General features: G+C 41.8%; 2 protein-coding genes across 3 annotated transcripts; one reads left to right on the forward strand and one right to left on the reverse strand.

Moving 5' to 3' along the window:
• Positions 1 to 1,611: 1,611 nt before the first annotated feature.
• LOC137652835 (piggyBac transposable element-derived protein 2-like) lies at positions 1,612 to 25,947 on the reverse strand. Of its 2 annotated transcripts, none has more exons than XM_068386235.1 (2): positions 4,140 to 4,167; positions 1,612 to 3,773 (listed from the first exon to the last, which is right to left on the reverse strand). In XM_068386235.1, the coding sequence occupies exons 1-2, from the start codon at positions 4,154 to 4,156 to the stop codon at positions 2,630 to 2,632; spliced, it is 1,161 nt and encodes a 386-aa protein (XP_068242336.1). In that variant the 5' UTR covers positions 4,157 to 4,167; the 3' UTR covers positions 1,612 to 2,629. The 2 variants fall into 2 exon arrangements, 1 of the variants encoding a protein (XP_068242336.1); XR_011046374.1 differs by lacking the exon at positions 4,140 to 4,167 and adding an exon at positions 25,820 to 25,947 and having other exon boundaries at positions 3,494 to 3,773.
• Positions 25,948 to 42,633: 16,686 nt separating this feature from the next.
• Positions 42,634 to 57,655, forward strand: LOC137624840 (uncharacterized). Its single transcript, XM_068355820.1, has 2 exons — positions 42,634 to 42,922; positions 57,054 to 57,655. The coding sequence occupies exons 1-2, from the start codon at positions 42,634 to 42,636 to the stop codon at positions 57,653 to 57,655; spliced, it is 891 nt and encodes a 296-aa protein (XP_068211921.1).
• Positions 57,656 to 62,175: the final 4,520 nt, after the last annotated feature.

Genomic DNA, 62,175 nt, shown 5'->3' on the forward strand with positions numbered 1-62,175 from the left:
TACGGGCGTCGTGTATAAAGATAGGGCATGTGAAAACCACTATTCACAGGTCCTCTTCCATTTAGATAAATCCTTCATCAAAAGGGGGAGCCGCCACAGCGGCACTAACCAAACTCACCTGATCCACTCAGCGACGCCCGCCTCGAGCGCCATCTACTCATCCTTCTTTTGGACTCGTGTTTGGCGATTACCCTGTTTTTGGGCTCTCGTGTTTTGTCTGTTTTTTGGATTTCTTCGCCATGGCTGAAGCTCTCCTTTCCCCTACGCCAATGTTAAGTACCATAGATTGTTTTGACATTATTTTTAGTACCGGGCAAGTTAATGTTAAGTAATAGGAAGTGTTCTAGTGCGTTTGGCTTTATGCCTTCCCGCGGCCATTTTTGTTGTTTACTCTCAGTACATTTCAGTTTTGCTTGATTTGTTGCCCTTTTGGTACTTTTGGCATTCTAGGTTCCTTTTAATCTTATACTAGATTATAGGCTTGATGCCACTTATTTTGAACCGATTCATTATTATCTTTTGGTACTTATTAGTCATTTACGAGTCCGTATCTTGTTAACGAAGAATAGCATTCGGGGTTTTATTACAGTTTAGTACCACCAACTTTATTGGCGTTTTTCGTTACGATTCGATATGTTTTTGACTGTTTGTTACCTCCCTCCTTTTCGCTATTCTTCGTTAATTTCTTTTTTATTATTTTTCATCGGACAGATGTGTTTTGTGTTTTTTGGGGTTCGTGTTATGTTAGATTGATCGTTGTAACCGCCGAGTGCGAGAGGCTGGAGTTCCCGTTTTCTTTCACACAGACTCGGGTTCTCCCTCTCTCTATCTCCCCCTTCTGGGAATTTCTTCGTCGTAGACGAGTTTTTTAATTTACCAGGTTACTTCGTTCTTTCTTATATTTTTGGCTAATATTGGTTTTATTATTAGATCCTGTTCGTGTTAGAGTCTATTATAGGTTAGTTGGGCTGCCTTGAGCTGCCTCCCATTCCCCCTACCCTTAGTCCCACCCTCTCCCCGCTCCGGCCTGGGAGTTGAGTTTTCCACTACTATGAGCTGGGAACGCTCACTTACCTATTATTCTAGTGCGCCCCTTTGGCAGGGAATCCTCCCCTCGTTGGCCCTCCGCACCTTGACTCCGGCTACGGCCCATAATTTCACACGATAATCACATGTATCTCCGCCCCCACCACCCCCCCCTTGTTATTCTCACTACCGGAGATCCTTTCTGAGATCAAGTTATTGAATTATTTTTACTGTGTCCCTTATATGGATTAAGGATCCCCCCCCCCCTCCGGGCCTTCGTCACACTACGGCGCTCTCCCATACCAATATGCCTTAACTTTTATCAATAATTACTTAGGAGCTCCGGCTCTTCTATATGCACTATTTTTCTCCGGTCTATATGCACTATTTTTCTCCGGTCTACTAAGGAGTATTTGCTCATAATTTTTATCATTGTAGTAATTACGGCGGAGCTCCTGCTCCTTACATTACACGAACCCATCCTTTCACATCACTAGAATCTCCCCATAGCTTTACTTATTGTTATTATTATGTTAAGTTAACCCATTTCTTCCCAAATTTTTTTTTTCTTTGGATTTCAAATTTTTACACTAAATCTAGTTCATAAGGATCCAAAATCAGTAGAATACATAATTTTTTTCAGCTGCATTCATTGTACAATGAATAATGGAGTGTGACATATATGTCACGCTAGGCAGTAACGAGTACATTTGGGGGAAATATGAAAAATTCTGTTCTATTTTGAAAGGTTTATTGTTTGCTGTTATATAAGTGACATAAATAAATACAAAAGAAGTCTACTGTTTTCATACATGAACTACCGTAGTCACAACCACCAAATGAATGGAATTTGAAAATTACAATAAAAAAACAAGCCAAAAGAAATAGTCATTGTATTAAATCTTGCACTTAGAATCAAAACAAAGATTAAATTGCCAGTTCAAAATGCTAACATAAAATAATCAACTTTTCATTGCAACTGATACATCATGTGGCACATCATTAAAGTCTATTTTGTGTGAAATGCTAAATTGCAAGACAAACACAGACCTACATCACACTTATTACACTGACTGGAAGGAGATTTGCTACACAGATTTCCAGCACATCTACGTCTTTTCTTGTTTGGGGTCTCTATCAGGTAGTGTTCTATTCCATCAAAATGAATGTCATCAAGAACTCTCTTACAACCTGTTTCCCCCTGGGAAGGTCTCCCAGGCCCTTTAGGAGGGATCCCATATCTCTTCAGATAGCTTTCAGCAATCTGTTCTTTGAAATCTAGCTGAGGTAAACATCCACCTGACTTTTTATGAAGAATCCAAGCATTTTGCACTGATACATCTAATAACCAGGTAAAAATACACCACCACCACTTCTTACCCCTAATAGATACTCTATAATTATTCACATTCTGGTCTTGACGGTCAGTTCCACCCATGTGGTTATTGTATTCTCGAATAACTAATGGGCAGTCAACTTCAATATTTTTTTTCTCTTTTTGAGAGTATCTCTTACCTTACTAAGGGGTTCCCTTCCATGAGCAGTTGATGCAATGGTGACAACCGAATTATCCATCCATCTGCATAATGAAATGTTATTTGCCTTATCTATGATGAAGTCTGATGTTCCCCTTTTTTTCTTTTTTCATCTCAGAAACTGCTTTCAAAGGGCATTTTTTCAGCCTATTGTCTCTTATTGTTCCCGTAGCAGTATAGTTTTGCTCACTCAGGTGTTGGAGAAGAGGAAAAGAGGTAAAAAGGTTATCAAAGTAATAGCTGTATGGGAGTTGTATTTTATCATCTGGCAATGACTTTATATTTTTCAGAACAGTGGCTCCACATTTGCCAAACGCTTTCTCCTCATATGAATTACCTTCATATATTTTACCTTGGTATAAGTCAAAGCTTACTAAATAGCTTGCATCAGTATTCAGGCACCAAACTTTATAACCAAAGCGTATTGGTTTGTTTCGAATACACTGCTTGCATCCATGGCGGCCAAAATATTCAACCATTGCCTCGTCATGAGATAGATGCTGCTCTGGTTGAAAATGAGACAAAAATCGAGTGGAAAGTAGCCTTATCAGGGGACGGAGTTTAGCATATTTATCTGAATCATCAAGATTAGTATTATCTGCTAAATGTATGAACTGCATTATTTTATCAAATCTGTTCCTTCTCATTGCAGAATACACTGCCTCATTTCTAGTCACTGGAGAATTCTTCCAGTAAAGTCTCCGTGATGGAACTGGAACAATGCCAGATAAAAGTAATATGCCAAGGAAAACCTTTAGTTCTTTTTCATTTGTTGAGAAGGAAATTTCTCCCTTGTAACGAGCATAAAGAGCTGACTGTTCTATTATCAATCTGAAAACTTCCTCATCAAAAAACAATTCGAATAATTCACATGGTGATAAGTTCCGGTATTGACTGTAATTCGCCTCAGGAAAAATTGGTTTTGGTGAAGAAAATGTTGCCTTTCTAGTCCACTTTGGAGTTTTGAAGCAATAACTAGAGTCATCATAGTTCTCCAAGTCCTCTCCTAAATTTCCAAGCCGAACTCCATTTGGAAGAGCTGCTTCACCTGCAGCATCTAATTGTTTACCAGAGAGATTATCAATTAGACCACCTTGATCTTCATCAGCAGAATCTTCGTCAGTCAGACCATCATCAGCAGGCTCAATAAAAACATCTGCAGCAATATCTTCTTTCTCTAACTCTGCTAGTATTTCATTGACAGTCAGAGACCTGAAAAAAAAAATAAAAACGTGTTATCTCTGGATTAAATTTAACAAAGTAACTTATTAATGAGTTAAAATAACTAAAAGTGTAGTAAAGTAAAGTAAAAGAAAGAAAATGAAGCCATAGAATGTTTTATATCACTAGAAAGATATTACTATCAGTTTACATACAGTAAAATAGAAAAAGGCATAAATGTCCCTGTATCATCCTAGCGTAACATATATGTCACAGAAAATATAAAATGCACTGCTGCCAATATTATAAATCTTAGATATTCATTATTAGTACAGACATTTCTCTATAGCCATATTTCAAGTATTTTATCAAAAAACAATACAATATATCTAATGAAAATGGCAAAATAATACTCACTTTTTGCCTGAACTCATTTTCACACCGGAGCAAAATGATATTTTGATTATAAAATAAATTTTTGAATATACTTACCCGGTGAATATATAATAGCTGACATCTCGGACGGCTCGACAGATTCCAAAAACTCGCGAGCGATCGCCGTGAAGGTTGCGGGTGTGACCACCAGCGCCGACTATCGGCCAGATACCGCATATACTTGTCAAGTTCTCCAGTTCTTCTCAGTCCGCTGGGTCTCTATCGGGGAGGAAGGGAGGGACTTTAATTTATATATTCACCGGGTAAGTATATTCAAAAATTTATTTTATAATCAAAATATCATTTTTAAATATTAAACTTAGCCGGTGAATATATAATAGCTGATTCACACCCATGGTGGTGGGTAGAGACCAGTATTAATGCAATAAAGGCGTATATGCTCATGAGTTTTTGACAATTATATCATAAAAAAACCCACTTAAATATAGGAACCTGGTAAGGAAGCTGACTCTGATGATTACTCTGCCTTATTAGTCCGCTTTCCTCACGAAGCCCAGCCATCCTCTCAGGATGCTGAAAGACTCCCAGGAGCTGTTATATCCAGGGCGACCACCCTTATAACAGGACCTCATCAATACCCTCAATCTGGGCGCTCTCAAGAAACGACATTTGACCACCCGCCAAATCAAAAAGGATGCGAAAGACTTCCTAGTCTTCCGTACAACCCAAGACAAGATTAAAAACATTTCAAGAGAAGATTAAAAGGATATTGGGATTAAGGGAATGTAGTGGTAGAACCCTCACCCACTACTGCACTCGCTGCAACGAATGGACCCAGGGTGTAGCAGTCCTCATAAAGAGTCTGGACATCTTTTAAGTAAAATGAAGCGAACACCGACTTGCTCCTCCAAAAGGTCACATCCATAATACTTCGCAGAGACCTGTTTTGCTTAAAAGCCACCGAAGTTGCTATCGCTCTCACTTCGTGCGACTTGACCTTAAGCAAACAACGATCTTTCTCACTTAAATGAGAATGTGCCTCCCGGATTAAAAATCTAATAAAGTACGATAAAGCATTTTTAGACATGGGCAATGAGGGCTTCTTAACGGAGCACCATAAGGCCTCAGAACCACCTCGTAATGGTTTAGTACGAGCCAAATAAAACTTAAGAGCTCTAACTGGGCACAGTACTCTTTCAACCTCATTGCCTACGATTTCTGACAGACAAGGTATATCAAAAGATTTAGGCCAAGGACGAGAAGGCAGTTCATTCTTGGCCAAAAAACCAAGTTGAAGCGAACATGTGGCTTTATCTGTAGAGAAGCCGATGTTCTTACTAAAGGCATGGATCTCACTGACCCTTTTAGCCGAAGCCAAGCACACCAAAAAAAGCGTCTTGAGGGTGAGATCCTTCAGGGAGGCTGAATGCAATGGCTCAAACCTGTCGGACATTAGGAACCTTAGGACCACGTCTAAGTTCCAAGCAGGAGTTGACATACGACGCTCCTTAGAGGTCTCGAAGGACTTAAGGAGATCTTGGAAATCTTTATTATTTGACAGATCCAAGCCTCTATGTCTGAACAGACGCCAACATGCTCCTGTAGCCCTTAATAGTGGGAGCAGAGAGGGAGCGAACATTTCTCAGATGCAGGAGAAAGTCTGCAATCTGGGCTACAGAGGTACTGGAAGAGGAAATAGAGGATGACTTGCACCACTCTCTAAAGACCTCCCACTTCGACTGGTAGACCTTGATAGTAGATGATCTCCTAGCCCTCGCGATCGCTCTGGCTGCCTCCTTCGAAAATCCTCGAGCTCTTGAGAGTCTTTCGATAGTCTGAAGGCAGTCAGACGAAGCGCGGGGAGGCTTTGATGAAGACTCCTTACGTGGGGCTGCCGTAAGAGATCCACCCTTAAAGGTAGACTCCTTGGAACGTCTACCAGCCATTGAAGTACCTCTGTGAACCACTCTCTCGCGGGCCAGAGGGGAGCAACCAACGTCAACCTTGTCCCTTCGTGAGAGGCGAACTTCTGCAGAACCCTGTTGATGATCTTGAACGGCGGGAATGCGTAAGCGTCCATGTGAGACCAATCCAGCAGAAAGGCATCTATGTGGGCCGCCTCTGGATCTGGGACTGGAGAGCAATAGGTCGGGAGCATTTTGGTCAATGAGGTCGCAAAGAGGTCTATGGTGGGCTGACCCCAAGTCATCCAAAGACTCTTGCACACGTCCTTGTGGAGGGTCCATTCTGTAGGGATCACCTGACCTCTCCGACTGAGACAGTCCGCCAAGACGTTCAATTTCCCCTGGACGAACCTCGTCAACAGTGAGATGCCTCGATCTTTTGACCAGATGAGGAGGTCCCTTGCGATGACGAACAGTGTGTGGGAGTGAGTGCCCAAAGGAATATCAGTTGGAAGGGGATCAGTTGTGGAATGATCTTCCTAATCGGGTTGTTGAATCAGTAGAACTTCAAAAGTTCAAAGTTGGAGCAAATGCTTTTTTGTTGACCAGGCGGACATGAGTCTTTTTATAGTTTATATATGACATATTTGTTGTTGACGTTGTTAATAGTTTATATATGATATATCTCTTTTGACATTACTTTTTTTAGAATGATTTATTGTTAATTTGTTCTCTTCAGTTATTTATTTCCTTATTTCCTTTCCTCACTGGGCTATTTTTCCCTATTGGAGCCCCTGGGCTTATAGCATCTTGCTTTTCCAATTAGGGTTGTAGCTTGGATAGTAATAATAATAATAATAATAATAAGATGTACGCCAAGGCTGTGGTGTTGTCCGCATTCACTTCTACCACTTTGTTTCGGAGAAGACTCTCGAAACTCGTCAAGGCCAAGTGAACAGCCAACAGCTCCTTGCAGTTGATGTGAAGGCTCCTCTGATCCGACGTCCTAAGACCCGAACATTCCAGACCGTCCAGAGTCGCTCCCCAACCCAAATCCGACGCGTCTGAAAATAACACGTGGTTTGGGTTCTTGACCGCCAGGGACAGACCCTCTCGAAGACCTATGTTGCTGTCCCACCAGTTCAGGCACGTCTTTACTGGTTCGGAGATCGGGATTGAGACAGCTTCCAAAGTCTTGTTCTTGTCCCAATGGGAGTCTAGATGGAACTGGAGAGGGCGAAGGTGAAGTCTCCCTAGAGAGATAAATTGTTCCAGGGATGACAGCATCCCTAGGAGGCTCATCCAACTTCTCACTGAGCAACGGTCTTTTCTCAGCATGAGGCGGACTTTGAGTAAGGCTTGATCTATCCTGGTGGCAGACGGAAAAGCCCGAAAAGCTAGACTGCGAATCTCCATCCCCAAATAGAGAATCGTTTGGGAGGGAGTCAGCTGAGACTTCTCTAAGTTCACCAACAGTCCCAACTCCTTTGCAAGATCCAACGTCCATTGAAGGTCCTGCAGACAGCGATGACGGGACGACGCTCTGAGCAGCCAGTCGTCCAGGTACAGGGAGGCTCGAATCCCCGATAAATGAAGAAATTTTGCCACATTTCTCATGAGCCTCGTAAAAACAAGAGGAGCAGGGCTGAGGCCGAAGCACAGTGCTCGGAATTGGTACACCACATTCCTGTATACAAACCTCAGATACGGCTGAGAATCCGGGTGTAAAGGAATGTGGAAGAACGCATCCTGCAGGTCGAGAGAGACCATCCAGTCTCCCTCTCTGACCGCTGCTAGGACGGACTTCGTGGTCTCCATCGTAAATTTTGTTTTGACAACAAAAATGTTGAGCGCACTGACATCCAGCACCGGCCTCCAACCTCCTGTATGCTTTGGGACTAGGAAGAGACGGTTGTAAAATCCCGGTGATTTTAGGTCCGAGACTTTCACCACCGCTCCCTTCTCTAGCAACTGAGATACCTGCAGTTGTAGTGCCTGTCTCCTTGACTCCTCTCGATGCCTGGGAGAGAGGTCTATAGGAACTTTTACCAGAGGAGGTCTCCGTACAAAAGGTATTTTGTACCCCTCCTTTAGCAACAACACAGACTCTCGGTCTGCACCCCTCTTCTCCCAGGCCTGCCAGAAGTTGTTCAGTCTGGCCCCTACCGCTGTCTGAGGACGTGGGCAGTCAGACTCTGCCACGGGAGGACTTGGATCCTCTCCTCTTGCCTCTTTTACTGTCGGCACGAGCACCTCCCTTACTGGGGGCTCTGCCACGAAAGGGCGGGATAAACCTCGTTGCTGGAGTCTCGAGCTTGGGTCTTACGACATAAGATGATGAAGGAGCAGCCTTGCGCGCCGACGTAGCCATCAGGTCGTGGGTATCCTTCTACACCAGAGAAGCTGCAATATCCTTAATCAACTGCTGAGGAAACAAGGCAGATGACAACGGAGCAAAGAGAAGTTACTCCTGCCGAAAGGAATGAGCAAAGAGTCTCCCTCTTCTTAAGGACTCCTGCCGTAAAGGTAGCAGCGAGCTCATTAGAGCCATCACGGATAGCTTTGTCCATGCAGGACATAATTAACACGGATACATCACGGTCGGCCGAAGAGATCTTCCTGCTCAAGGCTCCCAGCGACCAATCCAAGAAGTTAAAAACTTCGAAGGCCCTGTAAACCCCTTTGAGGAGATGATCAAGGTCCGAAGAGGACCAGTAAACTTTAGAGCGTCTCATGGCCAGGCGACGGGGAGAGTCTACGAGGCTTGAGAAGTCTCCCTAGGCAGAGGCAGGAACTCCCAAGCCGAGAACTTCTCCCGTGTCATACCAGACGCTCGCTCTAGAAGCCAGTTTAAAAGGGGGGAAAGCAAAGGCTGTCTTCCCCAAACTCCTCCTGGTGATCACCCAATCGTCTAGTAAACGCAAAGCTCTCTTAGAAGAGCGAGAGAGCACTAGCTTAGTAAACGACGGCGTCGAAGTAGCTAGGCCTAGCGTAAACTCTGACGGAGGCGAACGAGGAGCAGCAGTTACAAAATGGTCAGGAAACAGTTCCTTAAAAATCAGCATGATCTTTTTAAAATCCAGAGAGGGCTGAGCAGCTTTAGGCTCCTCTCCGTCCGACAAAGTCCCCAAAGGAATATCAGTTGGAAGGGGATCAGCGACTTCCTCATCCGACGGAACTTCGTCCGACAACTGCCGAGTCTCATGATACGGAGAGACCTGCCGAGGAGGCAACGCTTGACAGGCAATGTCAACAAGCAAAGGAGCAGCAGTAGCAGAAGAGGAAGCGACGTCACGCCGCTGCTGAAAGGACTGAAATTCCTGTGACTGACCAACAACAACAGCTGAAGTTGATTGACGCTCGACGTCACGTCGGAACTGCATTGACTGCAGAGTCTGAGCAGGCAAAACAACCTCCGACTGCGGTGACTGACGCTCAACGTCACGTCGAGGCAACGGAGCCGGTCGGCGAACGTCAGTGCGGGGCTGCGGCGGCAGCAGCTGAACGTCAGTACGAGACTGCAGCAAAGGATCCATGTCATGTGACTGACGTGAAAGACTACTGGCATCGCGTTTCAAAGTACTAGAAATGCCAGCACTAACGGCAAACGGACGAGTGAATACTCGTTTGGGCGGCTGAAGGCCAGAGTCACGTTCAGCGCACTGGTGACTCGAAAGCAAAGGATCATCGCGAACCTGCTCAAAGTCATACTCTTCCATAAGGGAGGCAAGTTTAGACTGCATGTCCCGCAGGACAACCCACTTCGGATCAACGGGAGTCGGAACGGGCCGTGACGTCGGTAACGTCTGCGTTGGCAAAACATTGCCTCTACCGCGACCCTCGGACCCCGTGTTACGCTTGCGCTTAATAGGCGAACAGTCATCCGACGACTGCAAAAGGTCAGAGCTGCCCCAATGGCTACAGCCAGGACGCTGGACCTGTCCTGAAGGGACTGACTTTCGCTTCAAGGGTCTAGAAACCTTGCGCCAAGGTTTCTTGTGCGATAAGTCTTCGGAGGACGAGGAGAACACAGTCTCACCCGTCTTATGGTAAGGGCGATCTTGACGAGAAACGTCCGATACCAAAGAGGGAACGTCTGCACGTTGGTTAACGCCTCTCGTCCCCTTAAGTCCTACGACATTACTTCTCCCTGGTGCAGGGGAGCCTGAAAGAGGTCTCGGACTAGGGGAGCGACAAGCACGAACAGACGAACCCTCGGTCGCAACACTAAATACACTTTGCGCACTTATCACTTTATCACTACGATTTTCTGTTTTACCACTCTGACACTTCAACAACTTAACATCTGACATGAGTTGGTTACGGTCCGATGCTAAGGACTCAACTTTTTCGCCTAAAGCTTGAATCGCTAGAAACATATCCCGCATGGACGGTTCATGAGTGCTAGTAGGGGGTTCAGGAACAACTACTACAGGGGAAGGATTAGGTTCAGGGGCATGGGAGGAGGAAAATTCCAAAGATCTAGAGGAGCTTCTCCTCACCCTATCTCTCTCCAGCTTACGAGTATATTTTTCATACTCAAGCCAGTCGAATTCCGACAAGACCACGCACTCATCACACCGATCTCCTAATTGGCAGGATTTACCCCGGCAATTAGAACAAACGGTATGTGGGTCGATAGAGGCCTTGGGAAGACGTTTGTTGCAATCCCTCGCACACTTACGATATTTAGGTTCAGGGATAGGAGAAGGGTCAGCCATTTTGAACAATCAGAGAAAATCCAAGTCAAAACCAAAGTCATCAACAATAAACACCAGCCAAAAAAAGGGTTTCAAGAGTTTAATTGAAGAAAAAACACCTGTCACAGCGAAAGCCAATAAACAACCAAAATAAAGTACTTCACCAAATAGGTCGAAAACTCAAGGTCATAAGCGAGCGGAACCAACTTGTCGACAAGACCGACAGAGAAGAACTGGAGAACTTGACAAGTATATGCGGTATCTGGCCGATAGTCGGCGCTGGTGGTCACACCCGCAACCTTCACGGCGATCGCTCGCGAGTTTTTGGAATCTGTCGAGCCGTCCGAGACGTCAGCTATTATATATTCACCGGCTAAGTTTAATATTTAAAAAACAGCACTTCTGCACAGAACGGTGTCACTCCCTTGAATGAACTTCTATTCCTGTAAAAACTTGCATGCAAGTAGATACATGTATTAGCTCTCACACACAGGACCTATCATGAAACAAGTTTCAACATGTAAACGTGTGGTGTAAGTTAACTGAACATATGTTCTACGTAACATATATGTCACGCTAGTACAAAATGGGTTAAAGCCTCCGGGAGAATTTGTACTTATTTTACCTTTTTATTACAGAAAGTGCGCTGTGCCGCCAAGGGCTGCTCTGCAACCTTTCTGGATCCGGTAGGCCATGACGTCTGCCAGTCCCACGCCCACTGTGCGATCTCCTTTGTCCGGGAAGCTGGCCAGCCCTCTTACATGGTCTGGTTCCCGGAGGCGTGCACGCTCTGCTATGAGCTGTCCTCCATTCTCCTCAATGATGATGTAAGATTTCTCATTTTTATCATGCATGCTATTTTATACTGAGGCTCCGCTTATTATAGTTTGATGATGTAAGATTTCTCAATTTTATCATTCATGCTAATATTATATTGAGGCTCAGCTGATTATATAGATATTTCTCTTAATAATCTTGATATTCATAGGAGTTTGCCTTCTGTCGTTCTAAAGTTATTCCCCTTTTCCAGGCTGACGAAGATTCGCTCCGGATGGCCAAAACCAGCCTCCGGACTTGGGTGTCTGGTTTTGGGAGGAATGCCCCAACTGGTTGTCTTTACCTCCTTGACGCGGACATGGCCTCCCGGCTGTTTCCCGGTTCGTCCTCGGCCGCGGTACCCTTGGAGCAAGCTTCTCCCATCATTGAGGGTATCAGGGCGGCCCTTCCTGTGGAGGTGGAACACCAGCTCTCCGGCGACATCTCCACCCTCGACATCCACACCGAACCTATGGATGAGCAGGTTAGTGGTGCAGAGTTGGCAGAATCTTTTCTTTCCCCTACTTCTTCCTTCCTCGGCTTTGACAAGCCTCAGGCTTCCCCTTGGGAGGGTTCCGTCTCGGTCCGTCCCAAGGTTAAGCCAATACGCAAAAATAAACCCAAACCCATTAATCCGGCTTTGCCACAATCTATATCTCCGGTCCCAGGACCTTCCTCAGCCCCTGACATCCCAATGCTGTCACGAACTCCTCCTCCTACTAAAGGACAGAGGAGTAAGTCCGCAAAGTCCAAGGCTTCAGCTGTAGGTAGCTCCTCGGATTTCCGCATAACCATGGAGATGATTCAGGATATGATGGAGTCGAAGCTGCAGAGACACTCAGGGGTCATATCGGAGCTCAAGGACATGGTGGCTAGCCTCCTCCGTGCGGGGTCTCAGCCTGCTCCGCCCCTAGGTCCTGACACTTCTAAGCTGCCGCCTTTTGATAAGAATAACCCTTGGCGGTTCGCTAGGTATGCTCCTTATTTGGACGGCACGCTTACTCTAGAAGGCTTGGGGACCCGCCCTCTAGACGATCTGGAGTTCTACCCTCCTGATCTCCAGTTCCCCTTCAATGGCTTTGTTCGCCTAAAGGAGCATGCCTTGATCCGGATGGATAAGGTCCCAAAGGAGACGGTAATATTCCCTAAAGAGCAAGCCCAAGCTGTCTGGGCTCGTACTCTCGCGGAATGGGGATGCGTCAACTCTAAGTTGACTCCCCACAAGGGAGCGTACACCATTTTCATCACTCCTCAGTCCATCCCGTCTCCTCTTACTGATAAGATTGCTGAATTGACTATTCAGTCAGTTAAGGACGGCATCCCCATGCCGACCCTTAAAGAGACAGATCCCACCTCTCTCCTCGTCCCAGGCACCTCGGCGCTCTGGCACGATGCCTCAGCTACTTTCACGGTGGGTAAACTAGATCCGGACTGCGCATCCTCTCTCTTCTCGGAGAGACTGCCCAAGCTTCCGGACCACTTATTGAAGGTAGAGTTCGAAGCAAGAAACCGGCTGGCTAGGTCACTCAACTCGGTCGTATCCTCAGAGTTGATAGCTTCCCTCTACAGTGATGAACCTCTCTTTAGAGTACAGGCAAAGAACCTCCTGCAGTCGTTCCAGTCAGACCTTCACGACTTCTGGACTGCGAGAACGAATTGCAGAAAACACGTTCTCGCCGAAGCCTCTATTAGGCATGAGCCTAATAGGCTTATCGCCTCCTCCTGCTGAGGTAAAACTCTTTTTCCTCAAGAAGAGGTCGATAAAGTCCTCCAAGACACAGCGAGGGTTAACCAAAACCTACAAGTTCGATGGGGCCTTTCAAATAAACGTAAATTTGAAAATATGCCAAGACAACCTTTCTCTAAGAAGAAGCAAAGGTCCTATACACCATACAAGACTGGTCGTGGCCAGCTTCACCATTCTTCAGGCCCTCACTCTTCAACTCCCTCTACATCCAAATCCGCCCCTCCTCAACAGATCGTATTCGTCCCGGCACCTCAGGGTACCCAACCAGCTCCTGCGGCATCTTGGATGACCTCCCCTGCCTTTAATCAGGCTTACGAATCCTCGGGTTCCTTTCGAGGATACCCTAGAGGCGGCAACAGGGGTAGAGGTCAGTTCTGTCAGCGAGGCGGACCCAGAGCCAGAGGTTCCCGGGGAGGACGAGGGGCTAAGTTCAACCCCACCCAATGAGACAAATCAGGTAGGAGGGAGACTATACAAGTTTCGGGACCAGTGGACCTTCAGTCCTTGGGCCCACAGTATAGTCTCCAAAGGCCTGGGCTGGAAATGGGCACAAGGTTCCCCACCTCCGACAGTGTCCTTCTTCCAGAAGCCCACTCCCATCCTAGAAGAGTACACCAAGGACCTATTGAAGAAGAAAGCCATAAAGAGGGTACGAACACTGAAATTTCAAGGCCGCCTGTTTACTGTTCCAAAAAAGAATTCGTCGGCGTTGAGAGTGGTCCTGGACCTGTCCAAACTGAATTCTTACATTTTTTGCGACAGGTTCCGCATGCTGACTATTTCTCAGGTACGGACCTTACTTCCCCGTGGGGCCGTCACCACCTCTATCGATCTTACAGACGCCTATTATCACGTCCCAGTAGCAAGAAACTTCTCTCCTTACCTCGGCTTCCGCCTAGGCAAGAAATCCTATGCGTTCAAAGTGATGCCCTTTGGCATCAGCATCACCCCCAGGATATTTACAAAGCTAGGGGAGACGGTGCTAGAACAGTTCAGGAGCCAGGGAATCATGGTGATAGCTTATCTGGACGACTGGCTCATCTGGGCACGGACGATTCAAGAATGCCACAAGGCTACAACCAAAGTGGTTCAGTTTCTGCACAAGATAGGATTTCAAGTCAACTTGCAAAAATCTCGCCTACAACCAGCAAGCCAATTCGAATGGTTAGGCATCCGCTGGGACCTCAAGTCACAAACTGTCTCTTCCCCCCAAAAAGGTCAAAGAGATAGCATCGAAGACAAAGCACTTCATCAGGAACAAACACGTTTCAAGAAGAGCCTTAGAAAGAGTTCTAGGCTTACTCCAATTTGCTTCAGTGACAGACCTCTTATTGAAAGCCAAACTCAAGGCCATCAACCGAGTTTGGAGAAAGAGAGCTACAACACGATTACGAGACAAGATATCAAAGATCACCTCAGTCTTAATACGAAGGCTCCAGCCATGGTCAAAACCAGAGAACCTCTCCAAATCGGTTCCTCTGCAATTCCCTCCTCCACGGGTGACGATTCACACAGACGCGTCTCTCAGTGGTTGGGGGGGCTACTACAAACACCAGATGTTTCAGGGCTCTTGGTCCCCTGCTATGAGACAGTTCCACATCAACGTGTTAGAGGCCATGGCAGTATTACTGACCTTAAAACGACTATCCCTTTCCACGATCCACTCATATCAGGATAGTCTCCGACAGCACGGCAGTAGTCCACTGCATAAACAGAGGCGGATCAAAATCTCCCAATCTGAATCAAGTCCTGGTCATGATCTTTACCTTGGCAATCGAAAAGAACTGGTTCTTGTCAGCCACTCACCTAGCAGGAGTCCAGAACGTGATAGCGGACTCACTATCCAGGACAAAACCACTAGAATCAGAATGGTCCCTAGACATGAATTCATTCCGGTGGATATCCAGACTGGTTCCCGGTCTCCAGGTAGACTTGTTTGCGACGCAACTCAACCACAAACTTCCCTGTTACGTGGCCCCGAACATGGACCCTCAGGCTTATGCTATGGACGCATTAGCCCTGGATTGGAACAGTTGGAAGAAGATTTACATACATACATATACCAAGGCACTTCCCCCCATTTTGGGGGGTACCCGACATTAACAAATGAAACAAAACAAAAAGGGGACCTCTCCTCTCTACGTTCCTCCCAGCCTGACAAGGGACTCACCCGAGTTCAGCTGGTACTGCTAGGGTGCCACAGCCCACCCTCCCCCATTATCCACCACAGATGAAGCTTCATAATGCTGAATCCCCTACTGCTGCTACCTCCGCGGTCATCTAAGGCACCGGAGGAAGCATCAGGGCCTACCGGAACTGTGTCACAATCGTTCGCCATTCATTCCTATTTCTAGCACGCTCTCTTGCCTCTCTCACATCTATCCTCCTATCACCCAGAGCTTTCTTCACTCCATCCATCCACCCAAACCTTGGCCTTCCTCTTGTACTTCTCCCATCAACTCTAGCATTCATCACCTTCTTTAGCAGACAGCCATTTTCCATCCTCTCAACATGGCCAAACCACCTCAACACATTCATATCCACTCTAGCTGCTAACTCATTTCTTACACCCGTTCTCACCCTATCTACTCGAGATACACCAGCCATACTCCTTAGACACTTCATCTCAAACACATTCAATTTCTGTCTCTCCACCACTTTCATTCCCTTCAACTCCGATCCATACATCACAGTTGGTACAATCACTTTCTCATATAGAACTCTCTCTACATTCATGCCCAACCCTCTATTTTTTACTACTCCCTTAACTGCCCCCAACACTTTGCAACCTTCATTCACTCTCTGAAGTACATCTGCTTCCACTCCACCATTTGCTGCAACAACAGACCCCAAGTACTTAAACTGATCCACCTCCTCAAGTAACTCTCCATTCAACATGACATTCAACATTGCACCACCTTCCCTTCTCGTACATCTCATAACCTTACTCTTACCCACATTAACTCTCAACATGGTATTTTCATTATAAAATAAATTTTTGAACATACTTACCCGGTAGTTATATACTGTATATAGCTTACGTCCCCGATGTCAACGGCAGAAAATTCGAAACTCGCGCCAATCACCGATTGGATAGCCAGGTGTACCAACCCTGCGCCCTAGCGAGGTACCTAGGAACCATTCCAGGAACCCTCATATATTCCATGCCTCTAGTCTCTTAGAGGGGAGGAGGGTGGGACTTTAATTATATATAACTACCGGGTAAGTATGTTCAAAAATTTATTTTATAATGAAAATACCATTTTTAAACATAAGATTTACCCGGTAGTTATATATATAGCTGATTAACACCTTTGGTGGAGGGTTAGAGACAGCTAGTATATCTGGAATTTTTCTTAAGAGTTAATCAAAACAAACTGAAGGGTTCGTACCTAATAAGGAAGCTGACTTCAATGATTCTGTCTCATTATGACTGCTAGCCTTATGAGATCCAGTGATCCTCCCAGGGGGCTGAAGATCTCTAGGGTCTGTCAAACCGGTGTATATACCTCATTATGACAGAACCTCCTCCAATAACCAGTTACGGGCGCTCTTCAAGGAACAAAATTGACCACCTGACTAAAATCAATGATTTTGGAAGACTGACACAGTCTCCACAAACAACCATAAAAACAAATAAAAGTTCCAAGAGAAGAAAAGGTTATTAGGATTATGGGAACGTAGTGGTGGATCCTTCACCCACTACTGCACTCGCTATCACGAATGGTCCCAGAGTGTAGCAGTCCTCATAAAGAGTCTGGACACGATTAAAATAGTGTGAAGTGAACACAGATTTACTCCCCCAAAAGGATGTGTCCATAATGCTCCACCACAATCTATTCTGCTTGAAGGTCATTCAAGTTGTTATAGTACTAACCTCATGCGTCTTGACCTTAGAAACTTGAGGCCAGTCTCACTGTAATGTGTATGAGCCTCTCTTATAAGAGTCTGATGAAGAATGAAAGGACATTCTTGACATCTGAAAAACGAGGGCTTCTTAATCGAGCACCAAAGAGCTTTCGACTTGCCTCGCAACTCTTTCATACTGCCTGGATAGAACTTCAGGGTTCTTACTGGACACAGGACTCTCTCCAACTCCTCGCCAACCATATCCGAAAAATTCGGAAACTCAAAAGCCTTGGGTCAATGTTGAGAAAGGCTGTCTTTCCTGGCGAGAAAGCCTAACTGCAATGAGCAGATAGCTTCGTTATCTCGAAAGCCAACATTTTACTAAAATGTATGATTTAACTAATTCTTTTAGATGTCACAAGACTAACAAAAAAAAATAGTTTTCATCGAGAGGGCCTTAAAATGAAGATGAAAGCAAACTCAAGTTTGTCACTCATAAGGAACTTCAGGATTGAGTCCAGGATCCAAGCTGGTGAATCCTGGTTGTTTGATGTTACAAACAAGTTGAGAAATTCCTGTAGGACTTCATCAATCGAAAGGTCCAAGATACCGTGTCTGACAACAGTCGCTAACACACACCTGTATCCCTTAATGGAAGAGGATGAACAAATGAGCTTCCTTCTAGGGTAAAACAGGAAGTCAGCAATCTGAGTTGTAGAGATACTGGAAGAGAAAACAGAGTTGACTCTGCACCATTCTCTAAAGCCTTCAATTTGGATTGATAAATCCTGATGGTAGAAGTTCTAATTGCTCTTGTAAAAGACTTAGCTGCCTCTGTGAGGTTTCAAAAGGTTGAAGTTAGCTAGAAGTAGAGCTTGGAGACTAGAAAAGAGACTTTCCACGAGAGGTTGTTTGAGTAAAACTACTCTTAATGGAAGACTTCTAGGAGAGTCCACCATCCATTCCAGTATCTCTGTGAACCATCCTCTTGAGGGCCAAAAGGCGGCCACTAAGGTCACCTGGTCCCTTCGTGCGACACAAAGTTTTGTGTCACCTTGTAAAGGAAATAGAACGATGAAAACGTATACATCCAGATTGGACCAGACTAACAGGAAAGCGTCTATGTGGACTGCTTCGAGATCTGGCACTGGAAAGCAGTAACTTTCTAGTCTCTTTGTCTGTTAAGTCATGAATAGGACTCTACAAGAACGACACCAAAGTCGCCACAGATTCTTGCAGATTTCTCGATGGAGTGTCCATTCTCCAGCTGAGACTGTTCTGCCATAAGTTCTTCTCTTTTTGAAAGAACCTTGTTAGAAGGAAAACATTCTCCTTAGCCCAGATGAGAAGACTCCTCTCAGTCCCGTAAAGGAACCTCGAGTGGGTTCCGTCTTGCTTGGCAATGAAAGCCAAATCTGTGGTGTGATCGGCAAAGACCTGCACCACTTTGTTCCAAACTGACCCTTCAAAGCTTTTTGAGAGCCAACTGGACTGCCAACAGTTCTTTTGGGTGATGAGGAAGCGCCTCTGATCCTCTGTCCAAAGTCCCGAAGCTTCCAACTGTCTAGAGTTGGTCCCACCCCGAATCCGAGGCAACGAGACACAACACAAGGTCTAAGATCCTCTGTTCAAGAGGGGTGACCTTCTGGAAGTTTGACTGGATCGAACCACCACTGAAGGCAACTTCTTATGGCATCCTAAAAGAGATGCATATCGACTCAAGACCTTCTCCTTGTCCCAAATTGATTGAGGTTGAAATGGAGAGAATAAAGATAACTCACATAAGGACCATAGCTTCTAGCTTCTGACTGGCCGGGAATCGAACCCTGGTCCAGGAAAACTAGGATGAAAAATGACATAACAATGGTCACAAAGAAAGAATCAGTCTTCCCAGGGAAAAAACCCCCTCCCAAAGAGGAGAGGTTTCCCAACATACTCATCCACTTCCTCGCAGAACATTTCTGTAACTTTAGAAAGATTGCAGTTTCAAGAAGGCTTCCTCCGTCCTAAGAGGAGACGTAAAAGCCTGAAAAAACTTGACTCTGAATCACCATCCTTAAATAAAGTATTTTCTGTGATGGTGTCAGAAGATCTAACGGAACTAGTGACATTGTGTTTATCAGGATACATCTATTAAGGTCCTGACTCCTGGCGCCAAGGAAACCCAGATCACCGCCTATGTCGTCGCGTTGTACTAAGGCTAGACGCTTGACAAAAAACTTCTGTGATCAAAGAGATCGGAACTAAGGCGTCCTTGATCTCGACATTCGATTTGACTAGTGTCACCGGGAAAGTCCGAGGTTCTCATGTTTAATGTCATGCCTCGTTCTAGATCTCCGACGTCGAGAGTCCTGAAAGACAGGGCCCCGAGCGTCCTGTAAGACGTGGCGCCGAGCTTCCTATAAAACGTGGCGCCAAGCGTCCTGAAAGATGAGGCGCCGAGCGTCCTGAAAGACGTGGTGCCGAGCGTCCTGAAAGACGAGGCGCCGAGCGTCCTGTAAGACGTGGCGCCGAGCTTCCTGTAAGACGAGGCTCCGAGCATCCTGTAAAACGTGGAGCCGAGCTTCCTGTAAGACGTGGAGCCAAGCGTCCTGTGAGACGTGGCGCCGAACCTCCTGGAAGGTGTGGCGCCAAGCTTCCTGTAAGACGTGGCGCCGAGAGGTTAACAGAGCAAGACGCCGAACGTCCTATAAGACTAGTGCTAAGCGTCCTGGTGTCAGAAGACTCGTCTTGTTGACAGGAATACGCAATTCTTCTGAAAGGTTCAAAGTTATCTTTAAATCCTTCATGAAGATCGTAAGAAAGAGCTCTGATAAGTCAATCATCCAGATACAGGGAGGCTCTGATGTCTCTTGAGTGCAGTATTCTGCTACATTAGCAAAAGTTTAATTGCAAAGCCTGCCTCTTAAACTCCTCTCTAGATCTGGGAGAGAGATCTATTGGAGCTAAAACTAAAGGAGGTTTCCCTATGAAAAGAAATTGTAATCCTCCTTCAGAAGATGTACTGACCAAAGGTCTGCTCCCCTCTTCTCCCAAGATTGCCAGAAGTTATGCAGTCTGGCTCTACTGCCTGAAGGCGAAAGCAGTCAGACTCTGCTTCGCCTTGTGACCAGGCTGACATGAGACTTTAAATAGTTCATGATTTCAATGTCTCCATGGAGAACTTTGACTTCTGAACGAAGGCATTAAGAGCTGTTACATCCAGGACCGGATAAAAGCCTCCCTCTTCCAAAAGAGAGACATTTGATGTTGCAAAGATTGTTTTGCAGAGAGGTCTTATCAGAGATACTAACAAAGCAGGTTTCACTAGGAAAAAGATTTCGCATCCATCCTTTAGGAATAGCACGGACCTCAAAGTTATCCTGCCCCATTGTCTGGATTCCTTAAGAGACTCAGTGATCCACCCAGGGGGCTGTAAAAATCTCTGTGGGGCTGCCACAAGGTCCTCGACCTTAACGTGGTTAGACCTCCACCCTTGCTATCCTGGAATACCTGATAAGGAAGCTGGCTTCATGGGCTTATATGCCTCATTTACCTGAATTCCTTGAGAGACTCAGCAATCCACCCAGGGGGCTGTAACAGTCTCTGTGGGGCTGCCACTAGGTCCTCGACCTTAACGTGGCTAGACCTCCACCTTATATGACATATCTGTTTTAGACGTTATGACGTTGTTACTGTTTTAAGAATGATTTATTGTTAAATTATTCTCATCATTTATTTAACGCCTTATTTCCTTTCCTCACTGGGCTATTTTTACCTATTGGAGCCCTTGGGCTTAAAGCATCTTACTTTTCCAACTAGGGTTGTAGCTTGGCTAGAGATAATAATAAAAATAATCTTGTACCCCAGATACAAGATCTAGAGGCCAGGCTATTCAGAGGAAAAAAGAAAGCTGTCTTTCCTTGGTCCTTCCAAGACTCTATATACAGTCTCCCATCATTCTTAAAGCTTCATTTATGACCACGTGTAAATTCAGAGGGTGGCGAACGTGATTCAACAGGCATAAAAAAAAAAAAAAATTGGAAACTAATCATAAAAACTTTCATGAGTTTCTAAATCAACTGAAGGACGAAAGGAATAAGGATCTTCTCCTTCTGAGAAAAATTCAACAGGAGAAAAGTGATCACCAATGTCTTCTACTGACAAAGATCTTGTAAGACGTGGCACCGAACATCCTGAAAGACGAGGTGCCGAGCATCCTGATAGACTAGGCGCCAATCGTCCTGAAAGACGTGGCGCCGAGCGTCCTGAAAGACGTGGCGCCGAACGTCCTGAAAGACGTGGCGCCGAGCGTTCTGAAAGACGAGGCGCCGATTGTCCTGAAAGACGTGGCGCCGAGCGTCCTGAAAGACGTGGCGCCGAGCGTCCTGAAAGACTTAGGGCCAAGCATAAAATGATCTTCATTACATCACTCGGTGCGTTCGGTTCATCAGAGGGTTCTCATGGCCGACTGGCGCTCTGGAATAAAAACCATGTCTATGTTGGTTCGTAAGCATTATAGTATTGCTATTATCAGCAAATGTGATGCAATGCAAGACTCTAACAGCAATGTTAGTAGCTTAACATCCAACGCTCTTTGCTTTCCCATGGCAAGGGCAAGCATTTTTGGGAATGTCAATGGGACCGCTCGAGAGGACATCTGCTCATGAGCTAACGCCTCTCGTTTCCTTTGGCCGATCGACATTCCTTCTCCCAGGGGTTGGGGAGCTTGGAAGAGGTCTAAGGCTAGGAAAAAACGTCCACTGTGCTGAATAAATAGACTGCACTAATCTAGCACTGAAACTTGCACTTTTAAACACTTACACAAAAGACCATAACTAGTCCTGCCCGTTGTGATAGATCTTTCTCTACTGCCAAGGGCTTGAATGATAATGCAAAATAATTTCTAGTTCTTGCTATATAAAATTGTAACAAAATATTTTTTATAAGATATTACCCTGATATTTTCATTGTAAATAAATGTTTGAACACACTTACCCGGTAGTTACATATAACTACCGGTAAAGATAAATGTTATACATACTCACCTGGTAGTTATATATAACTACCGGGAAAGTTACATGTTATATGATTCAAATGAACAGATATAGGAATAACATATATATATAAATGTAAACAACCCTTAATTCTTAAAGGTTCCCAAAAATAGTGATTTGTTATTATTAAAATGAACAGATATCGCAATAACGTATATATATATATATATATATATATATATGTAAACAACCCTTAAATCTTAAGGGTTTCCAAAATAGTGGATTGCTACACTTACAATTGGAACATATATGTGAATATACGAATAATACTAGAATCCCAACATCGAAAGAAAATAAACAACGATATCAAGAATTGTTGGGACTGCATCGTATTTTCATGAGAACTACGCTGCGAAAATTAACAATACGCTAGTTCTATTTAATCTTTGAAAATAGTATGGATGATTTAAAGAACGAATACTAAAAACACAAAAATTTCTTAAAAATTAATATAGGCCTAATCTTTTTATATCAAAAGTTAAATACTTATTGTAAGTTAGATTTCCTTTTCATTCTTTACAAGAAAAAGCAAAGAAAAGAATTATGCAACATATTACGTAGTACTATGTTGCTTACGTCACACAATTGTGACGTCATAGAGATGGTGGACCGATCTCCGCCATCATGTTATAGAGTAGGTTCGTAAGTTTTACAGTAGGGGGAAAAAAAAACTCCCATTCCTACCTCTGTTAAGATACAAACGTAGTTAATGCACTAACACTCTGTAAAAATAAAATCCAACCAGCAAAGGCTAAAAATAAATTGTACATCACCAAGATAACTGTAATATACAGGTTATAGCGAGTGAAAAATCCAACATCTTGCCACTAGCGGCAGGGAATATATGAGGGTTCCTGGAATGGTTCCTAGGTACCTCGCTAGGGCGCAGGGGTGGTACACCTGGCTATCCAATCGGTGATTGGCGCGAGTTTCGAATTTTCTGCCGTTGACTTCGGGGACGTAAGCTATATATATAACTACCGGGTAAGTCTTATGTTTAAAATTCCTTCTCTCACACACCCTTCCAAATTCTGTCACTAGTCGGTCAAGCTTCTCTTCTGTGTCTGCAACCAGTACAGTATCATCCGCAAACAACAACGGATTTACCTCCCATTCATGGTCATTCTCCTCTACCAGTTTTAATCCTCGTCCAAGCACTCGAGCATTCACCTCTCTCACCACTCCATCAACATACAAGTTAAACAGCCACGGCAACATCACACATCCCTGTCTCAGCCCCACTCTCACCGGAAACCAATCACTCACTCCATTTCCTATTCTAACACATGCTTTACTACCTTTGTAGAAACTTTTCACTGCTTGCAACAACCTTCCACCAACTCCATATAACCTCATCACATTCCACATTGCTTCCCTATCAACTCTATCATACGCTTTCTCCAGATCCATAAACGCAACATACACCTCCTTACCTTTTGCTAAATATTTCTCGCATATCTACCTAACGGTAAAAATCTGATTCATACAACCCCTACCTCTTCTAAAACCACCCTGTACTTCTAAGATTGCATTCTCTGTTTTATCCTTAATCCTATTAATCATTACTCTACCATACACTTTTCCAACTACACTCAACAAACTAATACCTCTTGAATTTCAACACTCATGCATATATATATATATATATATATATATATATATATATATATATATATATATATATATATATATATGTATATATATATATATATATATATATATATATATATATATATATATATATATATCAATAATGGGGAAGCCCCATTGGGAACCAGGGGTTTTGAGTGAGGAAAAGATACTGGGAAAACAGTATATAAGGGTAAAGCAAACCTTTACTTCTCTATACATTATTAGCTTGGATGTATAATAAATTCATGGAAAACTGCACAAATTACCTATATCCTATACTACTGGTATGTTTTTCATTTGTTTGTTGATATACAACAAATTGGTTTCATTTGCTCCCATTCATTTGTATGTACATGCATGTTAACCGTTATAGAAATTCTGCGCATAAACTCCGGCCCCCTTTATTTTGACCAATAGGATTACAGTACTCCTCTTATTATAAACCCTCCTCATTTTTACCCGCGACATTCAAGTACTGTATTTGACCCTTCTAATACCGTATGTATGTACAAGTTGTTGCAATACCAACGTGTATATATTTCTTTTTACTCACGACATTCAAGTATATTACGGGACTTGACTCTCTTAATACCGTTTGCGGGTATTCGTTGATGAAATACCCAGATGTATATTTGTCATTTTCTCAAGTTTAATGTCATTTCCTCCGTTAATACAACATTTAAACATTCCCATAAAATAACATTATTCTTTCCTTCACTTCATCTTACTACAGTTATTGTTCGGCATTTCTGTTTTTTTCTGTTATCGCCGTATTACATTTGGTTCTCACATATCAAATACTTGCTCTAAACAAGTTTACTTTACAGACGCCGTACTGTTACAAAGATTTTTCCATTACCCAATCACGTAACCATAGGTATGGAATCCTATACCCTGTATAGGGGGGTTATATTTTCCCCTTCCTTTGTTATCACTTCTATATGGAATCCTATACCCTGTATAGGGGGGTTATATTTTCCCCTTCCTTTGTTATCACTTCTAAGTGCTTCACTTCAGTTCTTTTTAAATCCTTTTGATGTGAGTCACCAAGAGTATCTAACACATTTCTAATATCACATAATTTCATACCACAAATATTACAGTGCCCAAAGTGTTGATCTTGGTTATCTTACAGGGAAGACAAGCACCTTCGATGGCCCAATCACAAAGTAAATCCTTAATTTGTTTTTATTGAATTCAGGATCTGTGATTTTTAGATTTTCAAAAACTGTTGAATAATTACCAAGAAACAAGAGCCAATTGTGGGGGATGAGCAGCTCATCATGTAACGCTTGCCAGTACATAAGAGCTTGATGTTTTTCTGTCTTCATGATCGCACAGCGAAGTAAGAACCATTTGATATTCTAAAAGAAATATACCGGGAATAATTGTTTAAAAAATATTCAATCACTAATGTTAGCGTGAGCAGTTCAACATTATCGCTTGCCAGTGCATACGGAGCTTGATGTTTTTATTTTTTTCACAAGCGAAGCAAGCGCACGGCGAAGCAAAAACCATTACATAAAGAGTAAAACATTTTGAACAGACAATATATATTTTCCAGTAGTAAATAATGTGATCTCACCGAATTTGACCTCATTTCAATTATACCAGTTTTGGCGAGTATGTAGTGGAGAATGAAGTTGTCTAACGGTTGTTCTGTTTGTTCGCGGTTTAAATGAAGGTCAAATTCATTTACATTACGTTATTTACTACAGGAAAATATATACTTGCTGTTTGAAATGTTTCCCCGTCAGTAAATATAATTTTACAGAAAAACTTGTCCCGTCCGTAACTATAATAAAACCCAAACGAGTCTTATTTTCTACAAACCGTTTATTGCATCATTTCATATTTATTACCTAAGCAAGCAACCGGCCAGTGACCCTACATTCTACACAAGTACCATAATAAAAGTATATCCAAAGGAGGAGATGGGTTCTTTGAATATATTAATACACCAGGAACGCCTATTAAATTCTTTGTCGAAGCTAATAAAAATAATATTCATATTTACCCTTATAAATCGTCCACCTTGACTTGTTTCACCTTAATTCCCCACTTATAATAGAGCCATATCGGTATCTTTAAAAGATGATAAATTGATTGATTGATTTGGACTTTTCTGCCATCCTCACATCCAAGTCACTGACGCTTAACGGATGATTAACACTACATGTACAGCTAAAGAAATGTTTCGTACTATATTTTGTAACATAAATGTTGATTAACAGTACCGTTATATCTAAAGTTATAAGATTACTTACTTAATTACTTTGACAGTAGCTTTTCCTTCACTAGTTATGACTTGAATGTAGTATCTAGTAATATCCACTTGGGGTTTAATTGCTAACCACGTTTGCGGCCACTTGTCGATCAACAGATAAGTTCAAAACTTCTTAGCTTATACTAACTTACCGAAGACATGCTAAGAAGCTAAGTAATGCACTGTAATTTTATCGGTCATGCGGACTGCAGTGGAAAGCTGTCCAGTGCTGAGTTATGTATGAATGAAGGTGTGAGAAATTCTTCTCACAACAATTCTACAGAAATTTTTGTGTATGCATCTGTATAACCATAATCTTCCTCTTACCGTAAGGTTATTAGTATTGCGTGTTCACACAGGTTATTGATTGATTTATTATTGAGAATTTTCGTTTGTCGGGTAATCGGCAAACAGGAATTATGTTATTGCATTTGTGTCTTTATTCATAAAACCGAAATTTTCATGTCTTCGTATTTTGTAGAAATATGTTCTTTGTTGCATATTATGATAAAGAATTAAAGAACCACATCTTACGAGAGAATGACACTCTTACATTATTGTTTGTTTCTTGCATGACTATGGTTTTAGTATGTCGCATTTTACGTATGGTCAATCACCGTAAAATATGCTTACAAAACGTTAATAGATGTTTCAGTTTTAATAATATTCTTTTATGTACTTCTTGTGCAGTGTGGGGTAGTAGTTGAAGGTGGTACTAACTTTTTTATATCTCGCCAGAGAATCCACCTAGTTCGTGCTCCTCCATAGATGTATGGGCGTGACTCTACCTATGATCGTATTTGTCACACACCACCAACCAGCTAATTACGTTTTAAAAATGTACTTAAAATTATATACTGTGTGTTTTGGTTTTGTTTTTATGTTGATCTTTGAATTTTCTTCAAGGATTTTTGAGTTAATGTAAATCTTGTAGACAGTCTTACATACTTTGTAAATGTATAACTTGTCTCCTTTCCTCGTATAAAATCTGAATGCACGAAGGAGACAATTAGGAGGGACCAGTAGTCATTCATACTGATTCACGATCCTCAATGCAAGCCCTACAACAGGACAAAAAACAAAGAAAACAAGTCCTTGATAGCGGACATTAAAATCCTCTTAAATCAGCATAATGAAAGGAACAGACTAGTAACACTAAACTGGATCCCCAGTCACATCGGGATACCAGGGAATGAAAAGGCTGATGAGCTAGCCAAAAGCACCAAATACATTCACAATGTACAGGTGCACATACAGCCTGCACTGCAACAAATCAAAAACAAAATAAAGACACAGATCAAGGACAACCTAATCAAGGAACTACACATGAGGATAGAGAATGGCTCTCCCTCTGCCACATGGTACAAATGGGCCACGGAACTAAAACCTCCACCCATAGACAGACACACTCCAAGGAAACAGGCTGTATGTATACACAGACTCCGGCTGGGATACAAAGCAAACTGGGAACTCGCAGATGACATCCAGAGAACGCGTGAACACTGTGATGTCATACCACAACAAGCCCTCCTGCACTATTTACTAGAATGCAGAGAAACAGCACAGCTACGAGGTGATCTACTTGTAGACACCAACTCACCACAGGCCGTGAAAGAAGCGGCCACACTGGCAAAAGCAATTGTCGAAAGCATAGACGCACACGCACAGTTGCTTTCAACACTACCTCCACCAAGGTAAGACCTCATCATTTCATGCACCATATCCCCTCATTGTAAGGCTCTATTCACATCATCCCCCTTTAACTTCTCAACTAACCTACCACTAAAAATCTCTCCGCAGGGACCCTAGGGAGTAAAGGGTTGGACAACCCCACCTGCACCGTTTTTCTCTAATCTTCAAAAGCCTTACACCCCCAATTTTCAAACTACCACTATCCGAGAAATGATGGCCCTCTACTACTACCACCATCATCCTTACCCTGTCCACATCTTTTTCTACTACTAAAAACCTTTCAAATTTCCATTAATGCAATCACCTTAGAATTTTTACAGATCACCTACGGGCCAACCAAGGGAAAGGCCCGTTCCAACAACAAGTGTTGGCTTTAATACCCCAAGAAGAAGAAGAAGAAGAAGGAGACAATTCTCTTCAACTTACATCCAGGAGTAAGAGTTCTTAATTGGAACTCAGCCGGAGTAAGATAAAAAATGTCCTCCCTGATTGCCGTATACAAAACTGAGGATATAGATGTAATCCTGCTACAAGAAACTAATTTAACAGCAGGAAGGAAACTTAAAATAACAGGTTACAACGCCTACACCACACCACAGATAGGCACAGACAGAGGCCTAGCTACACTAGTTAAAATAAGCATACCAACAGCAAGGTTACACAACCCTATTCCTTGTGGTACCAATGTAGAGACACTAGCAGTAATAATAACATTACTGAATAAAAAAATTGACATATACAATATATACAGGAAAGTAAACAGGGAGGACACAGGGGAGCTACAGCTGACAACTCTTTGCTCACGCAGAAAGAACACCAACAATTATTTGTGGGGATTTTAATGCACATCACCCTATTTTATCATCTCCATCAATGACAAACCCCTCAGGGGAACACATAGCCTTCGCCCTGGAGGAATTTGAAGTAGTCGCCCTCCTAAACACAGGGCATCCCACACACTTAAGAGAAGGCAGACTGGATCTGACCTTTGTTACAACAGCAATAAGACACTTAACCAAGTGGCAAGTACACTCAACCCTGATTAGTGATCACTTTGCCACAGTAACAGAATTGGAGATGCAACAACTACCTCCTATTCCACCACCTCCACCAAGATGGAATCAGGACCTAGCAGACTGGGTCTGCTTTCGACTAGCCATAGAGGAATGGGCAGCAAGCTACATTCCTCCAGAGGACATAAATCAACTAGAAAAAGACCTAGTTGATGCTTTTCACAATGCAGCCAACAGAGCTATGCCCAAAAAGGCAATAGGAGGTAACTATACATACAAGGACTCCTGGTACTACTGCCCAGAAATCAGGAGGTTGAAAACCAGACTAAACAGAGTCACAAAAATATACAGAAGAAGGTCCACAGTAGAAAAAAGAGAGCTACTGCAAACAGTCAAAAATGAAACACATCTAAGAATCCATGAAATAAGAATTGAAAAATGGATGGAATGGTGTCCAAGCCTGTCAGGGTACACAACTCTAACTGAGCAGTGGAAATGGCTATCCAAAGTAGCCGGAAAAAAGAAGACTCCAGTTGCCATACACCCACACCCACAAGAGGAGACAGAAAGAACTGCAACAACCTTTGCAAATAGGACACTGTCAGCTAATCTTTCCCCTGAAACCAGAATGCTACAAGAGCAACTGGCGCCAGCCAGGTGGGAAGAGATCAACACAGCTTGCCTACAGCAGGATGATACAGACACCCCATACACAGTTGAGGAACTACGAGCAGTACAGAAAACAGAGAAGGATACTGCACCAGGAGCAGACAAGATCACCTACACAATGATCAAGCACATGGGTCCAGCAGGAGAAACCGCATTCCTGAAGTTATTAAACAAAACACACCTTGAGCACACAAGGCCTCAAGCTTGGAGGCAGCAAGACACACAACCAATCCCAAAGCCAAAGGATCCAGGAAATCCTAGACCAATAGCCTTAGTATCCTGTATGGAAAAAACAGGAGAAAAAATGGTCCTAAACAGGATGAAATACAAAATTGACCCCCTAAACAAGCAGCTATATGCATATCAGGAGGGAATTGGTACTTCTGAATGCATCACTGATGTATTAAGCTGCATAAATCAAATCAAGGTAACAATAGTCTTCATAGACTTTGAAAAAGCCTTCGAGCTAGCAAGCCCGGCAGCAATGCTGCAATCAGTGGCCAAAAAAGGAGTCAAAGGTCATCTACTAGCATGGACTAAAAACTTTGTGCTAGGAAGGCAAGCTAGGAAGGCAAGCTGGAGTCAAATTCCAAGGAGTGATTTCTACCTATCATGAATTGGAAAATGGCACACCGCAAGGAGGGATTCTTAGCCCCCTCCTATTCAACATCCTCATGGAAAATATAGCCTCACTCCAGCTTCCTGAAGGAGTAGACATATTTATTTATGCAGATGATGTATGTGTAATAGCTCGAGGGTCAGTCAGGACGATAAAAATGCAAAGAGCACTCAATGCCATCAGCCACAAATCCAATGAGCTTGGACTAGGAATAAACATTGGCAAAACAAAGGCTATGTCAATTAAAGCCCCAAACCCCTTGCAACCACTCACAATAGGAATGGAGCCCCTAGAATGGGTGGACAAATACACATACCTGGGAGTAATAATAGACAAACAACTCACCTTCAGGGATGAAATAAAATATCCCAAGGAAAGAACAAATGCCAGAATGGCAGCCATGAGGTATATGGGCAAACTCAATGAAGGAGCAAATGAGCATGTCCAAAAGAAATATTATCTATCCTGTACCAGAGCGCTAGTGGAATATGCTTCCCCAGCACTCACTGGGCTAACGGATATACAAAAAGCCACAGTAGAAGTAATTCAAAACAATGCCATGAGGCTCATGTTAGGTGCTCCAATATGGACAAGACTGTGTAACCTAAGGATGGAAACTGGACTACCAACCCTTGAGGATAGAATTGCACTGAGAAATGCAAGCACTGTTGCAAAGATGTTCCTGTCAAACAGAGACTCAATCACCAAAAAGAGAGTAAGAGAGGAACTGTTAAAACATCCTGAAGTTCAAACCCCAAGCTCTTATGGCAAAGACCATAGTAACAACATAGAGAGGCTTGGCCTAACTGAAATACTCCTACAGCTAAACCCAGACACAGCACAGGGTGTACAACACATTCCACCATGGAAAAAGAAAGTAGCTAAATTCAGCTATACCAAGCTCCCAAGGGCAAAAGAAAACTGCACAATAGAGGAACTTAGAAACGCAGCAGAAGCAGCAATACACTCTGCAGAGACAATAGGGGCACAGATCTACTATACAGATGGTACAGTGGATCCTGGAACCCAAACAGTGGGAGCTGCAGTTCACTCCTGCAAATTCACAGCATGCTGGAGAACATCAAATAATGTCTTCACCCTGCAGACAGAGCTTGTTGCAATACAACAAGCACTAAAATACTCTATTGAAAATGAGGAAGGACCAGTAGTAATTCATACTGATTCACGATCCTCAATGCAAGCCCTACAACAGGACAAAAACAAAGAAAACAAGTCCCTGATAGCTGATATCAAATCCCTCCTATATCAGCACAATGGAAGAAACAGACTAGTAACTAAACTGGATCCCCAGTCACATCGGGATGCCAGGGAATGAAAAGGCTGATGAGCTAGCCAAAAGCACCAGACACATCCAAAATGTACAGCTGCACATACAGCCGGCACTGCAACAAATCAAAAACAAAATAAAGACACAGCTCAAGGACAACCTAATCAAGGAACTACACATGAAGATAGAGAACGGCTCTCCCTCTGCCACATGGTACAAATGGGCCATGGAGCTAGAACCTCCACTCATAGACAGATATACCCCAAGGAAACAGGCTGTATGTATACACAGGCTCCGGCTGGGATACAAGGCAAATTGGGAAATCAGAGACGACATTCAGAGACCGTGTGATCACTGTGATGTCACACCACAACACGCCCTCTTGCACTATTTAACCCTGGAACGGTACGGTGGGTCGTCCGCGACCCCGAGCGTCAAAAAAAAAGAGGTTTTTCTCACGTGACTCACCCCCGTGACTGAATTTGTGGGTGATCGACCTGCAGTAGGTGTCTCGCCTACACGCTTTAGTAGTGTCCAGATGTGCATTGCTGTAGCTGTACTCCTTCCCCGATTTCTGAGACGCGTCGGGGTCGAGCGCGACCGAGTTTACCCTTCTAAGGTAATTTGCATAATTATCAAAGTTATTACGTATTATGAAATTGTCGTAGAATGGTGCAACTTGTATAGGTTATCAGTTGTGGAAAGTCTTGGTGGATTGTTTGGCTACCATGTGCATGATTTTTTTTTCAGTTAAAATGTCGTTCATCACCACGAGGAACATTTTACCGCGAGTGCCCCTTTTTCCTTTTTTTTCATTTTTTTGCCAAGTCATTTTTCCGTAAGATATTGCCAAATAGTGTCGTAAAACTTTTGCTTTTTTAGTGTTGGAAAGTGTGTCTAGATGATCTGGCTACCCATGCGTGACTTTGTTTTTGTCAGATACGACGTAGTTATTGGTATATTGGGTATTTAACTGCGGTTGCCAATTTCTGTTTTTTTTTCAATATTTGTAAAAATATACTACGTAGTAAGGAATTGCCGTATATTATTGATTTTTTTTTTCATGTTTATGTGTTAGAAAGTGTGCCTTGATGGTTGGGCTAACACGTGCATGTCTTTTTTTTTTTATCTGAGATGCCGTATATTAGAATGTTGGGCATTTTACTGCGAGTGCCCCTTTTTCATTTTTTTTTTCATTTTTTTGCCAAGTCATTTTTCCGTAAGATATTGCCAAATAGTGTCGTAAAACTTTTGCTTTTTTAGTGTTGGAAAGTGTATCTAGATGATCTGGCTACCCATGCGTGACTTTGTTTTTGTCAGATACGACGTAGTTATTGGTATATTGGGTATTTAACTGCGGTTGCCAATTTCTGTTTTTTTTCAATATTTGTAAAAATTTAATACGTAGTAAGGAATTGCCGTATATTATTGATTTTTTTTTCATGTTTATGTGTTAGAAAGTGTGCCTTGATGGTTGGGCTAACACGTACATGTCTTTTTTTTTATCTGAGATGCCGTATATTAGAATGTTGGGCATTTTTCCGCGAGTGCCCCTTTTTATTTGTTTTGCATTTTTTTGCTTAGTCATGTTACCGTAAGGAATTGGCAAGTAGTGTCGCAAAACTTATATTTTTATAGTGTTGGAAAGTGTTTCTAGATGATCTGGCTACCCATGCCTATTTTTTTTTTTAGCCAGATATAGCGTATATATAGGTATGTGTTCGATTTTCCTGTGATTGCCATTTTTTCATTTTTTCCCATTTCTTTCAAAATTACTACGTACTAAGGAACTATCACAGAGTAATGATTCATTTAGATGTTTATTTGTCGGAAAATGTGCCTTGATGGTTTGCCTAGTACGTGGCTGAAATTTTTTTTTCTGAAATGCCGTATATTAGAATGTTGGCCATTTTTCCGCGAGTACCCCTTTTTATTTGTTTTGCATTTTTTTGCTTAGTCATGTTACCGTAAGGAATTGGCAAGTAGTGTCGCAAAACTTGTATTTTTATAGTGTTGGAAAGTGTTTCTAGATGATCTGGCTACCCATGCCTATCTTTATTTTTAGCCAGATATGGCGTATATATAGGTATGTGTTCGATTTTCCTGCGATTGCCACTTTTTCGTTTTTTTCCATTTCTTTCAAAATTACTACGTACTAAGGAACTATCACAGAGTAATGATTCCTCTAGATGTTTATTTGTCGGAAAATTTTGTTTACTTCTTTTTTGATTGAATATCATCAAATCTTTTTAGCTAAAATATTATATTGTTTTACATTTTTTTTTTCGATTTTATTTCCCTTCAAAAATTTTTTTTGGGGTCAGAATTTTAATTTTATAGTCGTAAAATAATCGACAATTATCCAGAAACCCACCATACAATTTTTATGCATATCCAAGAATAATTAGATTAGTAAATAACACCTTGAAATTGACATACCCTTCCTACATTTCAAGTGGCAGATTAGGGAGTCTGAGTCAGTGTGGTTGGCGGCCATTTTGTGGACATATCCGAAGCGTAAGTTGCCCTATCTATATATATTCCTGTTCCCTATAGAATTTGTGATATTTTGGTATATTTTTACCTGCATAAATATCATATTATATATTAAATATATGTATTTTTTTACGAAATTTCTAAGTACTCAAAAAATTACCTTTAGATATGGCCCCTGATATAAATGTAATTTACAAAATAATGAAGATTTTTTTTACATATTTCTATTTTAGGATAACATATGTTTATTCCCTAAAAAAATTAGCCACTTCCTATTTCATTTGGGTACCCAAAAAAATTCATGAAATTTGGACAAATTTTTTTGGCCAAAAAAAGTTACCCTTTTTTTTTCATTTCAGATCTTCACCTCCATGGGTCTGAATTCATCCAAAATAAATCAAGATGTGTCCTAAACATTCAAGAATCAATTCCTAAAAGGATTTGTGTATATATGAATAAACTTTTTTTTTATGAATTTTTATGTAAGGTCTTTTTTTCTACTTAATTTTTTAAAATATTTATAATAAATAGTTTTTCTGCAGATGAGTAGTATTTATCTTTACAGTTGTTTTAAGCATTCATTGAAGTTTTTTTTTGGCAAAAGAAAAAAGGAGGTTACTGCAAAAACTGATTTTTCAAGAATTTTTTTTGGCGTCGGGGTCGCGCGCGTCCGAGTATACAGTGTACCCTTAAAGGGGTGTCCGAGGAGCGTACTTATTCAGGGTTAATAGAATGCAGAGAAAAAGCACAGCTGAGGGGTGATTTACTAGTAGACACCAACACACCACAGGCCGGGAAAGTGGCGGCCACACTGGCAAAGGCAATTGTTGAAAGCATAGACACACACACGCAGTTGCTTTCAAGACTACCTCCACCAAGGTAAAGACCTCAAATTCTCATCCCCTCATTGTAAGGCCCTATTCACATCATCCTCTGTACTTTCTAAACTTAACCTACCACTAAAATCTCTCTGCAGGGACCTTAGGGAGTAAAGGGTTGGATAACCCCACCTGCATCCTTTTTTCCTACCATTCAAAGGCCTTACACCCCTAACTTTCAAACTACCACTATCCGTGAGATGATGGCCCTCTAATACTACCACCATCATCCTAACCCTGTCCACAACTTTCTCTACTACTAAAAACCTTTCAAATTTCCATTAATGTGATAACCCACCTTATATTTATTACAGAGTTGGCTGTAATACTCCACGAACGAACGAACGAGGAGGAGACAGCTATTGCTCAGGGCCTCAGGCTCAAAAATTTGAGCTTATCTGTTATCGGGTGTCGTGGTGGTGGTGGTTGTGTGTGTATAAGACTAGAAGTGATGATTTACCCTTTTTCTTTTAACTTTGTCGTAATTTTGTTAAAGTGCCATTGCCTTATAAATCCCTTGAGTGTGTCTTTGCATAATTACTCGTTTATGTAAAATTTAACTTTTAGCTATTAAAGTAAGTTTGACTACAATTTAACAAGTGCGTTTCGATATCCTCCATTATATTGTTGTTTTAATATATGGTTGGTAATTAAGAATTGATCTGATACTTATTTAACATCAAGGTGTTCATACTAAGAAGTTTGTCCGACTTATAGAAAACGAGACTACAAACTGCGGTCCTCTATGGTCGGAAAATCTACGAGAGAGAGAGAGAGAGAGAGAGAGAGAGAGAGAGAGAGAGAGAGAGAGAGAGAGAGAGAGAGAGAGAGAGAACTTGTCTCGTTGTATCTTATTGAAACTTATGAGCCGAGTTCATGTCAGTAAGGACTGCTCAGTAGATGAAAGGACTTAAAGTGTAGTCCTATTGTTGAGAGTTATATGACTGTAGTACTATTGAATATTGGTTATACTAATTAATGGTTTATTGGGGAGAGAAATCTCCCATTTTTTCCTTAGAAGCCGTAAAGGGAGCAGTGGTAGTTGTTACGAAAAGACTTTTGTAGCGGCTTTATAGTCAGTAACAACATTAAGTATACAGTCCACTTTATCCATCATTTTTTTCACCACAGAAGTGTTCCATGAATAAAGTGCTCTAAACTCTAGCTTTCGTTGAATTCCTGGAACATGATATAGGACCTCTGATAAGGCCGTCTTTTGCAGACTGCAAGAATAAAGTAAGATTATTCTATTATTTTCAGGCACTCTAAGAGTTAATAGTTTGCAGATAGGTTAACAACCTTACCCTTGGTCTTATTTTACTTACTTTGACGGCTGCTTTGCCGGTCCCATACAGCAGGGGAACCCTAATCTCTACGGGACCTCCACTGTCGTTTTACCTTGTTCGTTCAGAGAATTTGACGTTTCATATCACGTATTATTCATTTACTGTTAAATCGTCACTGGTTAAGGCGACCTAGGATGCATTTGATCGACAAGGATAACGACCTTTTGACAATGGCCTCGGATACTGAGTGTAGCCGAGAAATGGAATGTGACTGGACTACAATAGAAAGTAGAAATTCTAGAAGAAGGAAAAGGGGACAAAAGAAAAGTGATAGTTGGAAGGGAGAAATTGATTACCATGTTGGAAGTTGAGTAGGTCGTGTGGACAAGATAAAAAGGCTTATTACTTGAAGTGAGGTTCTTCTCGTAAAATTAACAGCAAAAATAGCCCAGTTAAACATGTAGCGAAACAGGTAGATCAAGATAGGAAAAATAATAGGTTGGAACATAAAGTACACGGTAAGGTAATAATCAAGCAATTTTTAGATAAAGAAGAAAAATCAGGGAGACTACCTGAGAACCTATTATGAAGGAGAGATATTTAAGGCAGTCGCCATTTGCACAGAGAAACGTGGTGGATTATAAAACCAATGTCACTATAAAAGCATCTAGTAAAAGTTTTTAATGAAAAGGAAGACATAAATTATTTACTGACCTTTAACAACTTTTGGTCCTCAAGATAACACATCAGGTAAAATGTCGACAGCCTATAGGGGACACCAGGAAAGCAAGGGTACTAGGACCAATCTATGAGGAAATAGAAGAGGAGGAAATTAAGGAATATTTGGAAGATCAGGATATTAAGGTGAGCAAAAGTAGCAGGCCCTCCTGTGGAACATCTGGTAGCCGTTATGGTCTAAAAACTCCAGTTGAAACAGGGCTCAAGGGTAAAAAACTTCCCACTCTCGCCGTTTGTGGCAAGTGGCATAGGGCTGCTAGGTTTGGCGCCTATAAGCCAAGGATAGGAGTTGGGGGATAGGACGTTGTTAACCTGGTGTAAATAAGCCAGGAGTAAAGACACAAAAATAGTTTCAATAAAATAATAGACTCTCTAGTGGTTTATTGCATCCCTGAAAACATCCCTGCCTGCAGGAATTGACTGCTGGGCGGCCTTAGTGCTTGGAAAGCAGTAAGGAGGCTCCCCAGCTGCAATTTGTGGAGGACAGTAACTAGCTACTAATAGGATAGACAGGGAGCCCTGATTAATCGTTCTCTTTCAGATTCTGATATTCATTTTTCTATCTATAACTATAACTTTGTCTGGGGCCTTGGGGCTTAAAGGGTTGGACAACCCAACCAGACACACTGCCTATCCTCAACCCCCCGGCCTCTATGGACTTGGCTAGGAAAAAGGTACATGAGCTGACCATGGCAGAACTGAAACTGACGGCTTTCGGAGAAATGGAAAGTCACCCGGACTTGGACCTATGCATAACTAAGGAACAATCCAACCGATAACGGACGCAAGAAGACACTGAACAGGATCAAGACAACCAGGAATGGACCCAAGTGACAAGGAAAAATAAGCATGCAAAGCGGAACCCTGCCACTGCTGAACCTGCACAACAAACAAGATTAGTTGATTTAAAGTTTTCAGGTATCCTACATCTAAGGTCAATGACGTCGATATCATTTAGTTTATATATAAAAAATAAAAGAATATTCAATTAAAACAATAAAAGTTAAATGTCATTATAAAAGTTAAATAGTTTTCAAAAGATCTACTTCTGAAATAAATCTAAAAATGCCACTTGCATAGTAGGGCACATCATGTCCAAGAATCTTGGCAAGGATGAACCTACCACCCTAACCTCGAGCCTCAAACAAATATCTATTCCTTAAGTTATTATAATTAGGGCATTCGGTCTACAAATTCCTCACTGTTAGAGGTACTAAACAGTCGTCACAATACGGTTGGTGTTGGCCCTTCAGCAGAAACTCGTGTGTCATCTGAGTGTGTCCAATACAGAGACGACAAAGAGACGTCTCCCATTTTTGGGGCATCATGTTATACCTTCAAGGAGATATGACATTTGTTACTTCTCTCATTCTATTGCCATCTAGGCTATCCCAGTGCTGTTGCCATTTATTGCAAACCAATTTCTTGATGTTAGGTAGGAAATCATTACAGGGAATGGGATATCTTCTTGGCAGCAACTCTGATGCAGCCTTCTTAGCCAGTGAATCTGCCTTCTTATTGCCAGACACACCTACATGTGCTGGAACCCAACAAAATTGAACTGTTATACCTCTCCGTCCAATAATAAAAAGCCATTCTAAAATCTTTAAAACTAGAGGGTTACTAGAATTAAAAACTTCTAAAGCTTGAAGGATACTCCTTGCAACACTAAAAATTGTAAAATTTCCCTCCTTCTCCAACGCTATTTTCTCAGTAGCGGTTAATATGCCATACAGTTCGGCAGTAAATATAGAAATTGTTAGAGGAAGTGCAGCTCTACAATTAAAACCATTACTATGTACTCCAAATCCAACGCCAGCATCAGATTTGAAGCCATCAGTATATATAAAAGTCGATCCTCTATGTTCTTCAACATGTTCCATAAAAAGAGACCTGGCTTCTATGTCTGTCATTTTCTTCTTAACCCCAATACAATATTTACAAAAAGATATCTATGGTGATTTCCATGGAGGCGTTGATGATACCTTGAATGGAAGTACCTTACTTCTAATTATATCCAGACTGTTTAATAATTGTTTCACCCGAAATCCATAAGGTTGAGGAGATTTTGGGTGCAACTCAAAGTATGTTGGGTGCCTTACAAGGCTTGCAGTCTGAAAGGCTAAAGAATTAGGGAGTCTTTGCAATCTAAACCAATACCAAATAATGGAAGACATTCGGTCTACCCCAACTGAGGAAAGAAAAAAAAACTTCAACTGCTGATGAGCAGAACATTAGAAAGAACTACCTCTTTAGAGTAGTAGCTAGTAACTCACCAGAGGCCTTCAAAGCCATAGCAGCCTTTGAGCAGAAACATAAAAATCTGAAGATTGTAGCAAAACCTAACCGTTAAGGACAGTGGACGATCTCCACTAAGGATGCCAGAGCTCTCATTATGCTGAGAAGCACTTCTGACATACAGCTGAGAAAGCTCAAAGAGGAAGAGAAGATAAAGACGGCTGTAGTTGTAGGCTATCCCATTGATATGATGGAGAGCCACCTGACAAACCTGCCCAACATAACAGCGGCAGAAAGAATGACAAACAAGGCTGGACACCTAACAAAGGGCCAGACCCAAGAAAAGTATATCTTGGGTTCTTTGGCAGCTTCTGGGTAAAGAAATACTACCTAGACCCTCTGAAATTTTACAATTACCAAATGTTTGGTCATTATAAAGACTAATGCCAGGCTAAATTTCCTATTTGTGTTGTATGCAGCCAGAGGCACCCCACCCAGGACTGCATCGACAAGAAAGCAGCGGGCATAACTACACCCCCAATATGCCCTAACTGTAAGAAAAACCACACTGGGGATGTCCTTAAAGCGTTGCTAGAGTAGTAGCAGCCCTCCCCAAAGAAAAGAGAGAGAGGAGCCAAGAGGAAGAATGGGTCCCAAACCTCTACCAAGGAGGAGAGTCTACTCACAGGATGAGCTAAGAAGAGGCCCTTCTACAAGAGCTCCCACCTCCACTGCTCAGGCTCCAAAACCTTTACCCAGAATCATCTTCATAAAGACAGTGGTTCTTAGGGAAAAGTTGACCAACCTTGTCACACAGGCTGTGACAGTCTCAAAAGATCAGTGCTGGCACTATTGCAGCTAGCATAGAAGAATTGCTCAAGGGTTTCTTCTCCAAACCCAAGTCGTCCCCCCCCCCCCCCCCGCCCCTAACACTATCCAGGAGATCACCTCTCACGTTACAACACCCATACCTTCCACGCCATCACCACTCTCACCCGCACCTTCCACAACCGCCTCATCAGACCCCATCCCCATCATCCCACTCACCTCAGCCACCATCACCTCATCCATCCTCACCTCATCCACTCCATCAACAGAGGTTAAGGCAATTGACTTTTCCCCTAGGGATCCCAGACAATTCTCTTTAACCTACACTCAGGAATGAAGATCCTTAATTGGAATTCAGCTGGAGTGAGGCTTAAAATGTCCTCTCAAATTACAGTCTGCAAAACAGAGGAGATAGATGTCATCCTGTTGCAAGAAGCATTCCTACACCACCCCACAGATAGATACAGACAAAGGTCTAGCTACACTAGTTAGAGCAACAATACCAACAACAAGGTTACACAACCCAATTCCTTGTGGTAACAATGTAGAGACGCTGGCAGTAACAGTAACATCACTGAACCAAAAAGTAGACATATACAACATCTACAGGAAAATAAACAGAGAAGAGCCAGGAGAACTGCAACTGACACAACTCTGCACACACAGAAGGAACACCAACACTTATATGTGGGGATTTTAATGCATATCCTCCCATACTATCATCCCCATCAACAACAAACCCTTCAGGAGAGCACATAGCCTTTGCCCTAGAAGAGTTTGAAGGAGTCTCCCTGCTAAACACAGGACAACCTACACACATAAGAGGAGGCTGTTGGAATGATCGCATATATTTGTTGTAAATTTATATGCTGCTAGATGGCGCCACTGTGTATCATTTTGAGGTAACGAGGTAACTTTGTACTTTGGTGATATAAAAAAAGATCACTGGGAAAGTCCGATCAAGACAAGAAGACGTGTTGATTTTTTTTTTTTTCTTGACCATGGCCGGGAATCTAACAGGTTATGGGCCCAGCGCTCAGAATAAATGGACGAGATTATACTTTGATGGCGATGGACGGAAATTTGAGCAGTGGGAAGTGAAATTTCTTGGATACCTGAGACTGAGAAAATTGAAAGCTGTTGTCTGCTCGCCGGAAGATCAAGAACTTGACACCGAGAAAAATGGCGAAGCATTTGCTGAACTTATTCAATTTCTTGACGAGACAAGTCTAGCACTAGTGATGAGGGATGCTGTCGACGATGGAAGGAAAGCACTGAAGATCCTCAAGCAATATTCTGGTTCAAGTAAGCCACGTATCATATCACTATACACAGAATTGACATCTTTAAACAAAGAAGAAACCGAGACTGTTACAAAATATTTTATACGAGCAGAAACTGCAGCCGCTTCATTGAAGACTGCAGGTTTAAACAATTGGTGATAGTCTACTGATAGCAATGGTGTTAAAAGGCTTACCAGACAATTAAAAAGAATTTGTAGTTGTTATTACTCAGAGTTAAAAGGAGCAGACATTTACAGAGTTTAAAGCAGCCCTACGCAGTTTTGAAGATACAGAAGCATGTAGGAGGAGAGAAAGTAATGACCATGTTTTGAAGGCAGCTAACTGGAGAAACAAGGCATGCTATAAGTGTGTTGAAACAGGACATTTCTTTTCAAATTACATAAACAAGCCAAAAGGAGGATGGTGTCTGAACTGTCAGAATTCTACTCATAATACCAACACATGTAGACATCAAGGAAGGTCAAGTGGGTATAACGAGAGGATAAACAGATTGGTTAATGAAGAAACTGCAGGTGATCATCACTCATTTATATTTAAAGTGTGCAGCAATATGAAAATGGTAGCAAGTCCAAAACCAGACATGCTATTGGTAGATTATGGTGCTACAACGCATATTTTGACTGATGAGTCAAGATTTACTCGCTTTGATGAAAAGTTCAAACCAGAAAGACACTTTATTGAAGTGGCCGATGGAACAAGGTGCAACAATGTGGCAGTGAAAAGAGGAGATGCCATAATCAAGATGATAGACAGTGATGGCCGACATTGTAATGTGAAGCTGAAAGATACACTGCTCATCCCAACATATCCTCAGAAAATTTTCTCTGTTCAAGCTGTAACTAAGAAGGGTGCTAAAGTGATTTTTTATCCTGATTTTGCTGAATTAATTGATAAAAGTGATATAATAAAATTTTACATTGAAAAGTATGGAAAATTGTATTACTTAAAAGTGAATAATGTTCATATCAATGTTGATAGTGTTAATTATGCTTGTGATTTGAAAGAATGGCATAAAATCTTAGGACATTGAAACTACTATGATATTGTAAAGCTGGAAAGTGTAACAGAGGACATGAAAATTATACATCCAGACGTTAAACCTGATAATTGTGATATATGTGTGTTAGGTAAAATGAAACAAACTAGAAATAGAAACTGTGATACTAAATCTGAAGTTCCCTTAGAATTTGTACACACTGATTTAGCAGGTCCAATAGAACTTGTTTCAGGTGAAGGGTTTAGATATGCTATAGCATTTACAAATGATTGTACAGGGATAATTTTTGTGTATTTCCTGAAAAACGAAAGTGATGCAACTTCTGCCTTAAAGAAATTTTTGTCAGACTCTGGTCCGTATGAAAAAATTTAAAGACTAAGGTCTGACAACGGGTCAGAGTTCGCATGTCATGATTTTACCAATGTACTTATTGATAATAGAATTAAGCATGAAAAGTCTGCTCCATATTCGCCGCACCAAAATGGTACGGCTGAGAGAAATTGGAGAACTCTATATGAGATGGGAAGGTGTCTGCTAATTCAGTCCAAGTTACCAAAATTGTTATGGCCATATGCAATTATGACAGCTGCTTATATTCGCAATAGGTGCTTTAGTGATCATTTAAAACAAACGCCTTTCTTTGCCTTGACAGGAATAATGCCTGATTTGTCAAACATGAGGGTATTTGGTTCAGATTGTTATGTATATAATAGAGACAAAAAGAAATTAGATGATAGATGCTCAAAAGGAATATTTGTAGGATACGACAAGGGTAGCCCAGCTTATCTAGTATATTTTCCTGAAACCGGTAAAGTCATGAGACATATTATTCTTTGTTTAACTTTAGCCATAAGCAAATGAGGATGAAAAATAGGCACATTAAAAAAAAATAATAACAATAATGCATATGAACAGATATTACCAAAGCAAAGAAAAAATGTATGATAAATACAGATCACATATATGGTACATTGCTAGCAAATGATTATATGTTACCAAAAATAAATACTGATATACATATGATTCGGTAACTTTGTTAAAGAATAATTGTTACCTTTGTCAGAAATATAGATTATTACAATACGGTAATTAACAAAAATATTTGTTACCTTGGTAAAGATTCAATTTTAGTGCACAAACACGAATTCCTGGTAGGCTACATACACGTACCACGGTTTCGTACACATATATATATATATATATATATATATATATATATATATATATATATATATATATATATATATATATATATATATATATATATATATATATATATATATATATATATATATATATATATATATATATATATATATAGGGCTTATATATTTTATTAGATGCCCATAGATTCTGTTTTTTTTTCTTTTTTTTAACATTCCGGCTTATATATTTTATTAGATGTCGAAAAAAAAATCATTTATTTTTTAAATGTTTTTTAAAATGTTTTTTTGAAAATGCAAATGTTCTATAGTCTCTTTAATTACATATTACTAGCGTACTAACTGCTTTTCGTACACAACACATTTCCAAGACAATTTTACTCCTTTGACGAATGAAGGGGCCAGTTTCAAACGGCTTTAAATTGAATTAAATAAGGAGTTTTGTCTGGACATGGCAAAACGTTCTGTTTGAGCTGCAAACTATTGTTCCTTAACCTACGCCAAACAAAGATGTTAACGGCGATAAACATCATCACCGTCACAACTGTTCCTGCTAGTAGTATGGGGTGAAGAAATTCTTTATAAGTTGGTGACGGGTGGTCCATCTCGGTCAATTTCATCAACCGCTTGGCTACCTGTTTGTTGTATGGGAGAGCTAATGATGGAACCGTTGTTGACCACGTGAAGTTTAAGAAGTAGGCTCGTTTTCTGATGATGGTTTTTATACCTTTCACCATGGAATTAGGGGATGTCCCGATACAACCATCTGCTGCAACGAAGATTTGGGAATAGGACGTGGATCCGTCCGGGCATGATACATTGAAGCCGGCCTTATCGTATCGTATCCACGAGCCGTTGTTCAGTCTGCAATTGAACTTATTATCGTCAAAGGGATAAAGCTTTTCCAGACAATTTTCATGTGTATGGGAGAGAGCACCGTCTAGCACTATACCTAACTCGCATGAATCCATTAAGTTTTTATGGAATTCAAAGGAGTCAGCTGTACATATTTTTTTATCCGTTGCATCTGAACAGTGAGTTAATTGATTTAAGTCTTCAATGACCGTATATGTTTCCTTGTCTGGGGAAATCAATACGTGTCCTGTCAAACTGGATATTACTGGATTTGAGTGATTCGTCATGAAAGTCGGAAATGGTGATATCCTGTAAGATTGCCAGGCATCAGAAGAATCAAAGTGAATTGTAATTATAATCCTGTTATTTTCAACGCTTACTGTAATTAGGCTGTAATAAAATTCTAACCTACGTGCGACTAACAAAGGAATATAGCCTAGTTTCTCCCGTCCGTTCTCCACAATTAACTTTAAGTATTTTATTGGCAACAAATGGGGTGACAGTACACCTTTAGTCACTAATGTGATAGCTTCCACATAATCTTTTGATTTCTCAATGAAATGTGCAATTCTGTTATGTATGTGATCTATTTTTGAATCATAATACGTTAACGTTGCCAACAAATCCTGTACTTCCATAATCTGATTGATACTACTTGAATGTTCATTTACTAAACTCATAATTTGATTGATTGAAGCTAACTGATTCCTTAGTTCTGACATAATCAATTCATCTTCATGAGTCAAGAACTCAATTTTCTTATTTTAATTACTAATCTTAAGACGATTGGAAATTCCTAAACCTAAACTTGCAATAGACCCAAAGATGTTTAGTGCAGCAAAAATAAACGGGTTACGTCTCTCTTTATTTTCGTGTCCTACAGTCCACATCTAAAGGTCACGAGCCAAAGATTCTGTCTCGTAAGTCTTATTTTGCAAGTCATCAGATAGCATCTCTGCAACTTTTAGTGTCGATCCAAGCGAACTCTCTGTATTCAAAGGAAAATGTCTTCTATGCAATTCATCTAATGAGACAGCAAACCTTGAAATGGCGCTTTTTAAGCTAGTAACGTCATTCTCTGGGAGAAAAATTGCTTGCATTCGCACTTCTACAACCACGTTACTTGATGTAATAAAAACGTCTTCTTGTCTTTCAACTATAGTGCCATATTTAAAATCTATACTTTTAGTTTTAGAGCTCATCCCACACGAGAAAAATGTCTGAGCGAACAAAATCACTCCCAACAACAAAAAATTCATCTTGGAAACCTGTAACGAGAAAAATATATGTAATTACTCCTGGGGCCAAGGTTGTGTATTTGGGTCACGAAGTAGGATTTGGGAAAGTGGCTCCAAAACAGGGAAACGTAGACTCTATTAGGCATATTGAAATACCAAGGTGTCGCAGGGATGTCAGAAAATTCCTTGGGTTAGTAGGGTATTATCGCAGATTTGTTAAGAATTTTTCTGATATCGCTGAGCCCCTGACTAATTTATTACGTAAGAATGTGACTTTTGTATGGACTAATGATTCCCAAAATGCCTTTGAAAAATTAAAGCAGGTCCTAATGAATTTCCCTATATTGAAAGCCCCTGATTTTGACGTCCCTTTTTCACTTGCTACTGATGCGAGTGATGTTGAGGTTGGAGCAGTTTTGTTGCAAGAAGATGCTCATGGAGTATCTCATCCTGTTGCCTATTTTTCCAAAAAATTATCCCCGACACAACGGAAATATTCGACCGTAGAGAAAGAGACTTTGGGATTAATTTTAGCTGTAAACCATTTTCAGGTGTATTTATCCTCTACAGGGACTCCGATTAAAATATCAACGGATCATAATCCGTTGGTTCTCTTGAACAGGTTTAGGAATAAAAATCAACGGTTGATGCGCTGGAGCCTCTTGCTTCAGGAATGGAATTTTAGCTTTTCACACATTCCAGGCAAAAGTAATGTTGTCGCTGATGCGCTGTCACGCATCAGTGACTGATTTAGGACTAAATATTTAAGTTTAAGATGTTAAATGTCTTGATTTGCAGGGTTTTCTTCGGTGTCATCTTTGATTAGGAGTGGTTAAAGGTACTTTTGATTTCTGTTTACTTTAGTGTGTATTGTTGGTGTAGGTTAATTTTTAATGTGTTACCATTGTCTTGTGTATGTCCATTAATGATGTGTGAATTTAAAGCCCAAACCCGTTTAGTGTGAGGACGCTCTCTAGAGTGAAAAGAGGCATTTTTGGAAAGTGTTGTGAAGGGTCATAATATTGAGTGTTGTAAATCATTAATCATATAATGTCATGTCCCTGTTTTTTTGTTTTGTTTATCTTTACATAGCTTAGATGGGTCATGGGCTCACGGGTCTGTAGCACAACACGGCCGTTTTTTAGGCGCTTTTGTGCTGGTGTATGAGTGGTACCCTAGACTGAGTTAAGGTTAATCTATTAAGGTTTTTGTCCTTATTTTTGTTTAACTGATATTTGTGTTTTTAGAATAATTTAACCAAGTCACGGGCTCACGAGTCGGTAGCACAGCACGGCCATTTTTTAGGCGCTACAGGCTGGTGTATGAGTGGTGACCTTGGTTGAGGTAATAACCACATCGTGGTCGATTTATATTTTTGTTGTCGGTTGTGTAGGTTTAGTCTAATAATAGGTTAGTCTTGTAAATATTTCTGCTCTGCTAACCTGTGCCCACCGCTCCACTTGAGAATTCATGGGGATATTACTATATTTGCTTCGTATGTTGATCCTGATGTTATTTTTGGCTTAGTCAATAAGTTATTTTCTTGTATTAGCTTTAAGTCTTAGTATTAAGGTTAAGATTTGATATCTATTGACAGTATTGAAAGTGGTACAATTTTTTTTGCCACTATCTCTAATCTATGCGGCAATGTGATATAGTAATTTTAATCACTTTTTGAGTTTTTGACAGTTGACTTTAATTTTGCTTATTGTCCCTGTTTTATTTCATGTAGATTGAATTAATATGTTTGCTTTTGAAGTTAGCATTTTTATGTATTTCTTTAAATTTTGAGTTGAGTTCAATACTTTGCAGAAAAATTTCCTTGTGGAAAATTTTTTTTTGTTGGGTGAGGAGGTGTTAGTATGTGTTACATTTAACGTAAATTAATTTTGTTTTGATCAAGTCACTTTGGCAGTAATTATTTCTTTTGGAACGTAAGGACCCTTTTTCCTCCTCCCCGACTTTTCTGACTTGTTGTATAGTTTTAATTACAATGAGTTTGTTTCATTTTCACGGGTGGTGTTGGAGGTGATTTGGGCGCTGAGCGTCCAGGAGGAGACAGTTGTTTCTGGACCTTTAAGAAGGTGAGTGCTCGACTGACTGAGTCTGATAATCAAGATTTGCCTTTCTACACTTTATGCTGTTGTCTTCCTTTGGAAGCTTTATGGATTATTCAACCTCGCCCTTGGTTCAGTGATTTTGCCAAGGGGACCTCTCTGCCAACTGGTAAGGTGTGGTGTCTTTTTGGACCTCCGTGTCCGTTGATTGTCTCGCGACGTAAAGGTGAATGATTACCTGTCTGACGGCGGCGTCCATGGATTGTCTGGCGCTGTGTATATTAATCCCCTCGACCTGTGATTTGAAGGCTGTGCTTTCCACTTCCATTGTTTAAAGCTCACTTAAGGGAAGCAATTTATTTTTGTTAATCATTTAGTATGTAAATAAGTTAGGTTATTCTGACTTTTCGACATTCTATTACTTTCGGGGTCCTCTCTTTAAAGTGTAATTGTATAGTCTGTCTTAATTTGGTGTAAGAGTGTTGGTTATTCTATGTTTTCAATGTGTGTTTGGATTTGGTTTATTTAATGTATTTTGTAAGAGGCTCAGTGGTCATTTCCTTCTAAAAAGTTTGTAATAAATATATAAGTTTTATTTTCAGCTTTTTATATCCTCCTTGATTCCATCTCTGTACACTCTGTTGCGGCCATTCCACCTATTGTGGACTTGGTCGTTAGTGACTTTATTTTGTGTTTAAGAGACTTTTGTATGTTTGATGGGTTTGGCCCATAACAATATATATATATATATATATATATATATATATATATATATAATATAATATAATATATATATATATATATATATATATATATACATACATATATACATATATATATATATATATATATATATATATATATATATATATATATATATATATATATATATAACGGATTTTGAGCGAAGCGAAAAATCTATTTTTGGGTGAGATGGCCATGTCGTCCTGATGGAAGTTCCTATAGGGTAGCTTCCTAGGGTATATTACAACTACGGCGATATTCCCAGAGAATTTACCTTAAGGTACCAGAATTCTAACTCCTGGAGCGAATATCCCTAATGAAAGGGATATCGCGACATATCAGAGGACGTATTCTTGACACGCCACATGGCAATCGGCACCCCAAACAGAGATTACGTATCGAGGGGTCAATTGGCAAGAAACGAAAACGGGAAAGAAAAAGGGGGAGCCGCTCCCAAGGCTCCCTATTCTCCAGTTTTGTAAGCGTGCCTGGCGCCAATCCTGGTGCCATCTGTATTCCTTGTAGCGTACACGAGGTGCTACAGATACTGTATGTAGGGAGGGGTCCTACAGCCCTTTCATAGAAAGGGAAGGGCGGGTCCATCAGGACGACATGGCCATCTCACCCAAAAATAGATTTTTCGCTTCGCTCAAAATCCGTTTTTTTGGCTCTAGCCATGTCGCCCTGATGGAAGTATACCAGAGCATTACTGTATCTGTGGATTCTCAGAACGTGCCGTATTCCCCGGAGGTAATTTTTCCCGGTCGACTAGACCTAGAGACCTAAGATGTTACCGTTATACATCTTTTCAACTAACCATAAACCATGTTAGAGCTTCCTGCCCCCTACAGGGAAGAGTCCTACTAGACTCTGGAAAAGTCTCGAAGAGTACATATACCTATGTATGAATACCAGGCAAGCTAATATAGTGGTCTCACCCTATATTAAGTAAAGCATAGTTTGCAAAGAACCACTGCGTCAATATGAAATATCGACCAGTTCTCCGCACAATACTTGTATTGGACAAAGGTTTATATCCGCAAAGGAGGAAACTTGTAAAACCGCCACCGTCCCCTTCTGGGACGGAGTCCTCCCGATAAGGGAAAGCATAAACCAATGCAACATAGCTTGCATACAGGAACAATCTATTAGAATTATCCCAGATAAATATACATAGAATGAATGCTCAATTATATCAATAAATTGACACAGGTGAAGGAGACGCAAGGTTCTCAAGAACAAGTTTATTGATAGACAATAAACAGACAGGTTAACAACAATTCTATATATATATATATATATATATATATATATATATATATATATATATATATATATATAAGAAGAGGATAACCAAAACTTTAAGCATAAGTCTGATAGTAAACAGAAACTTGTTTATCTGAAAGAAAAACATTAGTGCCACTTTTAACATACCGAGGTATGAAGGTCAGAAAAGTCTGTATTACTAATCTGTTACATTAGCGTTAGAAACGCTCGGCACACATGTCTGCACTTATGCTAGGTTCACCTTTGGAAGTGGAACAGTCAACGTGGGCACATCAGTGCCCTCACTTAGTTTGTAGCACAGAATGTAACTACACACTCACCCTGGAATTAATTGTCCCAATTAAAACCACTGTTCCTCGCAGAGTTAAACAGCAGGGTTAACGACGCAACCCACTGCTACCACAGAACTCTTTAGTTGCTCCACTTGCTTCGCATAGTGGTGAAAGAACACTCTGGAAGACTTCCAGCCAGTGTATGAACGGAGATTTTCAAAATCCATACAATTAAGGAAATTTAAGGATGAAGTAACTTTCCTCGGATCGTGACCTGCGGGTGTACTGTAAGGATCCGCTCTGCGAATAAAATATGCAATTTTCGCCCTGAGTTGATTCAGTGATAAATTTGAGCCTGATGTTTCTCCCCTGAATAGTTGACCACCCTAGAAGTCTGAAGTTCTATGAAGATAGACCTTTAGGCATTCTACTGGACATAGAGATGCATCTCCTTTCAGAGGGCAGATTCTCCAGGGACCACACCTGTTGGTGGGTAACTCATTCTTGGTGAGAAACATAGGATCCGGAAACAGGTTCAGTTCTCCCCCATCCGGGAACTGAACACGACCTTCCTCTCTCGAGAGGGCTACAATCTCACTAACCCTGGCCCCGGACGCGAGTGGAAATAGGAAAATAACTTTTTGGGTCAAATCATTTAACGCACCCTCCTCATTGCTCCACAGAGAAGCGAAATGAAGAACTTTATCTAAAGACCATGAAATGGGCTTTGGAGGTGCTGAAGGTCTGAGCCTAGCGTAGGCTTTCAGAACTCTATTGCCTTCTAATAGATTTGCACTTATTTTCCTCTAGGAAGTCTATGCTGGCTTCCGAAATCCCGAAACGCTTTCTCACCGCTAGGGAGAGAAAATCATGAGCTGCAGGATCCAGGTTTTCTGTAATGAAGCGCAGACAGAAGACTTCTGGACTCGCTGGGTCAGAACTGGATCTGGTAGCGGTAGAAACTTCAGTCGTAGTTCCAATGCCAGGGGGAACCACACGCTGTACGACCACTTGTGGGTCACTATTGCCGCTACCCCCTTGAAGAATCTCAGTTGTTGAGGACCCTCAACAGAAGGTTGTGAGGAGGGAACAGATAAATCCTGGACCATCTGTTCCAGTCGAGGGACATCGTGTCCACTGCTTCCGCTAAGGGGTCCTCGTACGGGGAAACGTACAGGGGCAACTTCTTGTTGTCTTTCGTCGCAAAGAGGTCTATCTGCAGTTCTGGGACTTGTTCAGAATGAAGGAGAATGATCCTGCGTCTAAGGACCATTCCGACTCTATCGGTGTGAACCTAGATAGAGCGTCCGCTGTCACATTGCGGACTCCTTGAAGGTGAATGCCGACAGGTACCACTTCTTCTTTTCCGCCAATCGGAAGATGGCCAACATCACCTGGTTGAGAGGTGGTGACCTCAATCCTTGTCGATTCAAGCATCTCACAGCTACCTCGCTGTCCATCACCAACCTTATGTGGATCGAGTGATGCGGGGAGACTTTCTTTAAGGTAAGGAACACTGCCATAGCTTCTAGAAAGTTTATGTGAAAGGTCTTGAATAGCTTGGACCAAGTCCCCTGGACTTTTTTCCGATGAGTGACCTCCCCGTCCCTCCTTCGAGGTGTCTGAGTGAATCGTCACCGACGGGGGAGGTGGCTGAAGAAGAACCGACTTCTTTAAATGTCTGGCTTAGGACCAAGGCCTGAGAAGAGTATGTAGCCGAAGCGGAACTGGTCTTCTCAGATCTCTTCGCGCGTTTGATGCATAACTTCCCCAAACTCCGGTTGCATCCTTTAGCTGTGCTCTTAGCACTGGGTCTGTCACCGAAGCAAACTGGAGAGAGCCCAGTACCCTCTCCTGTTCGCGTCTTGATATCCTTTCGGAATCTAGAAGTCTCTTGACAGAACCCGCTATCTCCTTCCTTTTCTTCGCCGGGATGGAAAAACGATGTGACATTAAGTCCCAGTGGATTCCCAGCCACTGGAACTTTTGAGATGGAGAAAGTCGAGACTTTTTTCTGTTGATCTTGAAGCCTAGATACTCTAGGAACTGGATCACTTGACTGGAAGCTTACAAGCATTCTGTCTCGGATGCTGCCCACACCAGCCAGTCGTCCAGGTAGGCTACCACCTGAATTCCTTTTAGGCGTAATTGTTTGAGAGCTACGCTCGCAAGCTTCGTGAAACTCCTTGGGGCTATATTTAGCCCGAATGGCATGGCTCTGAAGGCGTATAGTCTTCGATGTAGCTTGAACCCTAGGTAGGGGGAGAGTCGACGGTTGATTGGAACGTGCCAATAGGCGTCTGACAAGTCTGTGGAGACGGAATATGCCCTCTTGGGCAGAAAGGTCCTTATGTGTTGCAGTGTTAGCATCTTGAATTTGCAATTCACTATGAACTCTGTTGAGCGGCGACAAGTCCAGAATGACTCTGAGCTTTTCCGAGTCTTTCTTAGGAACACAAAACAGCCTCCCTTGGAATTTGATGGACTTCACCCTTCGGATCACATTTTTCTCCAACAGTTCTTGAACGTACTCCTCCAGAACGGGGGTGGAGTGTTGGAAAAAACCGAGGGCACGGGGGTGGAATGCTGTACCAGCTCCAGCCCAGTCCGTTCTTGAGTAGGCTGTGGGCCCAGGGATCGAAGGTCCACCGACCCCGAAAATTCTGAAGTCTCCCTCCTACCGGCATCATCTCACTTGGACTGCCGTCCTGAGGTCTTGCCTCCCCGACCGCGACCGCCCCTGAATCCCCTTCCCCTTGAGGGGCGCCTAGACGAGCCTCTGGCTGCTCCTCTAGGCTTTGCTCGAAAGGAAGTAGACTGCCCTTCGAACGTTGGGGTGAACACCGTGGACTGTGTCGACACGGCCTGGGGTACCCACTGGAAAGTGGTCGAGGTTTGTGCCACTATCTGGGGCACTGAAGGCATCGGCAACTGCTGTTGCTGTTACTGTTCAACTGGCTTGGCTGGCTGAGACGGTAGCCTAGGCCTGTTAGTCTTCCTCTTTGGTTGGGGACCCTCATCCGGGGAAGACTTTCTCTTGATAGACAGGCCCCACTTTTGGAGAAGATTTCTATTCTCCGTGGCGGCCTTATCCACAACTTCTTTGACCAATTCTCTAGGGAAAAGGTCTTTGCCCCAAATGTTGGAGGAGATTAGTTTCCTTGGCTCGTGCCTCACCGTAGCCGAGGTGAACACGAACTCCCTACAAGCTCTCCTCGCCCTGACGAAGCTGTAAAGATCCTTCGTCACTGTGGCCAGATGAATCTTGGCCACTACCATGAACATTTCATGGACCTTGGGGTCACTTGCCATCGTCTCAAGAGTGGTCTGAAGAGACATTGAGGCAGCCAGTCTTTCTTTTGTCTCGAGCTCTCTCCGCAAAAGAAAGTCAGACAGCTTAGGGAGGTCCTCACCGAACTGACGTCCGGCAATATCAGCCTCCAACTTCCCGACTGAGAAGGTAAGATGGACGTCCTTCCAGTCCTTGTGGTCCATGGGTAGAGCCAGCGACAAGGGTTTACACTCCTCCAGGGAGGGGCAAGGCTTGCCAGCCTCGACTGCTTTTAATACAGCCGCAAACCCTTTCTGCAAAAAGGGGAAGGCTCTAGCAGGAGAGGACACAAAGGAAGGGAGCTTCTTACTCAAAGCAGTAACGTTTGAGTTTGTGAAGCCCCTCTCTTTCATCGAAGATGAAAGCAAAGCTTGAGCCTTAGCATGGTCCATCACTATGACCTCCTTCGGCTCTGTCTTCTCCTTTGAAGCTGGTTCCTTCCTCAACCGGACATAACAGTCCGGATATGACCCTTTGCTGGGCCAGAATTCCACTTCCTCAAGGGGAACTGAACCCAGCTTAACCGACATGACGATCTTTCCAGTCGTCATCGGCATGTGCTCGACATATCTCCACGGGTTAGCATCTGAGCACAAGGGAAGGTCTTTCACATTGAGCCTTTTCTGGGGCCCACGTGATGCTGCAAGCTCCTGCATCCGCAGTTCCATTGCAGCCACCTTCTCCATATTCTCCTTCTGCATTTGTTGGATCATTCCAACAATGGAGGAGAGGGCCTGTCCCAGCTCTACTGGGAGAGCGGACGATGTTGAGGGAATAGGTTCAGGGATCAGAACCGGAGCAGCCGACACCTCGTTGGCTTCTTCCTCTACGATGTCTGGGGCTTGATCTTCATCCTGGCCTCCTGCCAGGAGGTCTTCCTCCAGACGCTCGGACACGTCTGACATCCTGTCGCCCAACTGGATGTCTTGCACGGCGACCGCCACTTCAGCATCCACCTGGATCTGAACTAGGGGGATCTCCTCTTGAGGCTGGGGAATCACTGCATCCGCTGATGCCCTAGGGAAAAGGTAAGCCCTCATCTTCTCACTTGGAAGATAAGGTCCAGAGGTGTTCTTCTGGAAGCCCCTTACCCAGGTGCGAAGCTTCCCCCTTGCTATATCCCTTGATTCCGCTGTCCTAGGGGAATCAAAAGCTTCAGTAATCAGGTTAGAGCACACGGTACATACCTGGGGGTCCCAATACCGGAGCTCACCTTTGGAGACAGCGCATGCTGCGTGCCCCCCTACATAATCCGTGTCCGCAGAGGTTCTTACTGCGGACGTTGCAGAAAGCACTTCCGCACTTTGGACGTACCTCCTGCAAAGAGAAGAAAATTTCCATGAGTATCAAGTGAACTATGTATCACTGGATATGCACAGTTTAGCATAACAATTCAGAAAGGAAAGACACACACTTGTGTTTCCTTCACAACCAATTGTTGCAGTCTTCCAGATAATAAAATCGAATGGTTAATCTCTTCTAGAATAACCAATGCAAAGTTTCCAGAGGAAACAGGTGGAGCTCACACCTAAGCAATGATTTTAAAATCCTGGATAATAGACAAGAAAGAACTCACTTTCTTATCTGTAAGGCAACAGCAAAGAGCTGTGCAAGACAACACAAAAGTGTTAGAACACACAGTGCTGTACCAAAACTTATACTATAGTTTTCCTCTTACAGTATATGTTATACTGAAGAATACTGGTACAGTATAGGAGGTTATGTGCCGGCCGGCACACACCATAACTAGCTTTAAAGTATACTACTTAACAGCTATAAGGCGGCAGAATGCTGGTTCAAATGCATGTGAAGGCCGGCAGTAACTGCCGGCCGGCAACAGCCAATGTCGGCTACACAAGGTAGCACCCGGCTGCCGGCCACTGCTCCTAGCAACTGGCAGACAAGGGCTGACATTAGCTGGCAAAGTTACACAACCGATGCCAGCCAGCAGTAAAAGAACCAGAGGACTACGACTGGCCGGCAGCCGGATCAGGTACAGCACTAGAAGAAAACAGAATGGATGCCGGGATAAGAGCGTAAACTACCTCCAAGCCCGGCAATCCGAAAGAGTGCATATAAGGAAGGGGAGAATCTAATTCAGGCTTCCTGACCAATGCCGTCTGGCTCTACAGGCATGGATGGATGAGGGACCAAGGGAGGTCCGGGCAGCACTCAAGCAGAAGACCCTTGCCGGCCGGCAGACTCTGCCGGCCGGCAAGGGACTGAGTCAATTCCACATCCTAACCTATCCTAGGTCCAGATGTAGAATGACGTACAGTACTGTAATGGCTAGGCCATTACGGAGATAGAGGGGGAAGGGACAAAAGAGGGTCCTACCAATCTTGCTTTAGTGAAGGATCACCCGCAGCCAAGGAAACTCATCTTAGCCTAAGGGAGATCCAAGGAGGGAGGCCAGCAATACTTGCCAGCTCCCAAGGAACCAAAGCAAGGAAGGTGTTGCTACTCTCAGGGAAAGAATCTTATCTCCCACCGAGAACAGCAACAAGGACTAGTCTGCTAGATCACAAAAGAAGGAATCATCTCTGTGTCAGGCCAGCGAGGGAGACTCTACCCCAAGCCAGACGAACACAGACTCAGACTAAAAACTCTGTTGTTCTGTCCCACTCTGAAACCAGACTTACTGGAACAGGAAGGTACAGTAACACCCCAGTATAGTTTTATCGAAAGTTAATTCAGATACACCACTTAGGGATAAGCCCAAGGCTTAAACAGAGGGAAAGGGATTGCATACCTTCTCCGAAGAAAAGAAAGCAACCGGGGAGTATGAGAAAGTATACTAAGGCTCCATAAGCAACTTAGCCTAGGCACCAAGAGAATCGATTACCTAAATCACCGAAACTCACTCGTATACTATCTTGGAAATATTCAACATAATCTTAAATGTATAAAAAACAGCCTAAAGCTTCAATAAAATTTTAATACACTCGGAAAACCAAAATCATGCAGAAAGTACTAGGACCAAACGACTAGGCTACATGGCCTAGCGTAGGCCAGAATTGGCGAATACTTCGCCAAAATAATACTAAGCACGAAAGGAAATCCTATGTAACGCTAAATAGCTAAAATTTATTAAAGCAAAACAACCGGGAATGTCGCTCTGGCTAACTAAAACTCATACCTAGCGAGCGACAGCGTCCATGACGCCTCCGGTAGGCTACGGCTCTTGTAACAAAGATTAATCCTATTAATCACTTAAAAATTTACCAAGAGCCTACATTTATACATAAAAGAAATGGTACTCAACTTATCAGAGGCCGACGAAGTTGGAGAAGCCATGAAAAGCTGAATAAATCCAAGATTTGCGAGAAACACAGGAAAAAACACCGAGTTGTTAAGCTACGCAAAAAGGAATACAGATGGCGCCAGGATTGGCGCCAGGCACGCTTACGAAACTGGAGAATAGGGAGCCTTGGGAGCGGCTCCCCCTTTTTCTTTCCCGTTTTCGTTTCTTGCTAATTGACCCCTCGATACGTAATCTCTGTTTGGGGTGCAGAATACGTCCTCTGATATGTCGCGATATCCCTTTCATTAGGGATATTCGCTCCAGGAGTTAGAATTCTGGTACCTTAAGGTAAATTCTCTGGGAATATCGCCGTAGTTGTAATATACCCTAGGAAGCTACCCTATAGGAACTTCCATCAGGACGACATGGCTTGAGCCCAAATATATATATATATATATATATATATATATATATATATATATATATATATATAAATATATATATATATATATATATATATGTGTGTGTGTGTGTGTGTGTGTGTGTGTGTGTGTGTGTGTGGATCAAGCAGAGGGTTTTGAGGTTGAACAACCTAATGGACGTAAATTAGTTTACAAACTTGACAAATCACTGTATGGTTTGAAACAAGCAGGTAGAATGTGGAATTATCTTGTACGTGAAGTCTTGGTTGAAAAGGGGTTAGGGTAAAACTCAGGGGATCATTGTGTTTATACTAAACGTTTTCAAGATAATGTTGTTATCATACTTGTATGGGTTGATGATTTGATTGTTGCAGCAAGTAACAAACAGCTATTATACAATGTAAAACAAATGTTGAAAGACAGGTTCAAAATGAAAGATCTAGGAAAACTGTCTCATTTTCTTGGCATTGATTTCAAACAATGTGATGGAACTATTAAGATGAATCAGAGAAGGTACGTGTGTAAAATATTAGAAAAGTTTGATATGTCCAATTGTAAACCTAGACATACACCTTCTGAACAAAAGATAGAATGTTCAGGCGAAACGTTGACTGATTGTATATATCGTGAAGCTGTCGGTAGTTTGATATATGTTATGGCATGTACAAGACCAGATTTATGTTGGATAGTCACAAAATTATCACAATATTTGTCAAACCCAATACACGATCACTGGGTTGCTGTAAAACCTGTTTTTAGATATCTAAATGGAACTTTGGATTATGAACTTTGTTTTAGTAAATGTGAAAATGAAATGTTACACATTGTTGGATACAGTTATGCTGATTGGGCATCATCACCTGATGATAGACGTAGCACTGGTGGTTATTGTTTCAGTTTGAGTGAAAGAGGGCCGTTAGTGTCATGAAAGTCAAAAAAGCAACCAACAGTAGCTTTGTCAACATGTGAGGCAGAATACATTTCATTGGCTGCGGCCATTCAGGATGGCTTGTATCTTTGGCAACTTTTGAATGTTTTGGATTTAGCATGTCGGTTTGAAGCTGTTCTTATTTATGAGAATAACCAAGGTACAATAGCATTATCCAAAAATCCTGTAAAACGTCAAAGATCAAAACATATTGATATTAAGTATCACTTCATTCGTACTGAAATAGATGAGGGAAGAATTCCTCTCAAATATTGTCCTACAGATGAAATGGTAGGAGACATGTTTACTAAATCAACTACAAAAATTAAATAGGATAAATTCAACAAATTTGTTTTTGGCTGGAACTAATAGGACTGCATGAGAGTCAAATTATTTTGTTCAGTGACCTTAATAAAATTCATATTCTGTAATTTTTTATCTTCAAATAAGTGTTGTAAATATATATGTTGTAATAGGGTGTAATATGCGATCAAGTATGGGTGTTGGAATGATCGCATATATTTGTTGTATATTTATATGCTGCTAGATGGCGCCACTGTGTATCCTTTTGAGGTAACGAGGTAACTTTGTACTTTGGTGACGTAATAAAAGATCACTTGGAAAGTTCGATCAAGACAAGAGGACGTGTTTTTTTTTTTTTTTTTCTCTTAACCATAGCCGGGAATCTAACAAAGACAGACTAGATCTGACTTTTGCCACAGCTGCAATAAGGCACCTAACTAGATGGCGAGTGCACTCAACCCTGGTTAATGATCACTTTGCCACAGTAACAGAATTGGAGATGCAACGGCTACCTCCAATACCACCACCTCCACCAAGAAAAAAATCAAGACCTGGCAGACTGGGTCTGCTTCCGACTGGCCATAGAGGACATAGATCAACTAGAAAAGGACCTAGTTGATGCGTTTTACAACGCAGCTAACAAAGCGATGCCCCTGAAGGCAGCAAGAAGAAACTACGCATTCAATGACTCCTGGTACTACTGCCCAGAAGTAAGGACTCTCAAAACACGACTCAATACGGTCACAAAAATCTACAGAAGAACCACAGTAGAGAATAGAGAACTACTGCAAACAGTTAAAATGATGTACAGCAAAGAATCCATGAAATAAGAATAGAAAAATGGATGGAATAGTGCACAAACTTATCACGGTATACAACACTCACCGAATTATGGAAATGACTGCACACAGTAGCTGGAAAAAAAAAGAGGACACCAGTTGCAATACACCCAGACCCATAAGAAGAAGCATAAAGAATTGTGACAGCCTTTGCAAGCAGAACAGAATCAGCTAATATCTCCCCTGAAACCAGAATGCTACAGGAGCAACTGGCACCAGCTAGATGGGAGGAAATCAACACAGCCTGTCAGCTACAGGATGACACAGGCACCCCATGCATGACTGAAGAACTGAGGGCAGTGTAGAAATCAGGCAAAGACACTGCGCCAGGGGCAGACAGAATAACCTACACCATGATCAGAAACATGGGTTCAGCAGGAGAAACCTCTTTTCTGAAGTTAATAAACAGAACACACCTTGAGCACACAAGGCCATAAGCCTGGAGGCAACAAGACACAGCCGATCCCCAAGCCAAAGGATCCAGAGAATCTGAGACCAATAGCTCTTGTATCCTGCATGGAAAAGACAGGAGAAAAAATGGTACTAAACAGAATGAAGTACAAAATTGGTCCCCTACATAAACAGCTATATGCATACAAGGAGGGAATTGGAACCACTGAATGCATTACTGACGTTCTCAGCTGTATTAACCAAAAGAAGGTAACTATAGTCTTCATAGACTTTGAAAAAGCCTTCGAGCTAGCCAACCCAGCAGCAATGTTGCAATCAGCGGCCAGAAAAGGAGTAAAAGGTCACCTACTAGCATGGACAAAAAACTATGTGCTAGGAAGACAAGCCAGAGTCAAGTTCCCAGGAGTGATATCAGCATTTCACGACTTGGAAAACGGAACACCACAAGGAGGGATTCTCACAGACAATTACTTTCAAGACTACCTCCACCGAGGTAACAACCTCTTTAATTCTCATCAATCCATCTCATCTCCTCTTCGTAAGGCCCTATACGCATCATCCTCTGTTTATTTCCATACCTACTCTACTACTGAAATACTCCGCAGGGACCCTAGGGAGTAAAGGGTTGGACAACCCCACCTGCAACCTTTTCTAGTTTTCAAAGGCCTTACACCTCGCTTCTAACTACCACTATCCGTGACATGATGGCCCTCTTCCACTACCATCATCATCCTTACTCTGTTCGCATCTGTCTCTACAACTAAAATCCTTTCAAATTTCCTTTTTATTTAACAAGCAACCTTCTATGTATTCCAGGTTACCTACGGGCCGATCAAGGGAAAGGCCCGTGCCAACAGGAAATGTTGGCTACAATACAAGACCGACCGAATGGATGTAGAAAGGTAAGAGAGATGATGGAGTGAGATGCCAGAGAAAATAAAGTTTGGAAACAGAATACTGGAAGTTACTGTAGGCCGTTTTACCAAAGGTCATTCAGTGTTTCAAATGCCAGAGATTTGGTCACCACCAAGACGAATGTAAATAAAAAACAAATAAATGTGTAAAATGCAGAGGAGACCATATAGCCAAAGAGTGCAGGAAAGACCTAGACAAGGACCACTTAAAGTGCACAAATTGTTCGGGGAAGCATGTCGCTAGTTACTGGGGTTGTGAAGTAGCCAGAGAAGCACAAAGAGTACAGAGTAAAAACTTTGGAAAATGTACCTTATGACCAAGCTAAAGTCAAATATAATCAGTGGAAGAGGGAAAATGTAAGGGCTAATGAAAAATGTGATCAAGTAAGTAATGAAACGGCAGAAACAGGGACGAAGGATGACATGTTAATTTCAAAGCTTAATAATGAACGAATAAGAGACGAAACTTTCAAGAGAAATTATGCTGAAATTGTGAAAGGGGATGAAATAAAAATGAATGATAAAAGCTGTCAAACTGAAGGGGAGGAAACTGAACACAAAGTTCAAAAAGTGAAATAAAAATGGACTCGAAAGTGATAGTTAAATTATGTAGATTCAATTGTGTTGTACAAAGCATTCTGGCCAATAAAGAAACTTCTGATAGTTATTCAATATTAAATGATGAAAATGTTAAAGGGGAAATGCTAGTAACGTTTTGTATAACTGTTGACGATGGGGAGTTGGAAAATCTTGGAAATGATTTAAACGTAAGGGAAAAACATTTATCAAGTAAAAGTGGACATTATGTCAAAATTATCTATAATCCAATGGAATGCGAGGGAAATTTGTAACAATCTGTCGGAGTTAAAACTGATGTTATACAGCGGCAAACGACATGTTTGTTGTATATGTGAAACATTTTTGAAAGGAGATCAACAGGTAAGGTTTATAAATTATAGTTCTAAGGAAAGACAGAGTAGGTCAAAGAATTTTTTTTTTTTTTTTTTTTTTTTGGGGGGGGGGGAGTGTTCTAATGATCCTTATTAGACGTGGCGTTTGTTATGTAGTGGGAAACGCCACAGAATACTCAATTGCTAACATGGAAGTTCAACACATTAAGGTTAAACCCAAGAGAGGCAATTTAGACATAATAAATGCGTATATCCCTAGTGACAGGCTAACTAAAGTGAATTTGCTTTTTACGTAAAGAAAATGGGGAGAAATTTTATAGTTGTATGGGATTTTAATGCTCATCACTCCTTGTGGGAACCTGATATTACCGAAAATAAAATCAACATAATTGGAAAAAAGGATAGTGGAAGTATTTGATGAAAATGTCAATTTAGTACTAATTACGTCTCCGGGACAGCGCATAAAATTCAGTCCTATTACAGGGAAATTTACAACAATAGATTTATATTTCAGTTCATCCACAATAGCGAATTATTTTAATATAAAAGAGCTAGCTGACAGGGGTAACGATCACACATCAATTTTAGCATACAGTTACTTGGAAACGGAACAAACTGGGTTATGGATAATAAAGAGACAGGTGTTGGAAGATGTTAACTGGTAAAAGTGGAATAATGATATTGACACAATAGAAATGGCAAATACATTGGAACTGGATGGTGAAATACAAGATTTCAGCAACAGAATGATCAAATCTAGTGAAAAGAATATCAGGCAAACTAGTGAGAAGGTAACTATCAAATATAACAAGACTTGGTGGAACGAAAATTTACTTCCGCAAAAAAGAAGCAGTTGTAAAGAAATGTTATAAAGTTACACTAATAGTTTCTTGGGGTTAATTACACGGGTAAAATGAACATGAATACACCGCAGAAAGAAGTTTGGAATACCATTAATAGAATTAAGGAAATTCCAGTTAGAGATCACCATCCACTAACTAATGAGGAAAGCCAAATGATTTTCGACCCGATATAAAATTCAGAATTGCTAGCAGAAGCCCTTTGGAAAATTTATGTCAATTGTCTTAGAGTCAGAGAGGGAAATGATTGAATGGGTTGAAATAGCAAAACGCAACAATTAA

The sequence above is a fragment of the Palaemon carinicauda genome, chromosome 1 (assembly GCF_036898095.1).
Source record: "Palaemon carinicauda isolate YSFRI2023 chromosome 1, ASM3689809v2, whole genome shotgun sequence".
In the NCBI taxonomy this organism is placed as follows: Eukaryota; Metazoa; Arthropoda; class Malacostraca; order Decapoda; family Palaemonidae; genus Palaemon; species Palaemon carinicauda.

What these genes read in the sequence shown, in the direction of transcription:
- LOC137624840 (XM_068355820.1), top strand. Translation starts at nt 42,634, where the DNA reads ATGGGAAGGTGTCTGCTAATTCAGTCCAAGTTACCAAAATTGTTATGG. An exon ending in AGTATATTTTCCTGAAACCG is followed by an intron (nt 42,923 to 57,053) that starts GTAAAGTCATGA and finishes AACGTTTTCAAG; the next exon opens with ATAATGTTGTTATCATACTT.